Genomic DNA, 60,948 nt, shown 5'->3' with positions numbered 1-60,948 from the left:
AATGCCACCATAACAGTTAGTAGTTTAAATATAAAATACTGCTCTAATATATTCTGAGTGAAATATTTGAATGATATGTTGTTTCTCAGCATCATAACTCTCCAAGATGTCATCTTTGTATTCCTCATGTGCTGGTCCAGTGGCTACATCATCATCATCATCATCAATCGTATTTATTGAGCGCTTACTATGTGCAGAGCACTGTACTAAGCGTTTGGGAAGTACAAATTGGCAACATATAGAGACAGTCCCTACCCAACAGTGGGCCTCACAGTCTAAAAGGGGGAGACAGAGAACAAAACCAAACATACTAACAAAATAAAATAAATAGAATAGATATGTACAAATAAAATAAATAAATAAATAGAGTAATAAATATGTACAAACATATATGCATATATACAGGTGCTGTGGGAAGGGAAGGAGGTAAGATGGGGGGGATGGAGAGGGGAACGAGGGGGAGAGGAAGGAAGGGGCTCAGTCTGGGAAGGCCTCCTGGAGGAGGTGAGCTCTCAGCACGGCCTTGAAGGGAGGAAGAGAGATAGCTTGGCGGATGGGCAGAGGGAGGGCATTCCAGGCCCGGGGGATGACGTGGGCCGGGGGTCGATGGCAGGACAGGCGAGAGCGAGGTACGGTGAGGAGTTTAGCGGTGGAGGAGCGGAGGGTGCGGGGTGGGCTGTAGAAGGAGAGAAGGGAGGTGAGGTAGGAGGGAGCGAGGTGATGGACAGCCTTGAAGCCCAGGGTGAGAAGTTTCTGCCTGGTGCACAGATTGATTGGTAGCCACTGGAGATTTTTGAGGAGGGGAGTAATATGCTCAGAGCGTTTCTGGACAAAGATAATCCGGGCAGCAGGATGAAGTATGGATTGAAGTGGAGAGAGACACGAGGATGGGAGATCAGAGAGAAGGCTGATGCAGTAGTCCAGACGGAATAGGATGAGAGCTTGAACGAGCAGGGTAGCGGTTGGGATGGAGAGGAAAGGGCGGATCTTGGCAATGTTGCGGAGCTGAGACCGGCAGGTTCTGGTGACGGCTTGGATGTGAGGGGTGAACGAGAGAGAGGAGTCGAGGATGACACCAAGATTGCGGGCTTGTGAGACGGGAAGGATGGTAGTGCCGTCAACAGAGATGGGAAAGTCAGGGAGAGGACAAGGTTTGGGAGGGAAGACAAGGAGCTCAGTCTTCGACATGTTGAGCTTTAGGTGGCGGGCGGACATCCAGATGGAGATGTCCTGAAGGCAGGAGGAGATGCGAGCCCGGAGGGAGGGGGAGAGAGCAGGGGCAGAGATGTAGATCTGGGTGTCATCAGCGTAGAGATGATAGTTGAAGCCGTGGGAGCGAATGAGGTCACCAAGGGAGTGAGTGCATATTGAGAACAGAAGGGGACCAAGCACTGAACCTTGGGGAATCCCCACAGTAAGGGGATGGGAGGTGGAGGAGGAGCCTGCAAAAGAGACTGAGAATGAACGACCGGAGAGATAAGAGGAGAACCAGGAGAGGACGGAGTCTGTGAACCCAATGTTGATTAGCGTGTTGAGGAGAAGGGGGTGGTCCACAGTGTCGAAGGCAGCTGAGAGGTCGAGGAGGATTAGGACAGAGTAGGAGCCGTTGGATTTGGCAAGCAGGAGGTCATTGGTGACCTTTGAGAGGGCGGTTTCCGTGGAATGTAAGGGACGGAAGCCAGACTGGAGGGGGTCGAGGAGAGAGTTGTTGTTGAGGAATTCTAGGCAGCGCGTGTAGACAACTCGTTCAAGGAGTTTGGAAAGGAATGGTAGGAGGGATATGGGGCGATAACTAGAAGGTGAGGTGGGGTCAAGAGAGGTTTTTTTTAGGATGGGAGGGACATAGTCATGTTTGAAGGCAGAGGGGAAGGAACCAGTGGAGAGTGAGCGGTTGAAGATGGAAGTAAAGGAGGGGAGAAGGGAAGGAGCAAGAGATTTCATGAGATGAGAGGGAATGGGGTCAGAAGCACAGGTGGCCGGAGTAGCACTTGAGAGGAGGGAGGAGAGCTCCTCTGAGGATACTGCTGGGAAGGATGGGAGAGTAGCAGAGAGTGTTGAGAGCCGGGGGGTTGGAGAAGGAGGGAGGAGTGACTTTGGGGAGGTCGGACCTGATGGATTTAATTTTATTAATGAAGTAGGAGGCTAGATCGTTGGGGGTGAGGGAAGGAGGATGGGGAGGAACCGGAGGCCTGAGAAGGGAGTTGAATGTACGGAAGAGCTGACGGGGATGATGGGCATGGGTGTCAATAAGGGAGAAGAAATAGTTTTGTCTGGCAGAGGAGATGGCTGAGTTAAGGCAGGAAAGGATAAACTTGAAGTGAACGAGGTTGTTATGGTGTTTAGACTTTCGCCAGCAGCATTTGGCAGCTCGAGCATAAGAGCGAAGGAGGCGTACAGTGGCAGTAATCCAGGGCTGTGGGTGGAGGAATTGCCCTCAGACATATCCGAATATATCACTGATGCAGAGTCCCAAACAACAAGTCTGGATATTCAGGATTTGTCAAGGTCTGGGAGGTTGGCTGATAAGACTAGGTCATGAGTGGCAATGCATTTCCTAGGAGGCCTCATGGCTCAATGGCATGTGAATGGGTGTCACATGTCCCGAGTTCTAATCCCAGCTCAGCCACTGGCCGGCTGTGTGACCTGGCATTAGTGTCTTACCCTTTCTGAGATCTTACTTCCTCTTACACTCAGAGCCCTTGTGGGACAGGAAACATGCCCGTTTGGATTGTAATTTCATCTTTGTGCTGTAAGCTCATTGTGGTCACGGATTGTATCTACCAACTCCATTGTATTGTACTCTTCAAAGCGCTTAGTACAGTGTAATGCACACAGTAAACACTCAACAAATACCATCAATAGATTGAATTACTTATCATCATGTGGCACAGACTTTGACACAGAGATTGTTAACAGCGAATAATAATAACAGTGTCTGAAGAGAGATAGAGACATTCGCTGATGGAACTCCATTCATTCAATTGTATTTATTGAGTGCTTACTGTGTGCAGGGCACTGGACTAAGCACGTGGGAATTACAAGTCGGCAACAGATAGAGACGGTCCCTATCCAAAAACGGGCTCATGGTCTAGAAGGGGGACACAGACACCAAAACAAAACATGTAGACAGGTGTCAAAACTGTCAGAATAAATAGAATTATAGCTATATGCACATCATTAAAAAATAGAGTAGTGAATATGTACAAGTAAAATGAATAGATTAATAAATCTATGCAAATATATACAAGTGCAGTGGGGAGGGGAAGGAGGTAGAGCAAAGGGAGGGAGATGGGGAGGAAGAGAGGGAAAAGGGGGCACAGTCTGGGAAGGCCTCCTGGAGGAGGTGAGCTCTTAGTAGGGCTTTGAAGGTAGGAAGAGAGCTAGTTTGGAGGATGTGTGGAGGGAGGGCATTCCAGGCCAGGGGAAGGACGTTTGTCTGGGGTCGACAGAGGGACAGGTGAGAACAAGGCACAGTGAGGAGGGTAGCGGCAGCAGAGGAGCGGAGGGTACAGGCTGGGATGTAGAAGGTGAGAAGGGAGGTGAAGTGGTAGGGGGCGAGGTGATGGAGAGCCTTGAAGCCGAGAGTGAGGAGTTTTTGCATGATTCATAGGTTGACGGGCAACCACTGGAGATTTTTGAGGAGGGGAGTGATGTGCCCAGAGCGTTTCTGTACAGAGAAAATCCAGGCAGCAGAGTGAAGTACAGACTGAACTGGGGAGAAACAGGAGGATGGGAGATCAGAGAGAAGGCTGATGCAGTAATCCAGTTGGGATAGGATGAGAGATTGAACCAGCAAGGGAGCGGTTTGGAACTCTAGTTTCCAGAACCTAGGTTAGTAAATCATCACAACAGGAGGAGCCATTTTCATCTTATTCTTCCTCAAACCAGGAATTTCTCCTTCCCACCACCCCATTCGCAAAACCTCAGTCCCCTGCCCCACCCCACGCAGCCTGGGGGAGGATCAGAGGATGGATTCAGAGGACTCTCTTGCTCTCTGGGGCTTTGAAATCAGAAGGTGTCAGAAAATGAAATCTATCAATTGACTGACTGAATGAGAAGCTGATTGTCGAAGATGGTGTACGAGATGAAGCTGAAACCACCCACAGTTGATGTAGATTGTCAGTAACATTAGAAACTGGAGGGATGTTGGGATGCAGATGCTGTTGTTTCCATGAGAACCCTGGGGTGCAGCACCATTGCTGCAGCTTTAGGGACTAGGCCTTTATCTCTGCAGGACCTCAGGGACCTCACAGGCAGAGGATTTTGGCATGGGCCGGGACACGAGGTTCCACCTGAGTTGATCCTCCAGTAGTTCCCTATGGAGCGGTGGCTGCTTTATCTTTGGAGTTGGGGGACTCTCTGAAGAACATCTTCCTGCCCACAGGAGATAAGAGAGGGGCTGAGGGTCCTATGCTGTTCCTTCCTTCATAGCCAGCTGCACCCAAGAACTGGAGTGGAGAGAGGACCATCCCAAACTAGCAGAGGTCAGTGCCATACAGCCTTACGCTGCCCCAGTGAGTCTGACCCAGGGGAGTGTTGGAGTGGGAGGGAGAGACCGTGATGGGGATGCAACAGATGGAGCCATTCAGGGGAAGTGCTCACACATGGGGCCAGTGTCCGACCTTGGATCAGGGCTACATCCTCAGAAGGGCGGGTGGTCTTTCAGGAGGGTACATATTTAACAGTGCAGTGGCTGCAACCATCACTTATCTCCCCTACCTCATCCACCTCCATCCAGCTAGCATGCCTGGATGGTAGAAGTAAGGGGACCTGGGTTCTAATCCTGACTCTGCCATTCATTCATTCATTCAATCGCATTGATTGAGCACTTACTGTGTGCAGAGCACTGTACTAAGTGCTTGGAAAGTACAATTTGGCAACAGATAGGGACAATCCCTACCCAACAACCGGCTCGGGGACCTAGGTTCTAATCCTGGCTCTGCTCCTTGTCTGCTGTGTGACATCAGGCAAGTCACTTTGCTTCTCTGTGCCTTAGACACCACATGTGTAAAATGAGAATTAAGAGTGAGTCTAACATGGTATAAAGCCTTGAAAATAATTGTGAGTTATTTTTGTTTCATGTGAAACGATACATGGTGCCAGTGAAGGGTTTGGAGGAGAGGTGTTTGAACTCTTCTTTGTCTTTTCTTATGCTATCGTGTCCTCTCTGACCCATAGCGAATGAATGGACATATCTCTCCAAGAATGCCCCATTCTCCAACTGCAAATGTTCTGGTAGTTCTTCCATAGAGAGGCAGTGTGGTTCAGTGGAAAGAGCAGGGGCTTTGGAGTCAGAGGTCATGGGTTTGAATCCCGACTCCGTCTCATGTCTGCTGTGTGACCTGGGGCAAGTCACTTAACTTCTCTGAGCCTCAGTTACCTCATATGTAAAATGGGGTTAAAGCTGTGAGCCCCATGTGGGACAACTTGATCACCTTGTATCCCCCCAGAGCTTAGAACAGTGCTCCGCACATAGTAAGTGCTTAACAAATGCCATCATTATTATAGAGTTTTCTTGGTAAAAATACAAAAATGGTTTACCATTGCCTTCTTCCCTGCAGTAAACTTGAGTCTCCTCCTGGATGCTCTCTCATGACACTGCTGCCCAGCACAGGGGAGTTTTGAATTGCAGCAAATTGCCTTCCACCCGCTAGCCACTGCCCAAGCTGGGAATGGAACGGGTATGCCTCTACTTAACTGTCCGTCTGGTAGCCGAGACTGGTAGAGTACTGGAAACTCTCCAGGTACGATTCTGAGTTGGGGGAGTGATGCTATAGCAAGTAGTTAAATTAATAAATGAGTGGCTAAATAGGTGTGGGTTTGTGTGACTGTGTGTATTTACGTGTACGTAACCACAGTCAGTTTAAGTGAGTGTGTGTGTGTGTGTTTGTGTGTGTGTCTGAGTGGCTGGCTGGGGCCCTGCAGCACAGTGTCAGCATTATGCTGTGGTCACATCGGACAGAAGTGGATCTTGGATGTCAGAAAATGTTTCTGGTGGGAAATGAGAGGGAGGGAATGAGAGAGTGTGATTGGTTCTAGACCACCAGCACAATCATCAACTCCTCCATGCAGAAATGTCAGGTGAACACAATGGAGGTAAGAGATTCAGTCTCTTCCCTGCTGGACTTACCAGTATGCTGGGCAAGACTGATCCAAAATAATTTACAGCTAGGGTGAAATAAGCATGAAAATGTGAGTGCACGGCTTAATAACTTCTTCCATAGTAATGTGAATCTACATGTAGGGAAGACCTATGAGCAGTTGCGAATGTGTAAATACAGAGGTGGCATCTGTGCTGATTTGGCATGGGGAGCAGAAACATCAATCTGGGGAAATTTGGAGGGAGAGGGAGATTTGGGCAGAAGGAAAGATCTAAGCCATGTGTTGGAGAAGGGAATGTCCATGGAGAGGCACAGGGAGCAGATCTGTTTCCAAGGGCTGGAGGGGAGTTGATGAAGAGGGAAGGGAAACACGGAGGACAACACTGGTCAAAAGTTTTGAAGCCAGTGGCAAGGAGTTGATTGGAGTCAACCAGACTTCAGTCTGTTTCATTTTCCTCTGAGAACCACAGTCAGATTGGTTGTGTCGGCGGCTGTGTGTGTATCCAAGGTGGGGCAGGGGAGGCAGTGAACAAACCTTGGCCGGCAGAGGTCTGGAGGGGAGGAGGAGAAGGGAATCTTCTCCCATAATCTTCCAGGGAAAAATGTCTCTGGGCCCAGGGAGAGGCAAGGAGTAGTGGTAGTAGTAAGGGGAGCTGAGTTCTAATCCTGACTCTGCTATTAATTAATTAATTCATTCACTCGTATTAACTGAGCACTTACTATGTGCAGAGAACTGTACTGAATGCTTGGAAAGTACAATTCGGCAACAGATAGAGACAATCCCTACCTAACAACAAACTTGGGAAACTGGGTTCTAATCATGGCTCTGCCCCTTGACTGCTGGGTGACTTGGCCAAGGCATTTTGTTTCCCTGTGCCTCAAATACTGCATCTGTAAAATAGGAATTAAGACTGATCCCTAAGTGCTCAGTAAATACCATTGTTTGATTAACTGATGGGTACATACCCCTGCCCCCCCTCAGGATCACACCTGGAAAGGTGTGGCTTTCCCGTGGCTACCAATCAATCTGCACATCAGGCAGAAACTCCTCACCCTGGGCTTCAGGGCTCTCCATCACCTCGCCCACTCCTACCTCCCCTCCCTTCTCTCCTTCTACAGCCCACCCCGCACCCTCCGCTCCTCTACCACTAATCTCCTCACCGTACCTCGTTCTTGCCTGTCCCGCCATCGACCCCCGGCCCACGTCATCCCCCGGGCCTGGAATGTCCTCCCTCTGCCCATCAGCCAAGCTAGCTCTCTTCCTCCCTTCAAGGCCCTACTGAGAGCTCACCTCCTCCAGGATGCCTTCCCAGACTGAGCCCCTTCCTTCCTCTCCCCCTAGTCCCCCTCTCCATCCCCCCCACCTCACCTCCTTCCCTTCCCCACTGCACCTGTATATATGCATATATGTTTTTACGTATTTGTTACTTTATTTATTTTACTTGTACATATCTATTCTATTTATTTTCTTTTGTTAGTATGTTTGGTTTTTTTCTCTGTTTCCCCCTTTTAGACTGTGAGCCCAATGTTGGCTAGGGACTGTCTCTATATGTTGCCAACTTGTACTTCCCAAGCGCTTAGTACAGTGCTCTGCACACAGTAAGCGCTCAATAAATACGATTGATGATGATGATGATGATGATGAAAGTTTCCAGTACTCTTCCAGGCTCAGCCAAGGGAGGAAGAGTCAACCAGAGGGATTTCCATTCCATTCCTACCTTGGGCAGTGGTTAGCAGGTGGAAGACAATCTGCTGCATGTCAAAATGCACCTGTTCTGGGTAGCAGTGGCAGGGGAGAGAGTCGAGGGTGAAGACTCATGTTTACTGGGTGGAAGAAGGCAATGGTAAACCATTTCTCTGTTATTACCAAGAAAACTCTACGGATCCAGTACCAGAATGCTTGCAGATGGAGGTTGGGCATTCTGGGAGAGATACGTCCATGGAGTTGCTATGGGTCAGAGGCCAATCCACAGCATAAGTCAACACCTGCCAGAGCACTGCTCATATTAATCCTATTGAACACACAGGTGACAAATACAATAGATTGATTTAATAATAATGATTATGGTATTTGTTAAGCGCTCACTACGTGTGAAGCACTGTTCTAAGCGCTAGCAAACTCCAAAAGTAATTAGTGTTGATTACTTCATCGATGCTATCAATCCATCTTATTTATTAAGCATTTATGGTAAATGGAGTCTACCCACTAGACTGTTACCTCCTGGAGGGGAGGAAAATATCTGCCAACTCCGTTGGACTGAACTCTCCCAAGCACTTACTACAGTGCTATTCAGTAAATACCATTGAGCTATTGATTGATGTGTTCATACCCTGCCAGTCTCACCTCTGCAACATTGCCAAGATCCACCCTTTCCTCTCCATCCAAACCTCTACCCTGCTCATTCAAGCTCTCATCCTATCCCGTCTGGATTACTGTATCAGCCTCCTCTCCGATCTCCCATCCTCATGTCTCTCCCCACTTCAATCCATACATCATGCTGCTGCCCGGATTGTCTTTGTCCAGAAACGCTCTGGGCATGTTACACCCCTCCTCAAAAATCTCCAGTGGCTACCAATCAACATACGCAGCAGGCAAAAACTCCTCACATTCGGCTTCAAGGCTCTCCATCACCACGCCCCCTCCTACCTCACCTCCCTTCTCTCCTTCTCCAGCCCAGCCTGCACCCTCCGCTCCTCTGCCACTAATCTCCTCACTGTGCCTCGTTCTCGCCCGTCCCGCCGTCGACCCCCGGCCCACGTCATCCCCCTGGCCTGGAATGCCCTCCCTCCACACATCTGCCAAGCTAGCTCTCTTCCTCCCTTCAAGGCCTTACTGAGAGCTCACCTCCTCCAGGACGTCTTCCCAGACTGAGCCCCCTCCTTTCTCTCCCCCACCTCCCCCTCCCCTTTCCCCCGCCTTACCTCCTTCCCCTCCCCACAGCACCTGTATATATGTATACATGTTTGTACATATTTATTACTCTATTCATTTATTTTATTTGTACATGTTTATTCTATTTGTTTTATTTTGTTAATATATTTTGTTTGGTTCTTTGTCTTCTCCTTCTAGACTGTGAGCCCACTGTTGGGTAGGGACTGTCTCTATATGTTGCCAACTTGTACTTCCCAAGTGCTTAGTACAGTGCTCTGCACACAGTAAGCACTCAATAAATGCAATTGAATGAATGAATGAATGAATAACCCTGCACTTATCAATACTATTGAACTCTATAGGTGATCAATGAATATAACTGCCTTATTTATTAAAATGGGAATCAATCATATTTATTGATCACTTACAGTGTGTAGAGCACTGTACTAAGTGCTTGGGAGGGTACAATATGATATCATTTGTAAAAGTGTTACCTGCCCAGATTGAACTTACAGCCTGGAGCAAATGCCAATATTTCTAAATTGAAGTTCCCCTCTTCCTTTTCAGGGAGCCAACATCATCTCCAAGAAATGACCAACATCTCCACCGTGACTGAGTTCCTCCTCCTGGGGTTCTCTGACATCCTGGAGCTGCAGCTGCTCCATGCCATGCTGTTCCTCCTTTTCTACCTAGTAGCCCTTCTGGGGAATCTTCTAATTGTTGCTGTAACCACTCTCGATCAGCGTCTCCACACCCCCATGTACTTCTTTCTCAAGAACTTGTCCTTCATAGACCTCTGCTATATTTCTACCACGGTACCCAAATCCATTGTCATCTCTTTGACCGGTGACAGCTCCATCTCCTTTCTGGGTTGTGTCTCACAGCTCTTCCTAGTGGTCTTGTTTACCGGTTCAGAGATTTTTGTCCTCACCACAATGTCTTATGACCGCTATGCTGCCATTTGCTCCCCCCTGCTGTATGAGCTCATCATGAACAAAACAGCCTGTATGCGCATGGCAGCAGCTTCATGGCTCAGTGGGGGTCTGGTTGGAGTCTTTCTTTCAACTTCCACCTTCTCATTGACTTTTTGTGGGTCCAATATTGTTGAGCAGTTCTTCTGTGATGTCCCCCCTCTGCTGAAGATCTCCTGCTCTGAAGTCCACATTGCCATTGACGTGAGTGTAGCTGCTGGGTTACTCTTAGATGCCATCTGCTTCACCTACATCACCCTCTCCTACGTCTTCATCTTCTCGGCCGTGCTGAGGATGCCGTCCTCCGAGGACCGAGCCAAAGCCTTCTCTATCTGCCTGCCCCATCTCACTGCCATCATCATTTTTTTCTTTACCGGATTCTTTGCCTATCTTACACCACCTTCAGACTCGCCCTCGGGTCTGGATCTGCTGGTTTCTGTGTTCTACACTGTGGTGCCCCCCACTGTGAACCCCCTTATCTACAGCCTGAGGAACAGGGACCTGAAGTCTGCCCTGGGCAGGATCCTAAGGGGGACATTCCCCCAGCATCCATTCTGGAACAACATGTCTGTGTCAATGTACTAATAGTCCCCTACCCTCAATAAAAGGAGGAATTGCCATTAAGCATATCCATATATATTCCACTGAACGAGAGGCCCAGAAACAATTTGTCAAGGCCTGGGAAATTGGCTGATAAGAGCAGGTCATGAGTGGCATTGCATTCCCTAGGAAGCCTCATGGCTCAATGGCATGTGAATGGGTGTCACATGACCTGAGTTCTAATCCCAACTCGGCCACTGGCCTGCTGTGTGACCTGGAGTTTGTGTCTTACCATTCCAGGGCTTTCACTTCCTCTTACACTCTGAGCCCCTGTGGGACAGGAAACATGTCTGTTTGGTATATAATTTCATCCTTGGACTGTAAGCTCATTGTGGGCACGGACTGTATCTACCAACTCCATTGTATTGTACTTTTCAAAGCTCTTAGTACAATGTAATGCACACAGTAAGCACTCAACAAATACTATCGATCGATTGAATTATTTATCATCACGTGGCACAGACCTTGACACAGAAATTGCTAACACCGAATAATAAAAATGATAACAATAATGGTGTTTGAAAAGACACAGACACGTTCACTGATGGAACTCTATTCATTCTTTCATTCATTCTTTCAATCGGATTTATTGAGCAATTACTGTGTGCAGCGCACTGGACTAAGTGCTTGGGGAGTACAATTTGGCAACATATAGAGGCGGTCCCTACCCAACAACGGGCTCACAGTCTAGAAGGGGGAGACAAAGAACAAAATAAAACATGTAGACACGTGTCAAAACTATCAGAATAAATAGAATAATAGCTATATGCACATCATTAACAAAATAGAGTAGTAAATATGTACAAGTAAAAGAAATAGAGTAATAAATCTGTATAAATATACAGAAGTGCTGTGAGGAGGGGAAGGAGGTAGGACAGAGGGGACGGATGGGGAGGAGGAGAGGAAAAAGGAGGCTCAATCTGGAAAGGCCTCCTGAAGGAGGTGAGCTCTCAGTAGAGCTTTGAAGGGAGGAAAAGAGCTAGTTTGGTGGATGTGTGGATGGGGGGCATTTCATGCTGGGGGAGGACATGGGCTGGGGGTCAACGGTGGGACAGGAAAGAATGAAGCACAATGAGGAGGTTAGAGGCAGAGGAGTGGAGGGTGCCGGCTGGGCTGGAAAACGAGAGAAGGGAGGTGAGGTAGGAGGCGGCGAGGTGATGGAGAGCCTTGAAGCCGAGAAGAGGAGTTTATGCATGATTTGTAGGTTGACAGGCAACCACTGGAGATTTTTGAGGTGGGGGATAACGTGCCCAGAGCATCCCCGGATCTCCCAGAATGTGCCCAGGGTGAGACAGGAGGATAGGAGATCAGAGAGGAGGCTGGTGCAGTAATCCAGTCAGGACAGGATGAGAGATTGAACCAGCAAGGTAGTCGTCTGGAAGTCTAGTTTCCAGAACCCAGGTTAGTAAATCATCACAACAGGAGGAGCCATTTCCATCCTATTCATCCTCAACCCAGGAATTTCTCCTTCCCATCATCTCATCCTGAAAACCTCAGTCCCCTGCCCCACCCCACTCAGCCTGGGGCAGAATCATAGGATGGATTCAGAGGAGTCTCTTGCTCTCTCAAGCTTTGAAATCAGAAGGTGTCAGAAAATGAAATCTATCAACTGACTGACTAAATGAGAAGCTGACTGTCGAAGGTGGCATATGAGATGAAGCTGAAACCACCCACAGTTGACGTAGATTGTCAGTAACATTAGAAGCAGTTGGGATGTTGGGATGCAGATGCTGTTGTTTCCATGGGAACCCTGGGGTGCGGCACCATTGCTGCAGCTGTAGGGACTGGCCCTTTACCTCTACAGGACATCAGGGACCTCCCAGGCAGAGGATTCTGGCATTGTCCAGGACACGAGGTCCCACCTGAGTTGAACCTCCAGGGGTTCCCCACGGAGCAGTGGCTGCTTTATCTACGGGGATGGGGGACTCTCTGAAGAACATCTCCTTGCCCACAGGAGATGAGAGGGGCTGAGGGTGCCACGCTGTCCCTTCCTTCATAGCCAGCTGCACCCAAGAACTGGAGTGTAGGGAGTAGCATCCCAACCCGGTGGAGATCAGAGCCCTACAGCCTTACACTGCCCTAATGAGTGTGACCGGAGGGTGTTGGAGGTGGAGGGAGGGACCATGATGGAGATGCAAGAGATGGAGCCATTTAGGGGAAATGCTCACACATGGGGCCATGGTTGGACTTGGGTCAGGGCTACATCCTCATAAGGGCGGATGGGCTTTCAGGAAGGTAGGTATTTGACAGTGCAGTGGCCCCAACCATCACTCATCTCCCCTTCCTCATCCACCTCCATCCAGCTAACATGTCCAGCTGGGGCCCCACTGCACTGTGTAAGCATTATGTTGTGGTCACTTCAGCCAAGAGTGTGTCCTGGATGTCAGAAATGTTTCTGGTGAGAAATAACAGGGAGGGAATGAGTGTGATTGGTTCTAGACCACGAGCACTCTCATCAACTCCTCCATGCAGGAACCTTGTGTGAACACGATGGAGGTAAGAGATTCAATCCCTTCCCTCCTGGATTTACCAATCTGCTGGGCTAGACTGATCCAAAAGAATTTACAGCTAGGGGGAAATAAGAATGGAAAGCTGGATGCACAGCTTAATAAGTACTTAGTAATGTGAATCTATGGGTAGGGAAGTGCAATGAGCAGTTGTGAATGCAGAGTAGATATCTGACCTGAATCATCATCGGGAAAATAAACATCAAACTGGGCAAGTCTGAGGGGAGAGGGAGATTCGGGAAGAAAGAAGGATCTAAGCCATGTGTTGGAAAAGGGAAGGTCCTTTTTCATTCATTCATTCATTCATTCAATCGTGTTTATTGAGCGCTTACTGTGTGCAGAGCACTGTACTAAGAGCTTGGACAACAAAACAAAACATGTAGACAGGTGACAATACCATCAGAATAAATAGAATTGTAGCTAAATACACATCATTAATAAAATAGAGTAATAAATATGTACAAACATGTACAAGTGCTGTTTGGAGGGGAAGGGGATTGAGCAGCGGGCAGATGGGGAGATGGGGAGGGGAGGAGGAGGAGAGGAAAAGGGAGAAGATCTATTTTCAGGGGCTGGAGGGTAGTCAGTGAAGAGGGAAGGGAAACACGGAAGAGAACACTGGTCAAAAGCCTTGAAGCTAGTGGCAACGAGTTGATTGGAGTCAACCAGTCTTCAGTCTGTTTCATTTTCTTCTGAGAACCACAATCAGATTGGTTGTTTTGGCGGCTCTGTGTGTATCCAAGGTGGGGCAGGGGATGCAGTGAGCAAACCTTGGCTGGCGGAGGGCTGGAGGGGAGGAGGAGAAGGGAATCTTCTCCCAACACTTCCCAGGGAAAAAGGATGTCTGGGCCCAGGGAGAGGCAAAAAGCAGTGGTAGTAGTGAGGGAACCTGGGTTCTTATCCTGACTCTGCCATTCATTCCTTCATTCATTCATTTACTCACTTGTATTGATTGAGTGCTTACTGTGTACAGAACACTGTACTAAGCGCTTGGAAAGTAAAATTTGGCAACAGATAGGGAGAATCCCTACCCAACAACCGGCTCAGGGACCTAGGTTCTAATCCTGCTCTGCCCCTTGTCTGCTGTGTGATGTCGGACAATAATAGTAATAATAATGATGGCATTTACTAGCGCTTACTACGTGTAAAGCACTGTTCTAAGCGCTGGGGAGGTTACAAGGAGATCAGGTTGTCCCATGGGGGGCTCAATCTTAATCCCCATTTTACACATGAGGGAACTGAGGCCCAGAGAACTTAAGTGACTGGCCCAAAGTCACACTGCTGACAATTGGTAGAGCCGAGATTTGAACTCATGACCCCTGACTCCAAAGCCCAGGCTTTTTCCACTGAGCCATGCTGCTGTACACATCACCTTGCTTCCCTGTGCCTCAGATACTGCATCTCTAAATTGGGAATTAAGAGTGAGTCTAACATGGTAGAAAGCCTTGAAGAAAATTGTGAGGTATTTTTTCATGTGAAAAGATACATGGTGCCAGTGAAGGGTTTGGAGGAGAGATGTTTGAACGCTTTGCTTTTTCTTATGCTATCATGTCATCTCTGACAAATAGCGAATGAATGGACATATCTCTCCAGGAATGCCCCATTCTCCAACTGCAAATGTTCTGGTAGTTCATCCATAGAGTTTACTTGGAAAAATACAGAAGTGGTTTACCATTCTCTTCTTCCCTGCAGTAAACTTGAGTCTCCGCCTCGACTCTCTTCCATGACACTGCTCCCCAGCACAGGGAAGTTTTGAATGCATAGCACTGTACTAAGCGCTTGGGAAGTACAAGTCGGCAACATACAGAGACGGTCCCTATCCAACAATGGGCTCACAGTCTTGAAGGGGGAGACAGACAGCAAAACAAAACATGTAGACAGGTGTCAAAATCACAAGAATAAATAGAATTAATGCTATATGCAAATCATTAATAAAATAAACAGAATAGTAAATATCTACGCGTAAAATAGAGTAATAAATCTGTACTATATATACATACATATATATGTATGTATATATACATACATATATATATACATGTATATATATATATATATATATATATATATATATATATATACAAGTGCTGTGAGGATGGGAAGGAGGTAGGGTGGTAGGGGGGATGGGGAGGAGGAGAGGATAAAGGGGGCTCAATCTGAGAAGGGCTCCTGGAGGAGGTGAGCTCTCAGTAGGGCTTTGAATGGGGGAAGAAGGCTAGCTTGATGGGTGTGTGGAGGGAGGGCATTCCAGGCCAGAGGAAGGATGTGGGCTGGGGGTCGATGGCGGTAGAGGCTAGAACGATGTACAGTTAGGAGGTTAGCGGCACAGGAGTGGAGGGTGCGGGCTGGGCTGTAGAAGGAAAGTAGGGAGGTGAGGTAGGAGGGGGCAAGGTGATGGAGAGCCTTGAAGCCGAGAGTGAGAAGTTTTTGCTTGATTCGTAGGCTGAGAGGCCGCCACACTGCAGATTTTTGAGGAGGGGAGTAACATGCCCAGAGCGTTTCTGCACAAATATGATCCGAGCAGCAGAGTGAAGTATAGACTGAAGTGGGGAGAAACAGAAGGATGGGAGATCAGAGAGGAGGCTGATGTGGTAGTCCAGTTGGGATAGATTGAGAGACTAAACCAGTAAGGCAGCATTTTGGATGGAGAGGAAAGGGCAGATCTTGGCGATGTTGTGGAGGTGAGACCAGCAGGTTTTGGTGACGGATTGGATGTGTGGGGTGAACGAGAGAGCTGAGTCGAGGATGACACCAAGGTTGCGGGCTTGTGAGACGGGAAGGGTGGTAGTGCTGTCTACAGTGATGGGAAATTCAGGGAGAGGGCAGGGTTTGGGAGGGAAGATAAGGAGTTCAGTCTTGGACATATTGAGTTTTAGATCGCGAGCAGACATCCAGATGGAGATTTCCTGAAGGCAGGAGGAGACACGAGCCTGGAGGGAGGGAGAGAGGAGGGGCAGAGATGTAGATTTGGGTGTCATCAGCGTAGAGATGATAGTTGAAGCCATGGGAGTGAATGGGTTCACTAAGGGAGTGAGTGTAGATATAGAACAGAAGGGGACCAAGAACAGACCCTTGAGGATCCCCTACAGTAAGGGGATGGGAGGGGGAGGAGGAGCCCACAGAGGGGACTGAGAATGAACGGCCGGAGAGATAAGAGGAGAACCAGGAGAGAACAGAGCCTGTGAAGCCAAGGTTGGATAGCGCGTTGAGGGGAAGGGGGTGGTCCACAGTGTTGAAGGCAGCTGAGAGGTCGAGGAGGATTAGGATAAAGTAGGATCATCAATCATCATCATCAATCGTACTTATTGAGGGCTTACTATGTGCAGAGCACTGTACTAAGCGCTTGGGAAGTACAAATTGGCAACATATAGAGACAGTCCCTACCCAACAGTAGGCTCACAGTCTAAAAGGGGGAGACAGAGAACAAAACCAAACACACTAACAAAATAAAATAAATAGAATAGATATGTACAAATAAAATAAATGATTAAATAGAGTAATAAATATGTACAAACATATATACATACATATATACAGGTGCTGTGGGGAAGGGAAGGAGGTAAGATGGGGGGGATGGAGGGGGGACGAGGGGGAGAGGAAGGAAGGGGCTCAGTCTGGGAAGGCCTCCTGGAGGAGGTGAGCTCTCAGCAGGGCCTTGAAGGGAGGAAGAGAGCTAGCTTGGCAGATGGGCAGAGGGAGGGCATTAGAGGCCCGGGGAATGACGTGGGCCGGGGGTTGATGGTGGGACAGGCGAGAACGAGGTACGGTGAAGAGATTAGTGGCGGAGGAGCGGAGGGTGCGGGGTGGGCTGTAGAAGGAGAGAAGGGAGGTGAGGTAGGAGGGGGCGAGGTGATGGAGAGCCCTGAAGCCCAGAGTGAGGAGTTTCTGCCTGATGCGCAGATTGATTGGTAGCCACTGGAGATTTTTGAAGAGGGGAGTAATATGCCCAGAGCGTTTTTGGACAAAGATAATCCGGGCAGCAGCATGAAGTATGGATTGAAGTGGAGAGAGACACGAGGATGGGAGATCAGAGAGAAGGCTGATGCAGTAGTCCAGACGGGATAGGATGAGAGCTTGAATGAGCAGGGTAGCTGTATGGATGGAGAGGAAAGGGCGGATCTTGGCAATGTTGCGGAGCTGAGACCGGCAGGTTTTGGTGACGGCTTGGATGTGAGGGGTGAATGAGAGAGCGGAGTCGAGGATGACACCAAGGTTGCGGGCTTGTGAGACGGGAAGGATGGTAGTGCCGTCAACAGAGATGGGAAAGTCAGGGAGAGTACAAGGTTTAGGATCACTTAGTACAGTGCTCTGCACACAGTGAGTATTCAGTGAACACCATGGAATGAGCTATTTCTTGATGTGTTCATATCCCTACATGTATCATTTCTATTGAACTCTATAGGTGATCAATGAATGCAACTGCTGTATTTATTAAAAGGGGAGTCAATCATATTTACTGATGACTTACAGTGTGTAGAACGTTGTACTAAGTGCTTGGGAGGATGCGATATGATATAATTTGTAGGAGTGTTACCTGCTCAAAAGGAACTTACAGCCTGGAGGGAATGCCAATGTTTCCAAAATGAAGTTCCCCTTTTCCTTTCCAGGGAGTCAGCATCATCTCCCAGAAATAACCAACATCTCCACGGTGACTGAATTCCTCCTCCTGGGGTTCTCTGACATCCGGGAGCTGCAGCTGCTCCATGCCACACTGTTCCTCCTGGTCTACCTAGTAGCCCTTCTGGGGAATCTCCTCATTATTACTGTCACCACCGTCGACCAGCGTCTCCACACCCCCATGTACTTCTTTCTCAAGAACTTGTCCTTCATAGACCTCTGCTACATTTCTACCACGGTACCCAAATCCATTGTCAGCTCCTTGTCCAGTGACAGCTCCATCTCCTTTCTGGGTTGTGTCTCGCAGCTCTTCCTGGTGGTCCTGCTTGCCGCTTCAGAGTAATTTGTCCTCACTGCAATGTCCTATGACCGCTATGCTGCCATCTGCTCCCCCCTGCACTATATGCTCATCATGAACAAAACAGCTAGTATGTGCATGGTAGCAGTGTCATGGCTCAGTGGGCGTCTGCTTGGAGTCTTGTTTTCAGCTTCTACTTTCTCCCAGACCTTTTGTGGATCAAGTGCTGTCCAGCAGTTCTTTTGTGACGTCCCCCCTCTACTGAAGATCTCCTGCTCTGAAGTCCACATTGCCATTGATGTGAGTGTGGCTGCAGCATTCGTCTTGGACACCCTCTGCTTCACTAGCATCACCCTCTCCTACATCTTCATCTTCTCAGCCATGCTGAGGATGCCGTTCTCTGAGGGCCGATCCAAAGCTTTCTCCACCTGCCTACCCCATCTCACTGTCTTCATCATTTTTGTCTTTACCGCAGCATGTGCCTATCTCAAATCACCTGCAGACTCGCCCTCAGCTCTGGATCTACTGGTTTCCATGTCCTATACCATGGTGTCCCCCACTGTGAACCCTCTCATTTACAGCCTGAGGAACAGGGACCTGAAGGCTGCCCTGGGCAGGATCCTAAAGGGGACATAACCCCAGCATCCGTGCTGGGACAAAATGCCTGTGTTCATGTACCAGTAATCCCCTACCCGCCCTTAAAGGAGGAATTGCCATTGGACATATCCATATATATCCCACTGAACCCAAAGTAGAGGGCTGGATATTATGAGTGACAATGCATTCCTTAGGAGGCCTCATGGCTAAATGGCATGTGAATGGGTGTCACATGATGACCTGAGTTAATACTAATAATGATAATAATGGCATTTATTAAGCTCATACATTGTGCAAAGCACTGTTCTAAGCGCTGGGGAGATTTCAAGGGGATCAGGTTGTCCCACGTCGGGTTCACAGTCTTAATCCCCATTTTACAGATGAGTTCTAATCCCAGCTCGGCCACTGGCCTGCTGTGTGATCTGGCATTAGTTCTTACCATTCCAGGGCTCTCACTTCCTCTTACACTCTGAGCCCTTGTGGGACAGGAAACATGTCTGATTGGATTGTAATTTCACTTTTGGCCTGTAAACCCATTGTGGGCACGCACTGAATCTACCAACTCCGTCGTATTGTAATCTTCAAAGTGCTTACTACAATGTTCTGCGCATAGTAAACACACAACAAATACATTCGATCGATAGAATTATTTCGTTACTGCTTCATCATGTGGCACGGACGTGGACACAGAAATGGTTAACACCTGATAATAAAAATGATAAGAATCATAATAATGGTGTTTGAAAGGGGACAGAGACATTCACTGTTGGAACTCTAGTTTCCAGAACCCAAGTTATTAAATCATCACATCAGGAAGAGCCATTTCCATCCTATTCTTCCTCAAGCCAGGAATTTCTCCTTCCCATCATCCCATTCCCAAAACCCCAGTCCCCTGCCCCACCCCACTCAGCCTGGGGGAGAATCATAGGACGGATTCAGAGGAATGTCTTGCTATGTCTAGCTTTGCAATCAGAAGGTGTCAGAAAATGAAATTATTCAGTTGACTGAATGAGAAGCTGATTGACTAAGGTTGTATATGAGGTGAAGCTGAAACCACCCACAGTTGTTGTAACTTGTCATTAATGTTAGAAACAGTGGAGATGTTGCGATGCAGATGCTGTTGTTTCCATGGAAACCCTGGGGTGCAGCACCACTGCTGCAGGTTTAGGGACTGGGCCTTTATCTCCGCAGGACCTCAGGGACCTCTCAGGCAGAGGTTTTTGGCATCGGCCAGGACACGAGGTCTCACAAGCGTTGATCCCCCAGGGATTCCCCACGGTGCAGTGGCAGCTTTATCTTCGGGGAGGGGGACTCGAGGGATAACATCTCCCTGCCCAGAGGTGATCAGAGAGGGGCTGAGGGTACCATGGTGTCCCTTCATTCATAGCCAGCTGCACCCAAGAACTGGACTGGAGAGAGGACCATCCCAAGCTAGCCGAGGTCACAGCCCTCCAGCCCTATGCTGCCCCAGTGAGTGTGACTGGGGGGTGGTGGAGCAAGAGGGAGAAACCATGATGGGGTTTGCCAGAGATGGAGCCATTCTGGGGAAGTGCTCCCACATGGAGCCAGTTTCGAGATTTGGGGCAGGGCTACATCCACAGGGGGGACAGGTGGGCTCTCAGGAGAAGCAGTATGGCTCAGTGGAAAGAGCATGGGCTTTTGAGTCAGAGGTCATGGGTTCAAATCCCAGCTCCACCGGTTGTCAGCTGTGTGACTTTGGGCAAGTCACTTAACTTCTCTGTGCCTCAGTTACCTCATCTGTAAAATGAGGATTGAGAATGTGAGCCCCACGTGGGACTCCCTTCTCTCCTTCTACAGCCCAGCCCACACCCTCTGCTCCTCTGCCACTCATCACCTCACTGTGCCCCGTTCTCTCCCATCCCACCTTCGACCCCCGGCCCACGTCCTCCCCCTGGCCTGGAATGCCCTCCCTCCCCACATCCACCAAGCTAGCTCTCTTCCTCACTTCAAAGACCTACTGAGAGCTCACCTCCTCCAGGAGGCCTTCCCATATTGAGCCCCATCCTTCCTGTCCCCCTCCCCCACTCCCCATCCCCCCAACTTACCTTCTTCCCCTCTCCACAGTACCTGTATATATGTATATATGTTCGTACATATTTATTACTCTATTTATTTTACTTGTACATATTTATTCTATTTATTTTATTTTGTTAATATGTTTTGTTTTGTTGTCTGTATCCCCCTTCTAGACTGTGAGCCCACTACTAGGTAGGGACCATCTCTATATGTTGCCAACTTGTACTTCCCAAGCACTTAGTACAGTGCTCTGCACACAATAAGCGCTAAATAAATACGATTGAATGAATGAATGAATGAATGGCACAACCTGATCACCTTGTAACCTCTCCAGTGCTTAGAACATTGGTTTGCACATAGTAAGCACTAAATAAGTACTATTATTATTATTATTATAACGTATTTGACATTTCAGTGGCCCCAACCATCACTTATCACCCCTTTCTCAACCATCTCCATCCAGCTAACATGGAAGTCGCTTCCTGGCTGGGGCCCTGCTGCGCAGCAGCAGCACTTCGGCCAGGAGTTTGTCCTGGACGTCAGAAAACGTTTCTGGAGAGAAGTGACAGGTAAGGAATGAGAGAATGTGATTGTTCTAGACCAAGAGCACTATCATCAACTCCTCCATGCAGGAATGTTGGGTGAACACAATGGAGGTAAGAGATTAATTCCCTTCCCTCCTGGACTTACCGGCGTGCTGGGCTAGACTGATCCAAAAGGATTTACAGCTAGGGGAAAATAAGAATGGAAAGGTGGATGCACAGCTTAATAAGTGCTTAGTAATGTGAATCTACAGGTACGGAAGTGACATGAGCAGTTGTGAATGTATAAATGCAGAGGTTGTATCTGGCCTGATTCGGCATGGGGAGAAGAAACGTCAATCTGGGCAAATTTGAAGGGAGAGGGAGATTCGGGAAGAAAGACGGATCTGAGCCATGTGTTGGAGAAGGGAATGTCGTTAGTCTTAGATTAGTCTTAGATGCTGTCTGCTTCATTTACATCATCCTCTCCTATGTCTTCATCTTCTCAGCCGTGCTGGGGATGCCATCCTCTGAGGGCCAAACCAAAGCCTTCTCCACCTGCCTGCCCCATCTCACTGTCTTCATCATTTTTGCATTTACCGCAGTATTTGCCTATCTCAAACCACCTTCAGACTCACCCTCGGCTCTGGATCTGGTGGTTTCCATGATCTACAGTGTGGTGCCCCCCACTGTGAACCCCCTTATCTACAGCCTGAGGAACAGGGAGCTGAAGGCTGCCCTGGGCAGGATCCTAAAGGGGACATTCCCCCAGCATCCGTTCTGGGACAAAATGTCTGTGTCCATGTACCCATAATCCCCTACCCCCCTTAAAAGAGGAAGTGCCCTTCAACATATCCAAATATATCACTGACCCAGAGTCCCAAAAATCAAGTCTGAATATTCAGGATTTGTCAAGGTCTGGGCAGTTGGCTGTTAAGATTAGGTCGTGAGTGACAATGCATTCCCTAGGAAGCCTCATGGCTAAATGGCACGTGAATGCGTGTCACATGACCTGAGTTAATAGTAATAATAATATTGATGGCATTTAAGCACATACTATGCAGAAAGCACTGTTCTAAGTGCTGGGGAGGTTACAAGGTAAATTGTCCCACCTGCGGCTCACAGTCTTAATCCCAATTTTACAGAGGAGTTCTAATCCCAGCTCGGCCACTGGCCTGCTGTGAGACCTGGCATTAGTGTCTTACCATTCCAGGGCTCTCACTTTCTCTTACACTCTGAGCCCTTTTGGGACAGGAAACGTGTCTGATTGGATTGCAATTTCATCTTTGGGCTGTAAACCCATTGTGGGCACGGGTTGAATCTATCAACTCTATTGTATTGTACTCTTCAAAATGCTTACTATGATGTTCTGTGCACAGTGAACACACAACAGATACATTCGATGGATAGAATTAATTTGTTTCTGCTTCATCACGTGGCATGGACATGGACACAGAAATTGTTAACACCAGATAATAAAAATGATAATAATCATAATAATGGTGTTTGAAAGGGGACAGAGACATTCACTGTTGGAACTTTAGTTTCCAGAACCCAGGTTATTAAATCATCACATCAGGAGGAGCCATTTCCATCCTATTCTTCCACAAGCCAGGAATTTCTTCTTCCCATCATCCCATTCCCAAAACCCCAGTCCCCTGCCCCACCCCACTCAGCCTGGGGGAGAATCATAGGATGGATTCAGAGGAATGTCTTGCTCTATCTAGCTTTGCAATCAGAAGGTGTCAGAAAATGAATCTGTTCAACAGACTGATTGAATGAGAAGCTGATTGACTAAGGATGTATATGAGGTGAAGCTGAAACCACCCACAGTTGCTGTAGATTGTCAATAACATTAGAAACACCTGGGATATTGGGATGCAGATGCTGTTGTTTCCATGGAAATCCTGGGGTGCAGCACCATTGTTGCAGCTTTAGGGACTGGGCCTTTATCTCTGCAGGACCTCAGGGACCTCTCAGGCAGAGGATTTTGGCATCGGCCAGGACACAAAGTCCCACCTGAGTTGATCTTCCTTGTATTCCCCATGGTGCAGTGGCAGCTTTACCTTTGGGGAGGGGGACTCGCTGAATAACATCTCCCTGCCCAGAGGTGATCAGAGAGGGGCTGAGGGTGCCATGCTGTCCCTTCCTTCATAGCCAGCTGAACCCAAGAACTGGACTGGAGAGAGGACCATCCCTAGCCCGCTGAGGTCAGAGCCCCCCAGCCCTATGCTGCCCTAGTGCATGTGGCCGGGGGGTATTGGAGGGGGAGGGAGAAACCATGATCGAGATGCAAGAGATGGAGCCATTCTGGGGACGTGCTCCCACACGGAGCCAGTTTCAGACTTTGGGGCAGGGCTTCATCCCCTGAGGGGCAGGTGGGCTTTCAGGAAGGTATGTATTTGATAGTGCAGTGACCCCAGCCATCACTCATCTCCCCTTCTTCATCTACCCCCATTCAGCTAACATGGAAGCCACTTGCCTGGCTGGGGTCCTGCAGCACAATGTCATCACTTCAGCCAGGAGTTTGTCCTGGACGTCAGAATAAGTTTCTGGTGAGAAATGACAGGGAGGGAATGAGAGAATGTGATTGTTTCTAGACCACTAGCACTATCATCAATTACTCCATGCAGGGATGTTGGGTGAACACAATGGAGGTAAGAGATTCAATCCCTTCCCTCCTGGATTTCCAGTCTGCTGGGCTAGACTGATCCAAAAGAATTTACAGCTAGGGGGAAATAAGAATGGAAAGGTGGATGCACAGTTTAGTAAGTGCTTAGTAATGTGACTTTATAGCTAAGGAAGTGCAATGAGCAGTTGTGAATGTATAAATGCAGAGATGGTATCTGGCCTGATTCGCATGGGGAGTAGAAACATCAATCTGGACAAATTTGAAGGGATAGGGAGGTTCGGGAAGAAAGAAGAATTTAAGCCATATGTTGGAGAAGGGACTGTCCTTTTTCATTCATTCAGTTGTATTTATTGAGCACTTACTGTGCGCAGAGCAGGGTACTAACCGCTTGGGAAGTTCAAATCAGCAACATATAGAGAATGTCCGTACCCAATAACGGGCTCACAATCTAGAAGGGGGAGATGGACAACAAAACAAAACAAGTAGACAGGGGGCAATACCATCAGAATAAATAGAATTATAGCTAAATACACATCATAAATAAAATGAATAGAGTAATAAATATGTCCAAAATACACAAGTGCTGAGGGGAGGGGAAGGGGATAGGGTGGAGGGGGGGGATGGGGAGGGGAGGAGGGGGAGAGGAAAAGGGAGAAGATCTATTTCCAAGGTCTGGAGGGTAGTTGGTGAAGAGGGAAGGGAAACACGGAGGAGAACACCAGTCGAAAGCCTTGAAGCTAGTGGTTGTAGTAGTAGTCCAGTCAAGCTAGTTGATTGGAGTCAACCAGACTTCAGTCTGTTTCATTTTCCTCTGAGAACCACAGTCAGATTTGTTGTGTCGGTGGCTGTGTGTGTATCCAAGGTCAGGCAGGGGAGGGAGTGAGCAAACCTTGGCTGGCGGAGGTCTGGAAGGGAGGAGGAGAAGGGAATCTTCTCCCATCACCTTCCTGGGAAAAAGTGTGTCTGGGCCCAGGGAGAGGCAAATAGTATTGTTAGTAGTAAGGGGACCTGGGTTCTAATCCCGACTCTACCATTCATTCTTTCATTCGTTCGATCGTATTGATTGAGTGCTTACTATGTGCAGAGCACTGTACTAAGCGCTTGGAAAGTACGATTTGGAAAGTACAACCAGCTCGGGGACCTAGCTTCTAATCCTGACTTTGCCCCTTGTCTACTGTGTGACATCGGGCAAATCATTTTGCTTCTCTGTGCCTCAGATACCGCATCTGTAAAATGGGAATTTAGAGTGAGTCTCACATGGAAGAAAGCCTTGAAGATAATTGTGAGGTGTTTTTGTTTCATGTGAAAAGCTTCATGGTGCCAGTGAAGGGTTTGGAGGAGAGATGCTTAAGCTCTTTGTCTTTTCTTTTGCTATCGTGTCGTGTCTGACCCATAGGGAATGAATGGACACATCTCTCTTGGATGCCCCATTCTCCAACTGCAAATGTTGTGGTAGTTTACCTATACAGTTTTCTTGGTAAAAATACAAAAGTGGTTTACCATTTCCTTCTTCCCTGCAGTAAACCTGAGTCTCCCCCTCAACTCTCTCCCATGACACTGCTGCCCAGTACAGTCAATCAATCAATCAATCGTATTTATTGAGTGCATACTATGTGCAGAGCACTGTACTAAGCGCTTGGGAAATACAAATTGGCAACACATAGAGACAGTCCCTACCCAACAGTGGGCTCACAGTCTAAAAGGGGGAGACAGAGAACAGAACCAAACATACCAACAAAATAAAATAAATAGGATAGAAATGTACAAGTAAAATAAATGAGTAAATAAATAAATAGAGTAATAAATATGTACAACCATATATACAGGTGCTGTGGGGAAGGGTAGGAGGTAAGATGGGGGGGTGGAGGGGGGGCGAGGGGGAGAGGAAGGAAGGGGCTCAGTCTGGGAAGGCCTCCTGGAGGAGGTGAGCTCTCAGCAGGGCCTTGAAGGGAGGAAGAGAGCTAGCTTGGCGGAGGGGCAGAGGGAGGGCATTCCAGGCCCGGGGGATGACGTGGGCCGGGGATCGATGGCGGGACAGGCGAGAACGAGGTACAGTGAGGAGATTAGCGGCAGAGGAGCGGAGGGTGCAGGCTGGGCAGTAGAAGGAGAGAAGGGAGGTGAGGTAGGAGGGGGCGAGGTGATGGAGAGCCTTGAAGCCCAGGGTGAGGAGTTTCTGCCTGATGCGCAGATTGATTGGTAGCCACTGGAGATTTTTGAGGAGGGGAGTAATATGCTCAGAGCGTTTCTGGACAAAGATAATCCGGACAGCAGCATGAAGTATGGATTGAAGTGGAAGAGACACGAGGAGGGGAGATCAGAGAGAAGGCTGGTGCAGTAGTCCAGACGGGATAGGATGAGAGCTTGAATGAGCAGGGTAGCAGTTTGGATGGAGAGGAAAGGGCGGATCTTGGCAATGTTGCGGAGCTGAAACCGGCAGGTTTTGGTGACGGCTTGGATGTGAGGGGTGAATGAGAGAGCGGAGTCGAGGATGACACCAAGGTTGCGGGCTTGTGAGACGGGAAGGATGGTAGTGCCGTCAACAGAGATGGGAAAGTCAGGGAGAGGACAAGGTTTGGGAGGGAAGACAAGGAGCTCAGTCTTCGACATGTTGAGCTTTAGGTGGCGGGCGGACATCCAGATGGAGATGTCCTGAAGGCAGGAGGAGATGCGAGCCTGGAGGGAGGGGGAGAGAGCAGGGGCAGAGATGTAGATCTGTAGATATGCCCGTGGAACAGTCAGTTAGAGGCATGCAAACCCCACCCCGACCCTCGGCGCACATTCTCCCGGGACCGGGGAGCGAGCTCGCATTTCGGATAGGGCCAAAATACCCCCCGTGCCCCTCGCTGGAGTTTTTGCCGTTGGGGGTGCACTGAAGTGTGCCGTGGATCCCCAGCAGGGTAAGGTTTCGGTGTGTGGGGTGCCCCTGACCTTGGGGTATGTTGACTTCCAGTGTAGAAGTAAAATTTAGCAACCGCAAGCAAGATCGGGTCACCTCGGGCTGGTTCGAGAAAGCCCCATTGCCGGTGTACCAGCATATGGGGGGACCAGTGCTGCGCAAGATAGCGCCCCGAATACGGATCTCACGCTGGTCAGTGTCTGGGGACTGACCCCGGTGCTGGCCCGTGAGCTTGGTCACGTTCCCTCGGAATGAGAGTTGGGGGGAGTCCTCCTTCCAAGAGACCATGCGTAACAAAGGCGCATTGGCGAGGAGGGCCCACCCCCAAACCCCTCTCTGCTCCTCAACATCCTTCAGGTGGCTATTTACCAGAGCATTCCAGTTAATCCGCGTCCCGGCCTCCCTCCCCACCGCGCCCCCGGGAAGAAGAAGGGGAAGGGGAAGGAGGGGGAGGCGGAGGGGAATCAGGGCACTGGGACTTCCCCTGCGGCTGGGCATCGTCTCCCTCGACGAGGCGGAGGTGTCGCGAGGAGATCCAAACGGGGCCGTCACCTGTGGAGATACAAGCATACCCTCGACCCCGAATTAGTACCGGATCAGGACCACGCCAATCGCCCTCCACAGTACGCCACATCGCTCGCCCCATAGTGCGTGCGTGCGGGTGGTGGCGCCGGGGTTTCACGGTCGTGGACCCGTGGCAGAGTTGCCGCATGGCGGGGGAGAGTCCCGTCTCCCGATCAACAGATAGAAAGTTATGGGTGTACGTTGCCTTGTCTAGGGCGCACTGCGTGACCCGCTTCCCCACCCCCTGCTTTTGCAGGAGGTTTTCAGCGTCCTGTTTGCCCTTTCCACTCTGCCTTGGCCGTTGGGGTTGTAAGGTATCCCGGTAATATGGGAGATGCCAAAGGAGGAGAAAAAGAGGGATATGGCTTTGGAGACATAGCAGGGGCCATTATCGGTCTTTATCTCCTGGGGTGTGCCTATAGTGGCAAAGCAAAGGAGCTTTGACTTGTAGCACGGGAGCTTTGACTTGTAGCAGATAGCCTTCCACCTGCTAGCCACTGCCCAAGCTGGGAATGGAACAGGTATGCCGCTGCTTAACCGTACGTCTGGTAGCCAAGACTTGCAGAGTACTGGAAACTCTCCAGGTACGATATTGATTTGGGGGAGTGATGCTTTAGCCAATATTTAAATGAACAAATCAGTGGCTAAATAGGGGTGGGTTGGTGTGACTATGTGTGTTTATGTGTATGTAACCACAGTCAGTTGAAGCAAGTGTGTGTGTGTGCGCGCGCGTGTGGGGTGTGTGTGTGTGTGTGTGTGTGTGTGTGTGTGTGTGTGTGTGTGTGTGTGTGTGTGTGTGTGTGTGTCTGAACGGCTGGCTGGGACCCCGCAGCACAGCGTCAGCATTATGCTGTGGTCACATTGGACAGAAGTGGGTCCTGGATGTCAGAAAATGTTTCTGGTTGGAAGGAAGAGGGAGGGAATGTGAGAGTGTGATTGGTTCTAGACCACCAGCACTATCATCAATTCCTCCATGCAGAAATGTCAGGTGAACACAATGCAGGTAAGAGATTTAATTCCTTCCCTCCTGGATTTGCCAGTCTGCTGGGCAAGACTGATCCAAAATAATTACAGCTAGGGGGAAATAAGCATGAAAATGTGAATGCACAGCTTAATAGGTTCTTACATAGTAATGTGACTCTATATGTAGGGAAGAGCTATGAGCAGTTCTGAATGTGTAAATGCAGAGGTGGCATCTGGGCTGATTCAGCATGGGGAGAAGAAACATCAATCTGGGCAAGTTTGGAGGGAGAGGGAGATTCGGGCAGAAGAAAGGATCTGAGCCATGTGTTGGAGAAGGGAATGTCCTTGGAGAGGCACAGGGAGCAGATCTGTTTCCAAGGGATGGAGGGGAGTTGGTGAAGAGGGAAAGGAAACACGGAGGAGAACACGGGTAAAAAGCCTTGAAGCTAATGGCAAGGAGTTGATTGAAGTCAACTAAACTTAATTCGGATTCATTTTCCTATAAGAACCACAATCAGATTTGTGTGCCCAGGGTGGGGCAGGGGAGGCAGTGAACAAACCTTGGCTGGAGGAGGTCTGGAGGGGAGGAGCAGAAGGGAATCTTCTCCCATCACCTCCCAGGGAAAATGGGTGCCTGGGCCCAGGGAGAGGCAAAGTATAGTGGTAGTAGTAAGGGGACCTCGGTTCTAGTCCTGACTCTGCTACTAATTTATTCATTCATTCAGTTGTATTTATTTAGCGCTTACCATGTGCAGAGAACCGTACTAAGCACATCGAAAGTACAATTTGGCAACAGGTAGAGACAATCCCTACCCAACAGTGAGCTCGGGGACCTGGGTTCTAATACTGGCTCTGCCCCTTGATTGCTGGGTGATCTTGGGCAAGGCACTTTGCTTCTCTGTGCCTCAAATACTGCATCTGTAAAATGGGAATGAAGACTGAGCCCTAAATGCTCAGTAAATACCATTGCTTGATTCACTGATGGGTACATACCCCTGCCCCCTCAAAGGATCACACCTGGAGAGTTTCCAGTACTCTACCAGTCTCAGTCAAGGGAGGGAGAGTGAAGCAGAGGGATACCCATTCCATTCCTTGCTTGGGCAGTGGCTAGCGAGTGGAAGACAATCTGCTACAAGTCAAAACACACCTGTTCTGGGCAGCAGTGGCAGGAGAGAGAGTCGAGGGTGGAGACTCAGGTTTACTGGGTGGAAGAAGACAATGGTAAACCACTTCTCTATTTTTACCAAGAAAACTCTACGGATACAATACCAGAATGCTTGCAGATGGAGGTGGGGTATTCTGGGAGAGAAGCTTCCACGGAGTCACTATGGGTCGGAGGCGAATCGACAGCAAAAGTCAAGACACGCCAGACCACTGCACATATTAATACTATTGAACACTACAAGTGACAAATAAATACAACAGATTGATTTAATAATAATGATGATGGTATTTGTTAAGCGCTCACTATGTGTGAAGCACTGTTCTAAGCGCTGGCAAACTCCAAAAGGAATTAGTGTTGATTATGTCATCGATGTTATCCTTCCATTATATTTATTAAGCATTTGTGGTATGCAGAGTCTACCCACCAGATTGTTACCTCCTGATGGGCAGGAAAATAGCTGCCAACTCTTTTGGATTGAACTCTCCCAAGCACTTCGTACAGAGCTATTCAGTAAATACCATTGAGATATTGATTGATGTCTTCATACCCCTGCATGTTTCAGTACTGTTGAACACTACTGGTGATCAATGAATAAAAATGCTTTATTCATTAAAATGGGAATCAATCGTATTTATTGATCACTTGCAGTGTGTAGAGTACTGTACTAATTGCTTGAGAGGGTACAATATGATATAATTTGTAGAAGTGTTACCTGTCCAAAAGGAACTTACAGTCTGGAGGGAATGCCAATGCTTCTAAATTGACGTTCCCCTCCTCTTTTCCAGGGAGTCAGCATCATCTCCCAGAAAGGACCAGCAACTCCACTGTGACTGACTTACTCCTCCTGGGGTTCTCTGACACCCGGGAGCTGCAGCTGGTCTATGCCATGCTGTTCCTTCTTGTCTACCTGATGGCCCTTCTGGGGAATCTCCTCATTGTTGCTGTCACCACCCTCGACCAGCGTCTCCACACCCCCATGTACTTCTTTCTCAAGAATCTGTCCTTCATAGACCTCTGCTACATTTCTACCACGGTCCCCAAGTCCATTGTCAACTCCTTGACCAGTGACAGCTCCCTCTCCTTTCTGGGTTGTGTCTCGCAGCTCTTCCTAGTGGTCTTGTTTGCTGCTTCAGAGTTTTATGTCCTCACTTCAATGTCTTATGACCGCTATGCCGCCATCTGCTCCCCCTTGCGTTATGAGCTCATCATGAACAAAACAGCCTGTGTGCGCTTAGTAACAGCATCATGGCTCAGTGGGGGTCTGTTTGGAGTCTGGCTTTCAGTTTCTACCTTCTCCCTGAACTCTTGTGGGTCCAATATTGTCCAGCAGTTCTTCTGTGATGTCCCCCCTATGCTGAAGATCTCCTGCTCTGAGGACCACATTGCCATAGATGTGAGTGTGGCTACTGGGTTAGTCTTAGATGGCATCTGCTTTTTTTCGTCATCTTCTCCTATGTCCACATCTTCTCAGCCGTGCTGAGGTTGCCGTCCTCCGAGGGCCGAACCAAAGCCTTCTCCACCTGCCTGCCCCATCTCACTGTCATCATCATTTTTCTCTTTACCGCAGCATTTGCCTATCTCAAACCACCTTCAGACTTGCCCTCGGCTCTGGATCTGCTGGTTTCCATGTTCTACACTGTGGTGCCCCCCACTCTGAACCCCCTTATCTACAGTCTGAGGAACAGGGACCTGAAGGCTGCCCTGGGCAGGATCCTAAAGGGGAAATTCCCCCAGCATCCATTCTGGGATAAACTGTCTGTGTCCATGTACTAATAATCCCCTATGACCTCTTTGAAAGAGGAATTGCCCTTAGACATATGCATAGATATCACGGACTCAGATATTAAGAATTTGTCAAGGTCTGGGAGGTTGGCTGATAAGACTACGTCATGAGTGGCAATGCATTCATTCCCTAGGAGGCCCCATGGCTCAGTGGCATGTGAATGAATGTCACGTGACCTGAGTTCTAATCCCAGCTCGGCCACTGGCCAGCTGTATGACCTGGCGTTAGTGTCTTACCATTCCTGTGCTCCTGGGCTCTCACTTCCTCTTAACCTGCTGAGCCCCTGTGGGATGGGAAAAATGCCTATTTGGATTGTAATTTCATCTTTGGACTGTAAGCTCCTTTCCAGTTCTCTACTCCTCCTCGCCCTAACTGAAACATGGCTGTCGCCGGACGACACGGTCTCTTCTACTGCTCTCTGCAGTGCAGGCCTCTTCTTCTCCCACTCCCCCAGACTCACCGGAAAAGGAGGAGGTGTCGGTTTCCTTCTCGCCCACCAATGTCGCTTTCGCACTATCCCTCCTCCCCCTTCCCTTTCCTTCCCTTCCTTTGAAGCCCACATTATTCGCCTCTACCACCCCCTCCAGATTTTTGTAGCCGTCATCTACCGCCCTCCGGGCCCCACTTCCCACTTCTTTAACGACTTTGACCCCTTCCTCACATTCCTTCTCTCCTTCTCCATGCCCACTCTGATCCTCGGAGACTTCAATATCCACATGGATATCCCTAACGACTCCTCTGCCGCCCGCCTTCTATCTCTCCTTGACGCTGCCAACCTCTTCCTCTACCCCACCTCACCCACTCACCAACTTGGTCATACCCTCGACCTCATCATCTCCTACCGCTGCACTGTGTCCACCCTCACCAACTCTGTGATCCCTCTCTCTGATCATAATCTTCTCACCTGCCTCCTCACTCACACTCCTTTCCCCTGTAAATCCGTATTACTTCCTCACAGAGATCTCCGCTCTCTGGACCCCACCCATCTTTCGGAGCGCCTCACACCCCACCTCGCCGCCCTCTCCTCTCTACCCAGTCTTGATGATCAGATTACTGCTCTCAACTCTACCCTTTCTACTCAGCTAGAATCGCTCGGTCCCCTTTCCCTTCGCCGCTCTCGCACCACTAACCCACAGCCCTGGATCACTGCCACTGTCCGCCTCCTTCGCTCTTATGCTCGAGCTGCCGAACGCTGCTGGCAAAAGTCTAAACACCATGCCAACCTCGTTCACTTCAAGTTTATCCTTTCCTGCCTTAACTCGGCCCTCTCTTCTGCCAGACAAAACTATTTCTCCTCCCTTATTGACACCCATGCCCATCACCCCCGCCAGCTCTTCCGTACATTCAACTCCCTTCTCAGGCCCCCGGTTCCTCCCCCTCCTCCTTCCCTCACCCCCAACGATCTGGCCTCCTACTTCATTAACAAAATTAAATCCATCAGGTCCGACCTCCCCAAAGTCTCTTCCCCCCTTTCTCCAACCCCCCGGCTCTCAACACTCTCTGCTACTCTCCCATCCTTCCCAGCGGTATCCTCAGAGGAACTCTCCTCCCTCCTCTCAAGTGCTACTCCGGCCACCTGTGCTTCTGACCCCATTCCCTCTCATCTTATGAAATCTCTCGCTCCATCCCTTCTCCCCTCCTTAACTTCCATCTTCAACCGCTCACTCTCCACTGGTTCCTTCCCCTCTGCCTTCAAACATGCCCATGTCTCTCCCATCCTAAAAAAACCCTCTCTTGACCCCACCTCACCTTCTAGTTATCGTCCCATATCCCTCCTACCATTCCTTTCCAAACTCCTTGAACGAGTTGTCTACACGCGCTGCCTAGAATTCCTCAGCAACAACTCTCTCCTCGACCCCCTCCAGTCTGGCTTCCATCCCCTTCATTCCACGGAAACTGCGCTCTCAAAGGTCACCAATGACCTCCTGCTTGCCAAATCCAACGGCTCATACTCTGTCCTAATCCTCCTCGACCTCTCAGCTGCCTTTGACACTGTGGACCACCCCCTTCTCCTCAACACGTTATCTGACCTGGGCTTCACAGACTCCATCCTCTCCTGGTTCTCCTCTTATCTCTCCGGTCGTTCTTTCTCAGTCTCTTTTGCAGGCTCCTCCTCCCCCTCCCATCCCCTTACTGTGGGGGTTCCCCAAGGTTCAGTGCTTGGTCCCCTTCTGTTCTCAATCTACACTCACTCCCTTGGTGACCTCATTCGCTCCCACGGCTTCAACTATCATCTCTACGCTGATGACACCCAGATCTACATCTCTGCCCCTGCTCTCTCCCCCTCCCTCCAGGCTCGCATCTCCTCCTGCCTTCAGGACATCTCCATCTGGATGTCCGCCCGCCACCTAAAGCTCAACATGTCGAAGACTGAGCTCTTTGTCTTCCCTCCCAAACCTTGTCCTCTCCCTGACTTTCCCATCTCTGTTGACGGCACTACCATCCTTCCCGTCTCACAAGCCCGCAACCTTGGTGTCATCCTCGACTCCGCTCTCTCATTCACCCCTCACATCCAAGGCGTCACCAAAACCTGCCGGTCTCAGCTCCGCAACATTGCCAAGATCCGCCCTTTCCTCTCCATCCAAACCGCTACCCTGCTAATTCAAGCTCTCATCCTATCCCGTCTGGACTACTGCACTAGCCTTCTCTCTGATCTCCCATCCTCGTGTCTCTCTCCACTTCAATCCATACTTCATCCTGCTGCCCGGATTATCTTTGTCCAGAAACGCTCTGGATATATTACTCCCCTCCTCAAAAACCTCCAATGGCTACCGATCAATCTGCGCATCAAGCAGAAACTCCTCACCCTGGGCTTCAAGGCTCTCCATCACCTCGCCCCCTCCTACCTCACCTCCCTTCTCTCCTTCTACTGCCCAGCCCGCACCCTCCGCTCCTCCACCACTAATCTCCTCACTGTACCTCGCTCTCGCCTGTCCCGCCATCGACCCCCGGCCCACGTCATCCCCCGGGCCTGGAATGCCCTCCCTCTGCCCATCCGCCAAGCTAGCTCTCTTCCTCCCTTCAAGGCCCTGCTGAGAGCTCACCTCCTCCAGGAGGCCTTCCCAGACTGAGCCCCTTCTTTCCTCTCCCCCTCGTCCCCCTCTCCATCCCCCCGTCTTACCTCCTTCCCTTCCCCACAGCACCTGTATATATGTATATATGGTTGTACATATTTATTACTCTATTTATTTATTTATTTATTTATTTATTTATTTATTTTACTTGTACATTTCTATCCTACTTATTTTATTTTGTTGGTATGTTTGGTTCTGTTCTCTGTCTCCCCCTTTTAGACTGTGAGCCCACTGTTGGGTAGGGACTGTCTCTATGTGATGCCAATTTGTACTTCCCAAGCGCTTAGTACAGTGCTCTGCACATAGTAAGCGCTCAATAAATACGATTGATTGATTCATTGATTGATTGTGGGCACGAATTGTATCTACCAACTCCATTGTATTGTACTCTGCAGAGGTCTTAGTACAATGTAAGGCACACAGTAAACACTCAACAAGCAGCGTGGCCCAGTGGAAAGAGCAGGGGCTTTGGAGTCAGAGGTCATGGGTTCAAATCCCAGCTCCGCCAACTGTCAGCTCAGTGACTTTGGGCAAGTCACTTCACTTCTATGGGCCTCAGTTACCTTATCTGTAAAATTGGAAGTAAGACTGTGAGTCCCACGTGGGACAATCTGATCACCTTGTAACCTCCCCATTGCTTAGAACAGTGCTTTGCACATAGTAAGCGCTTAACAAAAACCACCATTATTATCATTATTACTAAAAATACCATTGATAGATTGAATTATTTATCATCAGGTGGCACAGACTTCGACACAGGAATTGTTAATACCAAATAATAAAAATAATAGTGATAATGGTGTTTGAAAAGAGATAGAGACATTCACTGATGGAACTCCATTCATTCAATCGTATTTATTGAGCACGTACTGTGTGCAGAACACTGGACTAAGCACTTGGGGAGTACAAGTCAGCAACATATAGAGACGGTCCCTACCCAACAACAGGCTCACGGTCTAGAAGGGGGAGACAGACAACATGTAGACAGGTGTCAAAATCATCAGAACAAATAGAATTAAAGATATATGCACATCATTAACAAAATAAATAGAATAGTAAATATGTACAAGTAAAATAAATAGATTAATAAATCTGTACAAATATATACAAGTGCCGTGGGAAGAGGAAGGAGGAAGGAGGAAGAGGGCTGGGGGGGGTGATGGGGAGGAGGAGAGGAAAAAGGGGGCTCAGTCTGTGAAGGCCTCCTGGAGGAGGTGAGCTTTCAGTAGGGCTTTGAAGGGGGGGAGAGAGCTACTTTGGTAGATATGTGGTGGGAGGGCATTCCAGTCCGGAGGAAGGACGTGGGCTGGGGGTCGATGGCGGGACAGGTGAGAACGATGCACATCATCAATCGTATTACAAGGAGGTTAGCGGCAGAGGAGCAGAGGTTGCGGGCTGGGCCATAGAAGGAGAGAAGGGAGGTGAGGTAGAAGGGGGCGAGGTGAAGGAGAGCCTTGTAGCCGAGTGTTAGGATTTTTTGCATAATTCACAGTTTGACAGGCAACCACTATGAGATTTTTCAGGAGGGGAGTGACATGCCTAGAGTGTTTCTGTACAAAGAAAATCAGGGCAGCAGAGTGAAGTATAGACTGAACCAGGGAGAGACAGGAGGATGGGAGATCAGAGAGGAGGCTGGTGCAGTAATCCAGTCAGGATAGAATAAGAGATTGAACCAGCAAGGCAATGGTTTGGAAGTCTAGTTTTCAGAACCCAGGTTAGTAAATCATCACAACAGCAGGAGCCATTTCCACCTTATTCTTCCTCAAGCAAGGAATCTCTCCTTCCCATCCTACCATTCACGAAGCCTCAGTCCCCTGCCCCACCCCACTCAGCCTGGGGGAGGATCGGAGAATGGATTCAGAGGAATCTCTTGTTCTGTCGAGCTTTGAAATCAGAAGATATCAGAAAATTAAATCTATCAACTGACTGACTAAATGAGAAGCTGACCATCTAAGGTGGTATGTGAGATGAAGCTGAAACCACCCACAGTTGATGTAGATTGTCAGTAACATTAGAAACAGTTGGGATGTTGGGAAGAAGATGCTATTGTTTCCATGGGAACCCTGGAGTTCGGCACCATTGCTGCAGCTTTAGAGCCTGGTCCTTTATCTCTAAAGAACCTCAGAGACCTCACAGGCAGAGGATTTTGGCATTGGCCAGGACACGCGGTCCCACCTGAGTTGATCCTCCAGGGGTTCCCCAGGGAGCAGTGGCTGTTTTATCTATGGGGAAGGGGGAATCTCTGAAGAACATCTCCCTGCCCACAGGAGATAAGAGAGGGGATGAGGGTGCCACGCTGTCCCTTCCTTCATAGCCAGCTGCACCCACGAACTGGAGTGGAGGGAGGAGCATCCCGACACGGCGGAGGTCAGAGCCCTACAGCCTTACGCTGCCCCAGTGAGTGTGACCGGAGGGTGTTGGAGGTGGAGGGAGGGATCATGAAGGGGATGCGAGAGGTGGAGACATTCAGGGGAAATGCTCACACATGGGGCCATTGTCGGACTTTGGGTCAGGGCTACATCCTCATAAGGGTGCGTGGGATTTCAGGAGGGTAAGTATTTGACAGTGCAGTGGCCCCAACCATCAGTCATCTCCCCTTCCTCATTCACCTCCATCCAGCTAACATGTCTGGCTGGGGCCCCGCTGCACGGTGTCAGCATTATGTTGTGGTCACTTCGGGCAAGACTGTGTCCTGGATGTCAGAAAATGTTTCTGGTGAGAAATGACAGGGAGGGAATGAGAGACTGTGATTGGTTCTAGACCATCAGCACTCTCATCAACTCCTCCATGTAGGAACGTTGTGTGTACATGATGGAGGTAAGAGATTTAATCCCTTCCCTCCTGGACTTACCGGTCTGCTGGGCTAGACCGATCCAAAAGAATTTACAGCTAGGGGGAAATAAGTATGGAAAGCTGGATGCACAGCTTAATAAGTGCTGAGTAATGTGAATCTATGGGTAGGGAAGTGCAGTGAGCAGTTGTGAATGTGTAAATGCAGAGGAGGTGTCTGGCTTGAATCGGCATAGGGAAAATAAGCATCAATCTGGGAAAGTCTGAAGGGAGAGGGAAATTCAGGAAGAAAGAAGGATCTAAGCCATGTGTTGGAAAAGGGAAGGTCCTTTTTCATTCATTCATTCATTCATTCAATCGTGTTTATTGAGTGCTTACTGTGTGCTGAGCACTGTACTAAGTGCTTGGACAACAAAACAAAACAAGTAGGTGACAATACCATCAGAATGAATAGAATTGTAACTAAATACACATCATTAATAAAATAGAGAAATAAATATGTACAAACGTGTACAAGTGCTGTGCGGAGGGGAATGGGATAGAGCAGTGGGCAGATGGGGAGATGGGGAGGGGAGGAGGAGGAGAGGAAAAGGGTAAGATCTATTTCCAGTGGCTGGAGGGTAGTCGGTGTGGAGGGAAGGGAAACACGGAGGAGAACACCGGTCAAAAGCCTTGAAGTTAGTGGCAAGGAGGTGATTGGAGTCAACCAGTCTTCAGTCTGTTTCATTTTCCTCTGAGAACCACAGTCAGATTTGTTGTGTCGGCGGCTTTGTGTGTATCCAAGGTGGGGCAGGGGAGGCAGTGAACAAACCTTGGCTGGCGGAGGGCTGGAGGGGAGGAGGAGAAGGGAATCTTCTCCCATCACCTTCCAGGGAAAAAGTGTGTCTGGGCCCAGGGAGAGGTAAATAATAGTGGTAGTAGTGAGGGAACCTGAGTTCTTATCCTGACTCTCCCATTCATTCATTCCTTCATTCATTCATTTACTCGATCGTATTGATTGAGCGCTTCCTGTGTACAGAGCACTGTACTAAGTGCTTGGAAAGTACAATTTGGCAACAGATAGGGACAATCCCTACCCAACAACCGGCTCGTGGACCTAGGCTCTAATCCTGGCACTGCCCCTTGTCTGCTGTGTGATGTCAGACAATAATAGTAATAATAATGGCATTTATTAAGTGCTTACTATGAGCAAAGCACTGTTCTAAGCACTGCGGAGGCTACAAGGAGATCGGGTTGTCCCACGGGGGGCTCACAGTCTTAATCCCCAGTTTTACAGGTGAGGGAACTGAAGCCCAGAGTAGTTAAGTGACTTGCCCAAAGTCACACAGCTGACAATTGGTAGAGCCGGGGTTTGAACCCATGACCCCTGACTCCAAAGCCCAGGCTCTTTCCTCTGAGCCATGCTGCTGGACAAGTCACTTTGCTTCCCTGTGCCTCAGATACTGCATCTCTAAAATGGGAATTAAGAGTGAGTCTCACATGGTAGAAAGCCTTGAAGATAATTGTGAGGTATTTTTGCATGTGAAAAGATAAATGGGGCCAGTGAAGGGTCTGGAGGAGAGATGTTTGAACGCTTCTTTGCTTTTTCTTATGCTATCATGTCATCTCTGACAAATAGCGAATGAATGGACATATCTCTCCAGGAATGCCCCATTCTCCAACTGCAAATGTCCTGGTAGTTCATCCATAGAGTTTACTTGGAAAAATACAGAAGTGGTTAACCATTGTCTTCTTCCCTGCAGTTAACTTGAGTCTCCTCCTCGACTCTTCCATGACAGTGCTCCCCAGCACAGGGGAGTTTTGAATGCAGAGCACTGTACTAAGCGCTTGGGAAGTACAAGTCGGCAACGTACAGAGATGGTCCCTATCCAACAACGGGCTCACCGTCTTGAAGGGGGAGACAGACAGCAAAACAAAACATGTAGACAGGTGTCAAAATCACCAGAATAAATAGAATTAATGCTATATGCACATCATTAATAAAATAAACAGAATAGTAAATATGTACACGTTAAATAGAGTAATAAATCTGTACTATATATATACAAGTGTTGTGGGGATGGGAAGGAGGTAGGGCAGTGGGGTGGATGGGGAGGAGGAGAGAAAAAAGGAGGCCCAGTCTGGGAAAGCCTCCTGGAAGAGGTGAGCTCTCAGTAGGGCTTTGAAGGGAGGAAGAAGGCTAACTTAGCAGATGTGTGGAGGGAGACCATTCCAAGCCAGGGGAAGGACATGGGCCGGGGGTCGACGGCGGGAAAGACTAGAACTAGGTACCGTGAGGAGCTAGCGGTGGAGGAGTGGAGGGTGTGGGCTGGCCTGTAGAAGAATAGTACGGAAGTGAGGTAGGAGGGGGAGAGGTGATGGAGAGCCTTGAAGCCAAGAGTGAGGAATTTTTGCTTGATTCGTACGTTGACAGGCAGCCACACTGGAGATTTCTGACGAGGGGAGTAACATGCCCAGAGCGTTTCTGCACAAATATGATCCAGGCAGCAGAGTGAAGTATAGACTGAAGGAAAATCTCCAGTGGCTACCAATCAATCTGCGCATCAGGCAGAAACTCCTCACCCTGGGAGTTCAAGGCTGTCCATCACCTCACCCCCTCCTATCTCACCTCCCTTTTCTCCTTCTACAGCCCGCCCCGCACCCTCCGCTCCTCTGCCGCTAATCTCCTCACCGTACCTCGTTCTCGCCTGTCCCGCCATCGACCCCCGGCTCACGTCATCCCCCGGGCCTGAAATGCCCTTCCTCTGCTCATCCGCCAAGCTAGTTCTCTTCCTCCCTTCAAGGCCCTGCTGAGAGCTCACCTCCTCCAGGAGGCCTTCCCAGACTAAGCCCCTTCCTTCCTTTCCCCCTCGTCCCCCTCTCTATCCCCCCCATCTTACCTCCTTCCCTTCTCCACAGCACCTGTATATATGTATATATGTTTGTACATATTTATTACTCTATTTATTTATTTATTTATTTACTTGTACATATCTATTCTATTTTATTTTGTTAGTATGTTTGGTTTTATCTCCCCCTTTTCGACTGTGAGCCCACTGTTGGGTAGGGACTGCCTCTATATGTTGCCAACTTGCACTTCCCAAGCGCTTAGTACACTGCTCTGTACACAGTAAGTGCTCAGTAAATGCGATTGATGATGATGATGGGGAGAGACAGGAGGATGGGAGATCAGAGAGGAGGCTGATGCGGTAATCCAGTCGGGATAGATTGAGAGACTGAACCAGTAAGGTAGCAGTTTGGAGGAGAGGAAAGGACAGATCTTGGCGATGTTGTCTATGTGAGACCGGCAGGTTTTGGTGATGGATTGGATGGGTGGGGTGAACGAGAAAGCTGAGTCGAAGATGACACCAAGGTTGCGGGCTTGTGATACGGGAAGGTTGGTTGTGCGGTCTACAGTGATGGGAAATTCAGGGAGAGGGCAGGGTTTGGGAGGGAAGATAAGGAGTTCAGTCTTGGACATACTGAGTTTTAGATGGTGGGCAGACATCCAGATGGAGATGTCCTGAAGGCAGGAGGACACACGAGCCTGGAGGAAGGGAGAGAGCAGGGGCAGAGATGTAGATTTGGGTGTCATCAGCATAGAGATGATAGTTGAAGCCATGGGAATGAATGAAGTCACCAAGGGAGTGAGTGTAGATCGAGAACAGAAGCGGACTAAGAACTGAACCTTGAGGAACCCCCACAGTAAGGGGATGGGAGGGGGAGGAGGAGGAGGAGGAGGAGGAGCCTACAAAAGAGACTGAGAATGAACGACCATGAGAGATAAGAGGAGAACCAGGAGAGGACGGAGTCAGTGAACCCAAGGTTGATTAGCGTGTTGAGGAGAAGGGGGTGGTCCACAGTGTCGAAGGCAGCTGAGAGGTCGAGGAGGATTAGGATAGAGTATGAGCCGTCAGATTTGGCAAGCAGGAGGTCATTGGTGACCTTTGAGAGCGCAGTTTCCGTGGAATGAAGGGGACGGAAGCCAGACTGGAGGGGGTCGAAGAGAGAGTTGGTGTTGAGGAATTTGTGGCAGCGCGTGTAGACGATTCATTCAAGGAGTTTGGAATGAAATGGTAGGAGCGAGATGGAAGGTTGGTAGTGCGGTCTACAGTGATGGGAAATTCAGGGAGAGGGCAGGGTTTGGGAGGGAAGATAAGGAGTTCAGTCTTGGACATATTGAGTTTTATATGGCGGGCAGACATCCAGATGGAGATGTCCTGAAGGCAGGAGGAGACACGAGCCTGGAGAGAGGGAGAGAGGAGGGGCAGAGATGTAGACTTGGGTGTCATCAGCGTAGAGATGATAGTTGAAGCCGTGGGAGCGAATGAGTTCACCAAGGGAGTGAGTGTAGATAGTGAAACGAAGGGGGCCAAGAACTGACCCTTGAGGAACCCCTACAGTAAGGGGTTGGGAGGGGGAGGAGGAGCCCACAGAAGAGACTGAGAATGAACGGCCAGAGAGATAAGAGGAGAACCAGGAGAGGACGGAGCCTGTGAAGCCAAGGTTGGATAGTGTGTTGAGGAGAAGGGGGTGGTCAACAGTGTTGAAGGCAACTGAGAGTTCGAGGAGCATTAGGATAGAGTAGGATCACTTAGTACGGTGCTCTGCACACGGTGAGTATTCGGTGAACACCATTGAGCTATTACTTGATGTGTTCATATCCCTACAAGTATCAATATTATTGAACTCTATAGGTGATCAATGAATACAGCTGCTTCATTTATTAAAATGGGAGTCAATCATATTTACTGATCACTTACAGTGTGTAGAGCGCTGTATTAAGTGCTTGGGAGGGTGCGATATCATATAATTTGTAGGAGTGTTACCTGCCCAAAAGGAACTTACAGCACGGAGGGAATGCCAATGATTCTAAATTGAAGTTCCCCTCTTCCTTTCCAGGGAGTCAGCATCATCTCCCAGAAATGACCAACATCTCCACAGTGACTGAATTCCTCCTCCTGGGGTTCTCTGACATCCGGGAGCTGCAGCTGCTCCATGCCACGCTGTTCCTCCTGGTCTACCTAGTAGCCCTTCTGGGGAATCTCCTTATTATTGTTGTCACCACCCTCGACCAGTGTCTCCACACCCCCATGTACTTCTTTCTCAAGATCTTGTCCTTCATAGACCTCTGCTACATTTCTACGACGGTACCCAAATCCATTGTCAACTCCTTGTCCAGTGACAGCTCCATCTCCTTTCTGGGTTGTGTCTCGCAGCTCTTCCTAGTGGTCCTGCTTACCGCTTCAGAGTTATTTGTCCTCACTGCAATGTCTTATGACCGCTATGCCGCCATCTGCTCCCCCCTGAACTATGTGCTCATCATGAACAAAACAGCTTGTTTGTGCATGGCAGCAGTGCCATGGCTCAGTGGGGGTCTGTTGGCCATCTTGTTTTCAACTTCTACCTTCTCCCTGACATTTTGTGGGTCTAATTCTGTTCAGCAGTTCTTCTGTGACATCCCCCCTCTGCTGAAGATCTCCTGCTCTGAAGTCCACATTGCCACTGACACGAGTGTGGCTGCTGGATTCTTCTTAGATGCTGTATGCTTCATTTGCATCACCCTCTCCTACGTCTTCATCTTCTCAGCCGTGCTGAGGATGCCGTCCACCGAGGGCCGAACCAAAACCTTCTCCATCTGCCTGCCCCATCTCTCTGTCATCATCATTTTTCTCTGTACTGCAGCATTTGCCTATCTCAAACCACCTTCAGACTCACCTTCAGCTCTGGATCTGCTGGTTTCCATTTTCTACACTGTGGTGCCCCCCACTGTTAACCTCCTTATCTACAGCCTGGGGAACAGGGAGCTGAAGGATGCCCTGGGAAGGATCCTAAAGGGGACATTCCCCCAGCATCCATTCTGGGACAAAATGTCTGTGTCCAGGTACCAATAATCCCCTACCACCCCTTAAAAGAGGAATTGCCCTTAGACATAACGATATATATACCACTGACCCAGAGGCCCAAACAACAAGTTGGGATATTCAGGATTTGTCCGGGTCAGGGCGGTTGGCTGATAAGACTAGGTCTTATCTTGAGAGGAGACAGGGATATTCACTGATGGAATTCTAGTTTCCAGAACCTAGGTGAGTAAATCATCACAACAGGAGGAGTCATTTCCATATAATTCTTCCTCAAGCCAGGACTTTCTCCTTCCCATCATCCCATTCTCAAAACCTCAGTCCCCTGTTCCACCCGACTCAGCCTGGGGGAGGATCATAGGTTGGAATCAGAGGAATCTCTTGCTCTCTCGAGCTTTGAAATCAGAACGTGTCAGAAAATGAAACTGATCAATTTACGGATTGTATGAGAAACTGATTGTCCAAGGTGTTATATGAGTCGAAGCTGAAACCACCCACAGTTGATGTAGATTGTCAGTAAATTTAGAAGCAGTTGGGATGTTGGGATGCAAATGCTGTTGTTTCCATGGGAACCCTGGGGTGCAGCACCATTTTCTAGCTTCAGGGACTGGGCCTTTATCTCTACAGGACCTCAGGGACCTCACAGGCAGAGGTTTTTAGCATCGGCCAGATCACGAGGTCCCACCTGAGTTGACCCTCCAGGGGTTCCCCGTGGAACAGTGGCTGCTTCACCTTTGGGAATGGGGGACTCTCTGGAGATCATCTCCCTGCCCATAGGAGAGCAGAGAGGGGCTGAGGTTGCCATTCTGTCCCTTCCTTCCTAGCCAGCTGCACCCAAGAACTGGAGTAGAGAGAGGTCCATCCCAACCCAGCAGAGGTCAGAACCCTCCATTCATTCATTCAATCATATTTATCGAGCGCTTCCTGTGTGCAGAGCACTGTACTAAGTTCTTGGAAAGTACAAGTTGGCAACATATAGAGACGGTCCCTACCCAACAACGGGCTAACAGCCTAGAAGGGAGAGACAGACAACAAAACAAAACATGTGAACAGGTGTCAAGTCATCAGAATAGATAGAAGTAAAGCTAAATGCACATCATTAACAAAATAAAATAAGTAGAATAGTAAATATGTATAAGTAAAATAAAGTAATAAATCTGTACATACATATATACAGGTGCTGTGGGGATGGGAAATAGGTAAGGCGAGGGGAGGGGTTGAAAGGAGGGGGCTCTGTCTGGGAAGGCCTCCTCGAGGAGGTGAGCCCTCAGTAGGGCTTTGAAGAGAGGAAGAGAGCTAGCTTGGCGGATGTGTGGAGGGAGGGCATTCTAGGCCACGGGGAGGACGTGGGCCGGGGGTCGACGGTGGGACGGGCGAGAACAAGGCACAGTGAGGAGGTTAGCGGCAGAGGAGCGGAGGGTGCGGGCTGGGCTGTAGAAGGAAAGAAGGGAGGTGAGGTAGGAGGGGGCGAAGTGATGGAGATCCTTGAAGCCGAGAGTGAGGAGTTTTTGCCTGATGCGTAGGTTGACTCGTAGCCACTGGAGAGTTTGGAGGAGGGGAGTAACATGCCCAGAGCGTTTCTGCACAGAGATGATCCGGGCAGCAGCATGAAGTATAGACTGAAGTGGGGAGAGACAGGAGGATGGGAGATCAGAGAGGAGGCTGATGCAGTAATCCAGTCGGGATAGGATGAGAGAGTGAACCAGCAATGTAGTGGTTTGGATGGGGAGGAAATGGCAGATCTTGGCGATGTTGCGGAGCTGAGACCGGCAGGTTTTGGTGACGGCTTGGATGTGAGGGGTGAACGAGAGAGCAGAGTCGAGGATGACACCAAGGTTGCAGGCTTGTGAGACGGGAAGGATGGTAGTGCCGTCTACAGTGATGGGAGAGTCAGGGAGAGCGCAGGGTTTGGGAGGGAAGATAAGGAGTTCAGTCTTGGACATATTGAATTTTAGATGGCAGACAGACATCCAGATGGAGATGTCCTGAGAGCAGGAGGAGACATGAGCCTGAAGGGAGGGAGAGAGAGCAGGGGCTCTCTCTGCTATGTTACCCCATTGAATGTCAACCGTTGGAGGAGGAGGCAAAGACCATGATCGGGATGCAAGAGACGGAGCCATTCAGGTGAAAAGCTCACACACGAGGCCAGTTTCAGCCTTTGGGGCAGGGCCACATCTCCAGAGGGGCAGATAGGTTTTCAGGAGGGTAAGTATTTGACAGTGCAGTGGCCCCAACCATCACTCGTCTCCCCTTCCTCATCCACCTCCATCCAGCTGAAATGGAAGCCGCTTGCCTGGCTGGGGCCCGTCAGCACAGGGTCAGCACTTCAGCCAGTAGTGGGTCCCGGACGTCAAAAAATGTTTCTGGTGGGAAATGACAGGGAGGAAATGAGAGAGTGTGATTGGTTCTAGACCGACAGCACTATCATCAAATTCTCAGTGCAGGAATGTCGGGTGGACGCAATGGAGGTAATCAATCAATCAATCAATCGTATTTATTGAGCGCTTACTGTGTGCAGGTAAGAGATTCATTCCTTCCCTCCTGGATTTACCAGTCTGCTGGGCTAGACCGATCCAAAAGAATTTACAGCTAGGAGGAAATAAGAATGGAAAGGTGGATGTACAGCTTAGTAAGTGCTTACATAGTAATGTGAATCTATAGATATGGAAGAGCTGTGAGCAGTTGCAAATGTGTAAATGCAGAGGTGGTATCTGGGCTGATATGGCATGGGGAGGAGAAACATTAATCTGGGCAAGTTTGAAGGGAGAGGGAGATTCAGGCGGAAGGAAGGATCTAAGCCATGTGTTGGAGAAGGGAATGTCCTTAGAGAGGCACAGGGAGCAGATCTGTCTCCAAGGGCTGGAGGGGAGTTGGTAAAAAGGGAAGGGAAACACGGAAGAGAACACCGGTCAAAATCCTTAAAGCTAGTGGCAAGAAGCTAATTGGAGTCAACCAGACTTCAGTCTGTTTCATTTTCCTCTGAGAACCACAGTCAGATTGGTTGTGTTGGCAGCTGTGTGTGTGTATCCAAGCTGTGGCAGAGGAGGCAGTGAACAAACCTTGGCTGGTGGAGGTCTGGAGGGGAGGAGGAGAAGGGAATCTTCTCCCATCACCTCCCAGGGAAAAAGGGCGTCTGGGCCCAGGGAGAGGTAAACAGTAGTGGTAGCAGTGAGGGGACCTGGGTTCAAATCCTGACTCGGCTATTAATTCATTCATTTATTCAAACGTATTGATTGAGTGTTTACTATGTGCAGAGCTCTGTACATAGTAAGCCCTTGGAAAGCACAATTTAGCATCAGGTAGAGAGAATCCCTACCCAAAAATGGGCTCGGGGACCTGGGTTCTAATCTTGGCCCTGCCCCTTGTCTGCCGGGTGACGCTGGGTAAGGCATTTTGCTTCTCTGTGCCTCGGAATACCCCATCTGTAAAATAGGAATTAAGACTGAGCCCTAGATGAGATAGGGACTGTGTCTACCCAATTTTATTGTATCTTCCCCAGTGCTTAGTATAGTGCCTGGGATCTAGAAAGCACTTAGCAAACGCCATTTTTTTTTGAAAAGTATTTATTGAGCACCCACTTGAAGCAGTGTATTGGACTAAGTGTTGGCAAAGTTTGAAAGCAAGTGACCCATTGTTTGTCCACAAGGAGATGAAAATAAAAATACAGCACTGAGAATTCATTTGTTGATGAGTGTAAAGAGGATACAAGTCACCAATTCCAGCCAGAATATCGTGTAGGAATGGTATGGGTTAAGGTGCTGGGAAATTAATTAGGGGAAGCTGGTTAGGGGATTTAGCAGGACACTGAATGTGGGGAAAGCTGTGGTCTGTCTGATATGGAAAGAAGGAGGGAAGTCACTTGGGTAAGTCACTTCAATTCTCTGTGCCTCAGTTATCTCATCTGTGAAATGGGGATTAAGACCGTGAGCCCAATATGGAACATGGACTGTGTCTAACCTGATTAGCTTGTCTCCACCCCAGTGACTAGTACAAAGCCTGGTAAAAATAATAGTAATAAGGATGGCATTTATGAAGTGCTTACTACGTGCAAAGCACTGTTCTAAGCACTGGGTAAATAGTAAGCTCTTACCATGTACCAAAAAAAAAAAAAAGAATTCCTGGCCCAGGCCAGGGGAACAGTGAGTCAAGGGATGGAGATGGAAGAATCAAGGGTGAGTTACAGCTTGAAGGTTGGCTTGGGAACAATGAAGAGGAACTGAATAGAGGAGATGGACAGGGGCTGGGGGTGGAGGGTGGGGGGTCGAGAGGGGTCTCACATGGTAGAAAGCCTGGAAGCTGATTGTGAGGCGTTTTTGTTTCATGTGAAAAGATACACGGTGCATGTGAAGGGTTTGGAAGAGAGGAGAGATGCTGTCTTAGCGATGCTTTGTCTTGTCTAATGCTTTCAAGTCGTCCTCCGACCTATCAATGGGTACATCTCTCCCAGAACACCCCATTCTCCATCTTCAAGTTTATCCATAGAGTTTTCTTGGTAAAAATACAGAAGTGGTATACCATTGCCTTCTTCCCTGCAGTAAACCTGAGTCTCCGCCCTTGACTCTCTCCCTTGCCGTTGCTGCCCAGCCCGGGTGAGTTTTGACTTGTAGCAGTTTGCCTTCCACTCACTAGCCACTGCGCAAACTAGGAATGGAATGGCTATGCCTCTGCTTGACACTCCCTCCCACAGCCCAAACTAGAAGAGTACTGGAAACTCTCCAGTTACGGTTCTGAGTCAGGGGAGTGACGCTTTAGCAAATAGCTAAATGAGTAAATGAGTGGTTAAATAGGTGTGGGTTTGTGTGGTTGTGTGTGTTTATGTGTAAGTAACCGCAGTCAGTTGACGCTTGTGTGTATGTTTGTGTGTGTGTGTCTGTGTGCGTGTGTGTGAGTGTGTGTGTGTGCCTGAGTGGCTGTGTTTGTGTGGTTGCGTAAATCTCCATGATGTGTGTTTACATATGAGGGGTTTTTTGTCGAAGTATTATAAAATCAAGAGCAATTCATCGCCATCATTTGCACCTCTTGATAATAATAATAATAATAATAATAATAATGGCATTTGTTAAGCGCTTACTATGTGCCAGGCACTGTTCTAAGCCCTGGGGGGGATACAAGATAATCAGGTTGCCCCACATGGGGCTCACAGTCTTAATTCCCTTTTACAGATGAGGGAACTGAGGCACAGAGTAGTGAAGTGACTTGCCTGAAGTCACTCATCTGACAAGTGGCAGAGCTGGGATTAGAACCCATGACCTCTGACTCCCAAGCCCACGCTCTTTCCACTGAGCCACACTTGCTAGCCATGTGACTTTGGGCCAGTCACTTCACTTCTCTGGGCCTCGGTTACCTCATCTGGGCAGGGATTTTGTCTACCAACTATTTTGGATTGTTCTCTCCCAAGTGCTTAGTAAAGTGCTCTGCAAACGGTAAGTGCTCAGTACATACCATTGCTTGATTAATTGATGGGTACATACCCCTGCCCCTCTCAGGATCATACCTGGAGAGTTTCCAGTACCCTACCAGTCTCGGCCAAGGGAGGGAGAATCCAGCAGAGGCATACCCATTCCATTCATAGCTGGGACAGTGGCTAGTGAGAGGAAGGCAATCAGCTCCAAGTCAAAAGGCAGCTGTTCTGGGCAGCAGTGGCAGGGGAGCGAGTCGAGGGTGGAGACTCGGCTTTACTGGGTGGAAGAAGACAATGATAAACCACTTCTCCATTTGTACCAAGAAAACTCTATGGATCCACTACCAGAACGCTTGCAGGTGGAGGTGGGGCATGCTGGGAGAGATGGGTCCATGGAGTAGCTACGGATCAGAGACGACTCGGTGGCATAAGACAAGACATGCCAGACCCCTGCACATATTAATACTATGGAATGCTATAGGTGATAAATAAATCCAACGGAGTGATTTACTCCAAAGGGAAGTTGTGTTGATTCCTTCATCGATGCTACCAATCCATTGTGTTCATTAAGAATTTATCATATGCAGCGCACTGTACTAACTGCTTGAGAGAGTACAATTTGATATGGTTGGTAGACATGTTCCCTGCCCTCAAGGAACTTACAGTTTAGAGGGAAAGCCAATGTTTCTAAATTGAAGTGTCCCTCTTCCTTTGCAGGTAGTCAACGTCAACTCCCAGAAATGACCGACGTCTCCACTGTGACTGAGTTCCTCCTCCTGGGGTTCTCTGACATCCAGGAGCTGCAGCTGCTCCATGCCAAGCTGTTCCTCCTTGTCTACCTAATGGCCCTTCTGGGGAATCTCCTCATTGTTGCCGTCACCACCCTCGACCAGCATCTCCACAACCTCATGTACTTCTTTCTCAAAAACCTGTCCTTCGTAGACCTCTGCTACATTTCTGCAATGGTACCCAAATCCATTGTCATCTCCCTGACCAGTGACAACTCCATCTCCTTTCTGAGTGGTGTCTCACAGCTCTTCCTACTGATCTTCTTTGGTGCTTCAGAGCTATTTGTCCTCACTGCAATGTCTCATGACTGCTATGCCGCTATCTGCTCCCCCTTGTGTTATGAGCTCATCATGAACACAACAGCCTGTGTGCGCTTAGTAGCAGTATCATGGCTCAATGGGGATCTGTTTGGAGTCTGGCTTTCAATCAATCAATCAGTCGTATTTATTGACCGCTTACTGTGTGCAGAGCACTGTACTAAGCGCTTGGGAAGTACAAGTTGGCCTTCTCCCTGAACTTTTGTGGGTCCAATGTTATCCAGCAGTTCTTCTGTGACGTCCCCCCTATGCTGAAGATCTCCTGCTCTGAGGACCACATTGCCATAGTTGTGAGTGTGGCTATTGTGATAGCCTTAGATGGCATTTGTTTGTTTTTCATCATCTTCTCCTATGTCCGCATCTTCTCAGCCGTGCTGATGATGCCGTCCTCCGAAGGCTGAACCAAAGCCTTCTCCACCTGCCTGCCCCATCTCACTGTCATCATCATTTTTCTCTTTACCACAGCATTTGCCCATCTCAAACCACCTTCAGACTCTCCCTCGGCTCTGGATCTGCTGGTTTCTATGTCCTACACCGTGGTGTCCACCACTGTGAGCCCCCTTATCTACGGCCTGAGGAACAGGGAGCTGAAGGCTGTCCTGGGCAGAATCCTAATGGGGACATTCCCCCAGCATCCATTCTGGGGCAAAATGTCTGTGTCCAGGTACCAGTAATCCTCTACCACCCCTTTAAAAGGGGAATTGCCCTCAGACAAGTGCAAATATATCACTGACCCAGAGTCCCAAAGAACAAGTCTGGATATTCAGGATTTGTCGAGGTCTGGGAGGTTGGCTGATAAGACTAGGTCATGAGTGGCAATGCATTCCCTAGGAGGCCTCATGGCTTAATGGCATGTGAATGGGTGTCACGTGACCTGAGTTCTAATCCCAGCTCGGCCACTGGACTTCTGTGTGACCTGGCCTTAGTGTCTTACCGTCCCTGGGCTCTTACTTCCTCTTACATTCTGATCCCTTGTGGGACAGGAAACATGTCTGTTTGGATTGTAATTTCATCTTTGGGCTGGAAGATCATTGTGGGCACGGATGGTATCTACCAACTCCATCGTATTGTACTCTTCAAAGCTCTTAGTACAATAGCTCTTAGCACACAGTAAATACCCAACAAATACCATCTATCGATTGAATTATTTATCATCACGTGACACAGACTTTGACACAGAAATTGATAACACCGAATAATAAAAATTATTATAATAATGGTGTCTGAAAAGCGATAGAGGCTTTCACGGATGGAACTCCATTCATTCAATCGTATTTATTGAGCACTTACTGTGTGCAGAGCACAGTACTAAGTGCTTGGGGAGTACAAGTCGACAACATGTAGAGACGGTCCCTACCCAACAATGGGCTCACATTCTAGAAGGGGGAGACAGACAACAAAACAAAACATGTAGACAGGTGTCAAAACTGTCTGAATAAATAGAATTATAGCTATATGCACATCATTAGGAAAATAGAGTAGCAAATATGTAAAAGTAAAATAAATAGGGTAGTAAATCTGTACAAATATGTACATGTGCTCTGGGGAGGGGAAGGAGGTAGGGTGGAGGGGATGGGGAGGAGGAGAGGAAAAAGGGGGCTCAGTCTGGGAAGGCCTCTTGGAGGAGGTGAGCTCTCAGTAGGGCTTTGAAGGGAGGAAGAGAGCTAGTTTGGTCAATATGTGGAGGGAGGGCATTCCAGGCCGGGAGGAAGGACGTGGGCCGGGGCTTGACGGTGGGAAAGGCGAGAGTGAGGCACAATGAGGCGGTTAGCGGCAGAGGAGTAGAAGGTGAGGGCTAGGCTGTAGAAGGAGAGAAGGGAGGTGAGGTAGGAGGGGACGAGGTGATGGAGAGCCTTGAAGCTGGGAGTGAGGGGTTTTTGCATGATGCATATTTTGAAAGGCAACCACTGGAGATTTTTGAGGAGGGGAGTGACATGCCCAGAGCGTTTCTGTACAGAGAAAATCCGAGCAGCAGAGTGAAGTATAGACTGAACCAGGGAGAGACAGGAGGATGGGAGATCAGAGAGGAGGCTGGTGCAGTAATCCAGTCAGGATAGGATGAGAGACTGAACCACCAAGGTAGCGGCTTGGAACTCTAGTTTCCAGATTCCAGGTTAGTAAGTCATCACAACAGGAGGAACCATTTGCTCCTTATTCTTTCTCAAGCCAGGAATTTCTCCTTCCCATCAACCCATTCTCAAAATCTCAGTCCCCTGCCCCACCCCACTCAGCCTGGGGGAGGATCAGAGGATGGATTCAGATGATACTCTTGCTCTCTCAAGCTTTGAAATCAGAAGGTGTCAGAAAATAAAATCGATCAATTGACTGACTGAATGAGAAGCTGACTGTCTGAGGTAGTATATGAGATGAAGCTGAAACCACCTACTGGTGATGTAGATTGTCAGTAATATTAGAAACCATTGGGATGTTGCGATGCAGATGCTGTTGTTTCCATGGGAACCCTGGGGTGCAGCACCATTGCTGCAGCTTTAGGGACTGGGTATTTATCGCCACAGGACCACAGGGACCTCACAGTCAGAGGATTTTGGCATCGGCCAGGACACGAGGTCCCACCTGAGTTGATCCTCCAGGGGTTCCCCACAGAGCAGGGGCTTCTTTATCTTTGGGGATGGGGGACTCTCTGAAAAACATCTCCCTGCCCAGAAGAGATCAGAGAGGGGCTGAGGGTGCCATGCTGTCCCTTCCTTCATAGTCAGCTGCACCCAAGAACTGGAGTGGAGGGAGGACCACCCCCAGGAAGCAGAGGTCAGAGCCCTACAGCCTTACGCTGCCCCAGTGAATGTGACCGGGGGGTGTTGGAGTGGGAGGGAGAGACCATGATGAGGTTGCAACATATGGAGCCATTCAGGGGAAATGCTTACACATGGGGCCAGTGTCAGACTTTGGGGCAGGGCTACATCCTCAGAGGGAAAGGTGGGCTATTAGGAGGGCAAGTATTTGACAGGGCAGTGGCCCCAACCATCACTCATCTCCCCTTCCTCATCCACCTCCATTCAGCTAAAATGTCCGGCTGGTGCCCTGCTGCACAGCATCAGCATTATGCTGTGGTCATTTTGGCCTGGAGTGGGTCCTGGACGTCAGAAAATGTTTCTGGTGAGAAATGACAGGGAGGAAATGAGAGAGAGTCTGATTAGTTCTAGACCACCAGCACTATCATCAACTCCTCCTTGCAGGAATGTTGAGTGAACACACTGGAGGTAAGAGATTCAATACCTACACTCCTGGACTTACCAGTCTGCTGGGCTAGACTGATCCAAAGGAATTTACAGCTAGGGGGTAATGAGAAGGGAAAGGTGGATGCACAGCTCAATAAGGACTTAGTAATGTGAATCTACAGGAGGGGAAGTGCAATGAGCAGTTGTGAATGTGTACATGCAGAGGTAGTATCTGCCCTGATTTGGCATGGGAGAAGGAACATCAATCTGAGCAAATCTGAAGGGAGAAGGAGATTCGGGAAGAAAGAAGGATCTAAGCCATGTGTTGGAGAAGGGAATGTCATTTTTCTTTCATTCATTCAATCGTATTTATTCAGCACTTACTGTGTGCAGAGCAGTGTACTAAGTGCTTGGGAAGTACAAATCGGCAGCATATAGAGAAGGGCCCTACCCAATAACGGGCTCACAGTCTAGAAGTGGGAGACAGACAACAAAACAAAGTAAGTAGACAGGTGACAATACCATCAGAATAAATGGAATTATAGCTACATACACATCATTAATAAAATAGAGTAATAAATATGTACAAACATACACAGGTATTGTGGGGAGGAGAAGGGGATAGGGCGGGGGAGGATGTGGGGATGAGGAGAGGAGGAGGAGGAGAGGAAATGGGAGAAGATCTATTTCCAAGGGCTGCAGGGTAGTTGGTAAAGAGGGAAAGGGAAACACGGAGGAGAACACAGGTCAAAAGGCTTGAAGACAGTGGCAAGAGTTGATTGGAGTCAACCAGACTTCAGTCTGTTTCATTTTCCTCTGAGAACCACAATCAGATTTGTCGTGTTGGTGGCTGTGCGTGTATCCAAGGTGGGGCAGGGGAGGGAGTGAACAAACCTAGCCTAGCGGGGGTCTGGAGGGGAGGAGGAGAAGGGAATCTTGTCCCATCACAGTCCAGGGAAAAAGTGTGTCTGGGCCCAGGGAGAGGCAAACAGTAGTGGTAGTAGTACGGAGACCTGGGTTCTAATCCTGCCTCTGCCATTCATTCACTCATTCATTCAGTCATATTGACTGAGCCCTTATTCTGTGCAGAGTACTGTACTAAGCACTTGGAAAGTACAATTTGGCAACAGATCGGGACAATCCCTACCCAACAACTGGTTCAGGGAACTAGCTTCTAATACTGGCTCTGCCCCTTGTCTGCTGTGTGACGTTGGGCTAGTCACTTTGTTTCTCTGTGTCTCGGATGCCACATCTGTGAAATGGGAATTATGAGTGAGTCTCACATGGTAGAAAGCCTTGAAGATAATTGTGAGGTGTTTTTGTTTCATGTAAAAAGATACATGGTGCCATTGAAGGGTTTGGAGGAGAGATGTTTGAGTGCTTCTTTGTCTTTTCTTATGCTAACATGTCGTCTCTGACCCATAGCGAATGAATGGATGCATCTCTCCAGGAACGCCCCATTCTCCAACTGCAAATGTTCTGGTAGTTTATCTGTAGAGCTTTCTTGGTGAAAATATAGAAGTGGTTTACCATTGCCTTCTTCCCTGCAGTAAACTTGAGTGTCCTCCTTGACTCTCTCCCATGACACTGCTGCCCAGCACAGGAGGGTTTTGACTTGCAGCAGATTGCCTTCCATCTGCTAGCCACTGCCCAAGCTGGGGATGCAAGGGGTATGCTTCTGCTTAACCGTCCTTCTGGTCGCCGAGACTGGTAGAGTACTAGAAACTCTCCTGGTAGGATTCTAAGTTGGGGGAGTGATGATTTAGCAAATAGTTAAATAAATAAAAGAGTGGCTAAATAGGTGTGGGTTTGTGTGACCATGTGTATATATGTGTAAGTAACCACAGTCAGTTGAAGTGAGTTTGTGTGTGTGTGTGTGTGTGTGTGTGTGTGTGTGTGTGTGTGTGTCTGAGTAGCTGCCTGGGGCCCCGCAGCACAGCGTCAGCATTATGCTGTGGTCACTGAGGCCAGAAGTGGGTCCTGGACGTCAGAAAATGTTTCTGGTGGGAAATGACTGGGAGGGAATGAGAGAGTGTGATTGGTTCTAGACCACCAGCACTATCATCAACTCCTCCATGCAGAAATGTCTGGTGAACACAGTGGAAGTAAGAGATTCAATCCCTTCCCTCCTGGACTAGCCAGTCTGCTGGGCTAGACTGAGGCAAAATAATTTACAGCTAAGGGAAAATGAGCATGAAAATGTTAATGCACAGCTTAAGAAGTTCTTACATAGTGATGTGACTCTATAGGCGGGTTAGCGCTATGAGTAGTTGTGAATGTGTAAATGCAGAGGTGGCATCTGGTGGATTCAGCATGGAGAGAAGAAACATCAATCTGGGCAAATTTGGAGGGAGAGGGAGATTCGGGCAGAAGGGTGGATCTTAGCCATGTGTTGGAGAAGGGAATGTCCTTGGAGAGGCAGAGAGAGAAGATCTATCTCCAAGGGCTGGAGGGGAGTTGGTGAAGAGGGAAGGGAAACACTGAGGAGAACACCGGTAAAAAGCCTTGAAGCTAATGGCAAGGATTTGATTGGAGTCAACCAAACCTCAATCGGATTCATTTTCCTCATTTGTACAATAGCTTGTGCAGTGGCTAGCAAGTGGAAGGCAATCTGCTTCAAGTCACAATGTACCTGTTCTGGGAAGCAGTGGTAGGGGAGAGAGTCGAGGGTGGAGACTCAGGTTTACCGGGTGGAAGAACACAATGGTAAACCACTACTCTGTTTTTACCAAGAAAACTCTACGGATACAGTATCAGAACGCTTGGAGATGGAGGTGGTGCATTCTGGGAGAGATCCATCCATGGAGTCACTATGGGTCGGAGGCGAATCGACAACATAAGTCAAGACGTGCCAGACCACTACACATATTAATACTATTAAACACTACAGGTGACAAATACATACAATAGGTAGATTGAATGATAATGATGATGAAAAATGGGGATTAAGACCGTGAGACACCCCCCCCCCCCCCCGTGGGACAACCTGATCACCTTGTATCCTCCCCAGCGATTAGAACAGTGCTTTGCACATAGTAAGTGCTTAATAAATGCTGTTATTATTATGATGATGATGATGGTATTTGTTAAGCGCTCACTATGTGTGAAGCACTGTTCTAAATGCTGGCAAACTCCAAAAGGAATTAGTGCTGATTACTTCATTGATGCTATCAATCCATCGTATTTATTAAGCATTTATAGCATGCAGAGTCTACCCACTAGACTGTTACCTCCTGATGAGCAGGAAAATATCTGCCAACTCCATTGGATTGAACTCTCCCCAGCACTAAGTACAGTGCTCGGCACGCAGTGAGTATTCAGGAAATACCATTGAGCTATCGATTGATGTGTTCATACCCCTACATGTATCAATATTGTTGAACTCAATAGGTGATCAATTAATACAACTGCTTTTTTATTAAAATTGGAATCAATCCTATTTATTGATCACTTACAGTGTGTAGAGCGCTGTACCAAGTGCTTGAGAGAGTACAATACGATATAATTTGTAGAAGTGTTACCTGCCCAAAAGGAACGTACAATCTGGAGGGAATGCCAATGTTTCTAAATCGAAGTTCCCCTCTTCCTTTCCAGGGAGCCGGCACCATCTCCCAGAAATGACCAACATCTCCATGGTGGCTGAATTCCTCCTCCTGGGGTTCTCTGACATCCGGGAGCTGCAGCTGGTCTATGCCACACTGTTCCTCCTTGTCTACCTAGCAGCCCTTCTGGGGAATCTCCTCATCGTTGCTGTCACCACCCTCGACCAACGTCTCCACACCCCCATGTACTTCTTTCTCAAGACCTTGTCCTTCATAGACCTCTGCTACATTTCTACCACGGTCCCCAAATCCATTGTCAACTCTTGGACCAGTGACAGCTCTATCTCCTTTCTGGGTTGTGTCTCGCAGCTCTTCCTAGTGATCCTCTTTGGTTCTTCAGAATTTTTTGTCCTCACTGCAATGTCTTATGACCGCTATGCCACCATCTGCTCCCCGCTGCGCTATGAGCTCATCATGAATGAAACAGCCTGTATGTGCATACTAGCAGCGTCATGGCTCAGTGGGGGTCTGCTTGGAGTCTTGCTTTCAGCTTCTACCTTCTCCCTCACCTTTTGTGGATCCAATGCAGTCGAACAGTTCTTCTGTGACGTCCCCCCTCTGCTGAAGATCTCCTGCTCTGAGGTCCACATTGCTATTCCTCAAAAATCTCCAGTGGCTACCAATCAATCTGCGCATCAGGCAGAAACTCCTCACCCTGGGCTTCAAGGCTCTCCATCACCTCGCCCCCTCCTACCTCACCTCCCTTCTCTCCTTCTACAGCCCAGCCCGCACCCTCCGCTCCTCTGCTGCTAATCTCCTCACCGTACCTCGTTCTCGCCTGTCCCGCCATTGACCCCCGGCAGACGTCATCCCCCGGGCCTGGAATGCCCTCCCTCTGCCCATCCGCCAAGCTGGTTCTCTTCCTCCCTTCAAGGCCCTACTGAGAGCTCACCTCCTCCAGGAGGCCTTCCCAGACTAGGCCCCTTCCTTCCTCTCCCTCTCGTCCCCCTCTCCATCCCCCCATCTTACCTCCTTCCCTTCCCCACAGCACCTGTATATATGTATATATGTTTGTACATATTTATTACTCTATTTATTTATTTATTTTACTTGTACATATCTATTCTATTTATTTTATTTTGTTAGTATGGTTGGTTTTGTTCTCTGTCTCCCCCTTTTAGACTGTGAGCCCACTGCTGGGTAGGGACTGCCTCTATATGTTACCAACTTGTACTTCCCAAGCGCTTAGTACAGTGCTCTGCACACAGTAAGTGCTCAATAAATACGACTGATTGATGATGATGATTGATGTGAGTGTGGCTACTGGGTTCTTCTCGTCTGCTGTCTGCCTCATTTACATCACCCTCTCATACATCCGCATCTTCTCAGCCGTGCTGAGGATGCCGTCCTCCGAGGGCCGAACCAAAGCCTTCTCCACCTGCCTGCCCCATCTCGCTGTCATCATCATGTTTCTCTTTACCGCAGCATTTGCCTATCTCAAACCACCTGCAGACTCGCCCTCGACTCTGGATCTACTGGTTTCCATGTACTACACTGTGGTGCCCCCCACTGTGAACCCTCTTATCTACAGCCTGAGGAACAGGGAGCTGAAGGCTGCCCTGGGCAGAATCCTAAAGGGGACATTCCCCCAGCATCCATTCTGGGACAAAATGTCTGTGTCCAGGTACCAATAATCCCCTACCACCCCTTAAAAGAGGAATTGCCCTTAGACATAACGATATATATATACCACTGACCCAGAGGCCCAAACAACAAGTCGGGATATTCAGGATTTGTCCAGGTCAGGGAGATTGAGTGATAGGACAAGGTCTTATCTTGAGAGGAGACAGGGGCATTCACTGATGGAACTCTAGTTTCCAGAAGCCAGGTGAGTAAATCATCACAGCAGGAGGAGCCATTTCCATGTAATTATCCCTCAAGCCAGGAATTTCTCCTTCCCATCACCCCATTCTCAAAACCTCAGTCCCCTGCCCCACCACACTGAGACTGGGGGAGGATCAGAGAATTGATTCAGAGGAATCTCTTGCTCTCTCAAGCTTTGAAATCAGAAGGTGTCAGAAAATGAAAACTATCAATTGACTGACTGAATGAAAAGCTGATTGTCTAAGGTGGTATATGAGATGAAGCTGAATCCACCCACAGTGGATGTAGATTATTCAGTAACATTAGAAACCGTTGGGATGTTGGGATGCAGATGCTGTTGTTTCCATGGGAACCCTGGGGTGCAGCACCATTGCTGCAGCTTTAGGGACTAGGCCTTTATCTCTACAGGACCTCAGGTACTTCACATGCAGAGGATTTTGGCATCGGGCAGGACACGAGGTCCCACCTGAGTTGATCCTCCAGGGGTTCCCAACAGAGCGGTAGCTTCTTTATCTTTGGGGAGGGGAGACTCTCTGAAGAACATCTCCTTGCACACAAGAGATAAGAGACGGGCTGAGGGGAATATGCTGTCCCTTACTTCATAGCCAGCTGCACCCAAGAACTGGAGTGGAGAGAAGACCATCCCAACCCGGTGGAGGTCAGAGCCCTAAAGCCTTACGCTGCCCCAGTGATTGTGGAAGGGTGTGTTGGAGGGGGAGGGAGAGACCATGATGGGAATGCAAGAGATGGAGCCGTTCAGGGGAAATGTGCACACATGGGGCCAGTGCCAGACTTGGGATCATGGCTACGTCCTCAGCGGGGCAGGTGGGGCTTCCAGGAGAGTAAGTATTTGACAGTGCAGTGGCCCCAACCATCCCTCGTCTCCCCTTCCTCATCCACTTCTATCCAGCTAACATGTCCGGCTGGGGTCCTGCTGCACAGTGTAAGCATTATGCTGTGGTCACTTGAGCCAAGAGTGTGTCCTGGACATCATAAAATGTTTCTGGTGAGAAGTGACAGGGAGGGAATGAGAGGGTGTGATTGGTTCTAGAACACGAGCACTATCATCAACTCCTCCATGCAGGAATGTTGGGTGAACACAGTGGAGGTAAGAGATTCAATCCCGTCCCTCCTGGACTTACGAGTCTGCTGGGCTAAACTGATCCAAAAGAATTTACAGCTAGGGGGAAATAAGAATGGAGAGGAGGATGTCCCTACCCAAATACGGGCTCACAGTCTAGAAGGGAGAGACAGATTAAAAAAAACAAGTAGACAGGTGAAAATACCATCAGAATAAATAGAATTATAGCTATATACACATCATTAATCAAATAAATAGAGTAATAAATACGTACATACACAAGTGCTGTGGGGAGGGGAAAGGGATAGGGCAGGAGGAGGATGGGGGGATGGGGAGAGGAGGAGGAGGAGAGGAAAAGGGAGATCTACTTCCAAGGACTGGAGGATAGTTGGTAAAGAGAGAAACGGAAACACGGAGCAGAACACCGGCCTTGAAGCTAGTGGCAAGAACTTGACTCGAGTCAACCAGACTTCAACCTGTTTCATTTTCCTCTGCAAACCACAATCAGATTGGTTGTGTCGGTAGCTGTGTTGTGTATCCAAGGTGGGGCAAGGGAGGCAGTGAGCAAACCTTGGCCGGCGGAGGGCTGGAGGGGAGAAGGAGAAGGGAATCTTCTCCCATCACCTTCCAGGGAAAAAGTGTGTCTGGGCCCAGGGAGAAGCAAAGAGTAGCGGTAGTAGTAAGGGGTCCTGGGTTCAAATCCTGACTCTGCCATTCATTCATTCATTCATTCATTCAATCGTATTGATTGAGCCCTTACTGTGTGCAGAGCGCTGTAATAAGCACTTGGACAGTACAGTTTGGCAACAGTTCGGGACAACCCCTACCCAATAACCGGCTCGGGGACCTAGCTTCTAATCCTGGCTCCGCCCCTTGGCTGCTGTGTGATGTCAGACAAGTCACTTTGCTTCTCTGTGTCTCAGATACCGCATCTGTAAAATGGGAATTAAGAGTGAGTCTCACCTGGCAGAAACCCTTGAAGATAATTGTGAGGTGTTTCTGTTTCACGTGAAAAGATACGTGGTGACAGTGAAGGGTTTGGAGGAGAGATGTTTGAGAACTTCTTTGTCTTTTCTTGTGCTTTCGGGTCATCTCTGACCCATAGCGAAAGAATGGACACATCTCTCCAGGAATGCCCCATTCTCCAACTGCAAATGTTATGGTAGTTTATCAATAGAGTTTTCTTGGTAAAAATACTGAAGTGGTTTACCATTGCCTTCTTCCCTCCGGTAAACTTGAGTCTCCTCCTCGACTCTCTCCTATGACACTGCTGCCCAGCACAGGTGAATTTTGACTTGTAGCAGATTGCCTTCCACTCGCTAGCCACTGCTCAAGCTGGGAATGGAACGAGTATGCCTCTGCTTAACCGTCCATCTGGTAGCCGAGACTGGTTGAGTACTGTGAACGGTCCAGGTATGATTCTGAGTTGGGGGAATGATGTTTTAGCAAATAGTTAAATAAATAAATGAGTGGCTAAATAGGTGTTGGTTTGTGGGACTGTGTATATGTCTAAATAACCACAGTCAGTTAAAGCGAATGTCTCTGTGTGTGTGTGTGTGTGTGTGTGTGTGTGTGTGTGTGTGTCTGAGCGGCTGGCTGAGGCTCTGCAGCACAGCGTCAGCAGTATGCTGTGGTCACTTCGGCCAGAAGAGTGTCCTAGACGTCAAAAAATGTTTCTGGTGGGAAATGACAGGAAGGGAATGAGAGAGTGTGATTGGTTCTAGACCACGAGCACTATCATCAATTCCTCCATACAGAAATGTCAGGTGAACACAGTGGAGGTAAGAGGTTCAATCCCTTCCCTCCTAGACTTACCAGTCTGCTGGGCTAGACTGATCCAAAATAATTTACAGCTAGGAGGAAATAAACATGAAAATGTGAATGCACAGCTTAATTACCTCTTCCATAGCAATGCAAATCTATATGTAGG

The 60,948-nt window shown here is 48.8% G+C and overlaps 2 protein-coding genes and 1 non-coding gene across 3 annotated transcripts; all 3 read left to right on the top strand.

The window, feature by feature from the left end:
* The first annotated feature begins 5,592 nt into the window (after nucleotides 1-5,592).
* Nucleotides 5,593-10,638, top strand: LOC119923296 (olfactory receptor 14A16-like). Its single transcript, XM_038742744.1, is given in 3 exon segments — nucleotides 5,593-5,618; nucleotides 9,545-10,475; nucleotides 10,477-10,638. Coding segments are annotated over 3 exon segments (1,119 nt in total).
* A 2,125-nt stretch (nucleotides 10,639-12,763) lies between these two features.
* On the top strand, nucleotides 12,764-31,018 carry LOC119923295 (olfactory receptor 14A16-like; the record flags this gene model as incomplete). The annotated part of the gene is given in 6 exon segments (XM_038742743.1): nucleotides 12,764-12,779; nucleotides 18,283-18,527; nucleotides 21,064-21,169; nucleotides 21,754-21,812; nucleotides 30,315-30,777; nucleotides 30,780-31,018. Coding segments are annotated over 6 exon segments (1,128 nt in total), but the record flags the coding sequence as incomplete, so codon positions are not given.
* LOC119923309 lies at nucleotides 29,176-29,313 on the top strand. Its single transcript, XR_005448817.1, has one exon. It is a non-coding gene; the product is annotated as a small nucleolar RNA SNORA7 (small nucleolar RNA).
* Nucleotides 31,019-60,948: the final 29,930 nt, after the last annotated feature.

Source organism: Tachyglossus aculeatus, unplaced genomic scaffold, assembly GCF_015852505.1.
Source record: "Tachyglossus aculeatus isolate mTacAcu1 unplaced genomic scaffold, mTacAcu1.pri scaffold_170_arrow_ctg1, whole genome shotgun sequence".
NCBI lineage: Eukaryota > Metazoa > Chordata > Mammalia > Monotremata > Tachyglossidae > Tachyglossus > Tachyglossus aculeatus.
This window is presented reverse-complemented; position numbering and strand designations above follow the sequence as displayed.